Below are 72,089 nucleotides of genomic sequence, written 5' to 3' on the forward strand. Positions count from 1 at the left end.
TCCCCTCAGATGGTTTTTTAACGGCTGTTATTTCCTAGACTACAGAGCCTAACCTGTGACAAATATTCATAAGTCGAGTTCCCAGCTGCCCCTAGATAGTCTATGTCTCTAGTTATTAATCTTATATTATAGATGATGACTTTATTCAAGGGATAGGTATCCCTGAGCATGTTTAAAGGGAGAACTTTTTAAAAAGCTTTTCAGCTCACTATTTTCAATACAAGGCGGAGCATCCAGGGACTCAATAGAGTGCCATGTATGGGGGTTGGTAGGATGCCAGTGCTCAGGATGCACTGGCCAATGGGAGGTTGGTGTGTCCTGGGAATGATGAGCGAAGTCCATGGTCAGGGGTGAGACTCAGCAGATCTGGAGATGAGATTGGATGCCAGGCTGAGACATTCTCACTTTGCTCTGCTGGCATTTGGAAGCCACTTGGGCTTAAAGAACAGCATGATAAGGTATTTCTTCTAAAGGTCACCTCCTGGGGTGCTAGGGCTTGCAAACTGGAAGTAAGTGAATCTAGGGACCAGACACCAGCTGAATTAAAAGTCCCTGGGTCAGCTGCTTCCTCTCTTGTGGCCTCTTTCCTAGACTGGATGGCCCATGGAAAGATATCTGCTGCTTTGCATTTTTTTTGTTTGTTTTAGGACCTGGTCAACTTGAGAGAGATACTGTGTGCTTGCTTACAGTTGTCTGTAGATTCTTAGGGTGCAGGCTGGTACCTGAGGGTGGAGAGGAGTGAAGTCACCGTCACTGCCTGTCTGCTGTGTCCCTGGCCTTCAACCCAGCCACTTTGTTAACCCCTTACATAGCTCTGAGTAAATGCTAGTGTGCATGTTTTACACAGGTAAGAGAAAAGTCAGAGAAAGCTCAAGTTCTCACCGCTTTTGAGTGGCAGAGCCTGGATTTGAACCTGCATCTGTTGACTGAGTCCAGCGGTCTTTGCATGTTGGCTTTTCCACAAGGCTGCCCACTTGACCCTGGGCAGAATGTGTCTGGATAGTTCAGCTGATCTTTTGGTAGAGGCAGGGACTCTCATCTTGCTGGTGGCCCCCCTCTTCTATCTTGATCTTGTCCCCCACAAAGATTAATTGCTGGTTGCCCAAGTTACGATGTTCTACTTCCCTGTTCCGGGCTACATGGGAGCAGAGGGGCTGGTGCAGCCATGCTGATCCAGTCTATACCGGCACAGCTGGCAGCCTACACAGCACCCTCATCAGAAAGCGATCCATCAGCCAGCAGCCACACTGCCATCCTGTCCAGCTGCCAAGTTGGCACCTCTGGGCTTCCTCAGGTGTGACAGGATCCCAGCTCAGAGCCCGTAGACTGATCCTGCTGTCTGTCTCTTGGAGGATTGTTTTGTTGTTGCTGTTGCTTTTGTTTTTGTTTATTTTTTTTAAAGGGAAGGTGGAGCTGTACCTTGCTAATCCACTCCTAGGAGGCTTTGGAGAAAAGCAGGTGAGAGGGAGGTGTCCCTAGGTGGAAAGAAGACTACATTTTGAACATAGCCTTTGTTCTGTGCACTGTCAGTATTCAATAAGAGTAGGGTTCTTCACAACTCAACCCACTCCAGTCTCCTTTCCTCCCCTTCTCCCTCCCAGTAATTTCTCAGAGACTCGAGTATCCCTCACATATTCTCAGTAGAGCTGAGACTAGGAGGGGCCAGGAGCTCTGTAGTATGGCCTTGCCAGACCCCAGTGTGTGGCTTCCTATGGAAGGAGAGAGGCAAGGGAGTCTGTCTATACTCTAAAAGCTAACCCTGACCCTGCTCAAAAGGCCTGCTCCTCCACAGACCTAAATGGGATTAACTGAACTTCTAGACTAGTTCTTTGTCTTGGCCATGTGCCAGAACTATTCCTTCAAATGTGGGTCTCTGGGTCCTGTCTCCAGCGTTTTCAATTCTCTGGGTTTAGAGCAAAGTCTCAAAATTCACACCTCTGCTATCTTTCCGGGTGCTACCCATGCTTCTGACCCAGGGACTAAACTTCAGAACCCACTAGTTTGAGGCCAGGACAATGCCCTTCTTAGTCCCTTTTGGAATTTGTGGAGATATAATATTGTTTTCTTTGGCTCGTTACTTCCTACTAGTTTTCTGATAGTCTCCTGTGTGGGTAGTCCTAGACTTAAAATTAGGGGCAAAGTTCAGTGCCTTCTGGTGACTGACAAGAGCCTTTTCATCATGCCTAAGCAGATTTGGTGTAGGTCAGGACCAGCTAGGGCAGGGTTTCCATGTGAGAGGTACAGATAGCCATGCTTGCAGATATGTCCTGTTCCCATTGTTCCCTGGCTGCTACTGTGTGTGTGTGTGTGTGTGTGTGTGTGTGTGTGTGTGTGTGTAAACTGAGATGATAGATGAAAAAAATTAGCTTTCAGAGGATAAACTTGGTCACAGTCTTAGAAGCCGTGACCCTCTGGCCTACCTGGTTTGAGGCTATGGTGTGGCAGCAGCAGAGCTGACCGATCAGCTAGGAAGCAAAGAGAGGAAGAGGAAGGAGCTGGATCCCACAACCCCACTCAAGGGCGCACTTTCTAAAGACCACTGCCTAGGCCCAATCTCTTAAATTTCACCCCCCACTCCCAGTAGCACCATCCTGGTGATTAAACCTTTAGTAAATAAGCCATTAGAGAACGACATCACTCGGTTTGCAGCCCACTACTGGCTGAGGATAGAGGACTTTCTCTCCCAGGTCCCTCACCCCTCATGCTACCAGAAGCAGAATCGTTTTCTGGACTTTGCTCTTCACATTTTGTCCACGCCAGCAGCTGCCATAAGATGGCAGGTCCCAGGCAGCTGGCTTCGGTAGACTCTCCAGACTCATTAGAGTCGTAGTATGGGCAAGATATTCAACTTCACTGTTCCCTCTCATCCCCCAATGGGCAGACTTTCATTCACTGTTGGCTGTTATGCAGTGGCAAAAGTCTCCCAAATTTCCAGAGTCTTAGATGCAAAGCTAGCCCACTTCTTTCTGGACTTTGAACTTATTTAAAGACGAATTGGTTTATTCTGAAGCTTCGAGTCAAGCCCTGGTGAGAAGCATGAACCACAGAGCCTTCTACTCCTCACTCCTCACCCACCACCACCTTATTTTTGGTGCTATGCAAGGACCATGTTCAGGTTTAGCCTCCGTCCTGTGGAATTCTGGGGGATACTCATTTATCCCTTTGAATGGTAGGCTTGCTTATTAGGGTGGGATCCTGACATTAGAAAAAGAGCTGTGTTCCTCCTGGAGCAAATGCCAGAAAGTGGTTGGCAAGAAGGACACTGATTTGTCTTCTTCTAGAATGTTCCTTGCAATGTGTTGACCCTTAACCTCTCCTGCAGCCTGTGCTTGGATATGTTACCAACTGGGACGGCAAGAGTAGCTATCTCCCAACCCTTTAAATCATTTGACTGGAGCTTTGTTTTCTCTAGCAGCTGGAGTTGAGCCTCTCATTCTTTTATTTGACTTTCCTAATGGTAGAGTGAGTCCCTGTGATGGGAAGGCCAGATAGGATGTATAGATGGCTTTTGATAAGGCTATTTACTTAGCAGAAAGCATACTTTATTTTTACTTTAATAGAAATAAAATTTTCTGCAACAGCTTATTTATTTAATTTTAAGGTTTGTTTGTTTGTTTGTTTGTGTGTATCTCTGCAGGTGCCCATAGGGGTTAGAAGAGGAAATCAAACACCACGGAGTTGGAGTTGCAGGCAGTTGTGAACCGCCTGGTATGCTGAGTCCTGAACTTTTGTCTTCTGGAAGAACAGCAAGTGTTCTTAACTACCAAGTCTTCTCTCCATTCCCTGAAACACAATTTAATTCTTAGGTCAGGCATGGCCAGTTAAGCCCACAATTTTGGTTTCTGTAAGTCTCCAAAAAGGACACTCTAAGATGAGGTAGAAGAAAGAAGTCCCATTCTGAGACTGTTGTGACAATAGAAGGTAGAGGATTGGGACTTTCTAGTGTAGATCCCCAGTGAATGCCTTGGTGTCCCAGACTTGCCCTGGCCACAACCTCAAGTGATAGTAGCCTCACCATCATTTTCTGCAACTCTTGCGGGCTTCTCTTTGCACCTAGCATGATGTCAAATGAGAGGCCCCCACCAAGGCGCCTGCTGCTTGCTGCCAGGCACTCCTGATGACTTCAGCTAATTTCCGAGTCTGGAAACATTGTTGACAATGTGATTTCTGAAACGTGAAAGGCGTTATCTCGTTGTACCATCTGCGGCGTGTCTGTCTGAGCCCGGGCTTCCGCTGCCACTCTGCCCCCTCGCAGCAACTCTCGCTGCTCCGTCATCATCTCCCATAGCTAATTGCTCCAAACTGACAGGGAGGCTTTTTCCATTTAAAGATACGGGTAAATGGAACTTTCTTGCTGAGCTTTCCAAGTTAAGCCTGCCTTTCAGACGGGCAATGCAATCTTTTGATTGGGAAGAGGTGGTTTTGACTTCAGCACTGGGTCAGGGACAGCTCCCGGGATTGAAGGAACCGGTCAGTGCAGAGCATGGGGTAGAAGACGCCTGCAATTCTAAGGTACATGAAGTCTGGTATTCAACAAAATGGTAGAGACTCACTGTCTCCAGGTAGTAAATTGAGAAGTCATCAGAATGTGCAAAAAGAATGTTTTCTTGATGCTTGGAAACAAACTGGAACCAAGATTTAAAAAGAAAGTCTCTTCTAGCTCAGGGAGTCTCTTAGAAGTAGTTGCAGTCATGACAATGTGTGTGTAGGGGTAAACAAATGTCTAGGTCTGGTAAAGTAGTTAGCTGTTGTTATACACCACGTATTTGAGTGACTTGAACTGGCATTGATTTATTTTAATTAATGGGGTTTCTTGGTCATTAACTCAGGGAACAGCAAAGACCTTGTCTGAAGGTTTGCCTGCAACTGAGGATCTTTCCAGGAGGCTCATGCAGGTGGTTGGCCTGATGGTTCTGGGTATGAGTGGGGCTTAATTCTGTTCTACAGGGCTGTTCAAGTTCTTGTGGTGGAGTGGGATGATGGTCTTTCCATTTGTGGGTGGGGACAGCCTCAGAAAGAGCTTGAAGTGCCACTTGTGATCTTACTCTCTGGAATAACACACTCTTCCTTCTGCAGTATTGGTCATAGAGGTCAGATTGATTCAAGGTTGGAGGGAACTATATAAGAGTGTGAAAACCATGAGTCAAGGATCCTTGAGGTCACTCTAGAAGCTGGCTGTGACAGCGCATAGTCAATATCATAACGCAGGGCATCTAACTTCTCTTGGCTGTGACAACTGGTGAGAGAGCACTGATTCCAAGCAAACCCTTTTGTCTGGGAGACACATGATCTTACTTCAACATGACCCCCAATCAGCTGGAAGGCATCCCACTCATTCATGCTTCAACGATGCTGTTCCTGCTGCTGGTGGTTCAGCCCCTGTCCTCCCCTCTCCATCCTTCCAAACAAATCATGGAAGGCTGAGATAGATGCCAGTGGAGAGGACGTGTGTGTGTGTGTGTGTGTGTGTGTGTGTGTGTGTGTGTGAAAGAGAGAGAGAGAGAGAGAGAGAGAGAGAGAGAGAGAGAGAGAGAGAGGGAGAGAGATGTGAGTTTGCTTGTGATTAGTGCTCTCTGCCAACTTGTTGTTGACGAACGCTATCAGCACTGGCTTTCACCCTCATTGGATGGACAGGGCAACTTCTTTCCTTTATCCTTCCCTTCGTCACTCGCACCACTTGCTCCAGGCTTTGCTGACTTCCATGGGAGATTTTTTTCCAAAGGTGGTTAGGCCAACATTTTTCCCATCCCACATGTTCTTTATAAAGTTTTTTTATTGACATCGTTTTTGTAAGAGGTGGGGATGTGTTCCTTCATTTAAAACTTGGGCTAAGCCATGTTACTATCTCAATAAACAGGTATGATGCCAGGTGGCTTCTAAAGCTAGCATCCTTCTCCCGAATCATAATGCACTAACTGCCATTTTTGTAGGAAGCTGAACTAGCCTTGGAAAGGAACTTAGGATCCCAGCCAACAGCCAATATTGCCCACCAAACACGAGTAAGAGAGCATCCAATCTAGCTTTAGGTCCCTGGTCTTTGAGTCTTCTGAGGATGCCATAGAGCAAAGGCAGGTAGTCAACTGATACCCTTTGTTATTTCTGACTGAAAGAAACTGAGATGGTACACGACCACAGGCATTGGATACCACCCTGTTTCGAAGATGTCATGTGATTACATACGCCCAGACCCCACCAAGTTTCCCTGTAACATACTGCTGTAGCCTCTATTTCTCTCGAAGCTTTCTTCAAAAACTTGTAATGACTTATTTGTACATTGAATTAACTCCCATCTCTTCCACCAGGCTGTAGAGTTCACGAAGCCATGGGCCATACTCATTTTGCTCACCAACATCTTGACAGAGTCTAGAACATAGTACATGCTCAGAGAAGGTATCAAACTGACATATTTGTCAATGATATTTCCCTCAAATGCTCCTAGAGCCTCTACACCATAGTAAGAGCATAAGCACTCTTAATCTCCCGACTTGACCCCCCCTTTTCATCTTAGAAAAAGTCTTATTACCTCTTCTGACACAAATTTGAGATTTTTTTCTTGACCCTCTCTGTCTTTCCAACTTCTGTAAAAAATCCCCTGTCCTGGTCATTCCTCCTCTCAACACTTCTCCATTCTACTTTTATGACTGCCGCCACTCAGTGTTCCATCTGGGTTTAGCATCATTTCTTTCCCTAATGACTACTGACCGTCATCTTGGACTCATGCCCAAATCAGGAAGTTGGCCTTTACCACATGGCTTGTCTGAGCCTGATACACTGGAAACAAAGTTTCACTCCTTATTGACCCCCCCCCCCAATTCTCAGTCCTCAAATCATTTGTGGAGATAGATGGGGTATAAGTTGAAAACAATTCTTTGACTGCAGCCTATAATTCTTCAGCAACCTATCCTAGGCTAACTTCTCTCCCTTAGTCTCTTACTAATTCTGCCCCCCCACAACATGTCCTCTAAGCATAGGAACATACTAGGTTATCCCAGATCACTCTTTGTTATTTAGATATCAAGTATCATTTGAGCTGACGTAGGCATTAGCAACAGACCCCTGCCTCATGGCATCTAAGAAAATCGATGTGTGGAGGGCAGGCAGAAGAGTTTCCAGAAACAACTCCACCATGGACTCAAAGATGAGCTCTCTCTCTCACCTATTTTCAGCCTCTTTATCTCTATAAAAGATTGATTTCGGGGTTGGGGATTTAGCTCAGCGGTAGAGTGCTTGCCTAGCAAGCACAAGGCCCTGGATTCGGTCCCCAGCTCCGATAAAAAGAAAAAAAGATTGATTTCCGTATGTTTATTACAAGGTACCTTGAATGAAGTTATTCAGAATGGGGGTCCTTTGTCTAGTTGTTCTAAGGGCCCAGCCAATACATGATTCATCCTCAGATCTTCATATGCCTTCAGTTCAGCTGACATAGAGATGGCCGAAATCATTTTCCTTATTAGCCTATCAGACCAACTGTAGATTTGATGGCTGAGTTTTCCTGGACATTTTTTCTTTACCTCTCTGTGAGCATCTCTCTGGTGTCTTTCTAGCATAGCAATTCTAAGGCAAGACTGGGGTCTCGAACAAAAGGTTCTGAAGGCATATGGTCTTTTCCAACAGAACCATAGGGAGCACTTTCCTGGTCCACATATCAGGTTAGTTAAAAATCCCCCTGTTCCACAGTTCAAGGGCATGGTCCACTGATCTACCTTTTTGATGGAGAGAGGAGGATGCTTGAAACTCACCATGCTACTAAATTTGCTACTAAAACCCATGACACTGGCTGTGTCCCTGGTCCCCTGACAGCTTCAGACGTCACTTCTTCTCAAATTATAATCTCTAGACTCCCCAGGGGGCAGGGGCTCCCTGGGTCTAGGGAACTCGAGTGAGAGCTTGGACTCCTCTAGAAACACAGCAGTCTCCTCATATGGATGGGTATGGCAGGCTCTGGGATAGGGAGAGAGGTACCAGACAGTATAATCAGTGATTTGTTCCCATTTCCAGAACCAGCTCAGAGAATCTCTGTACTCCCACTCATGCTGGGTCTTCTGCCCATGGACATGGAACATCTCAGGATTTACCCCATCCTGTTCACACACCCGGCTCTCATCCTGTGAATCACCTACCCCAGGGAGTCTTCTCTCTCTTTGACAGCCAGGGTTGACTTAGGTGTTTCTTCCTGCCTTTTTCAAAGGTCTTTGCACTCACTTTCCTTCTAGCTCTAATTATACTAGTTCACAGTTCATCCCCATACTTCTTTTGGTCGTTAGTTTTCCTCACCAAGTTCTGAGGATCTTTAGGATAAAACGTTTGCCTCCATTGTCTAGTTTGGGCTCTGGCATTTCATAGTAGTTTGCTGTTCACCCTTGGAATGAATGAATTAATCTGAGCACAGACCTGAGCTGCCCCCTATGTGAACTGCTCTATCCCCCTGGTGAGAGCAGATGTCCCAGCTGCTGAGTGCTGGGGCAGGATGAGGCTACTCCCTCCACAGCTGCACTGGGGTGGGGGTCAAGTATCTTCATGCTGTGTTGAGACTCCAAACCAGCCAGCCATATGGAGGGCTGATGGTCCAGGCCTGTGGGTTCTCTCAGACTTTTTGGGCTTTTCTGTTGCTGAGGGGGGCACAAGGGGCCATGGCAACATTTGGGAGAGAAGATCATTTCAAGGGAAAGTGTCCACACCAGATGTTGAACCTCATGTCTATGAAATCACCAGTCCTGGTTTGTGGTTTCTGACATCTGTTCATAGGAGGGCTTGGGGGCAGTGTGGTGTACTACCAAGAGTAGTGGGCATGCACATTGTGTTTTTAGATTGCTCCAGCAAACATAGTCTGGATGTGAGACCCTAGAGGGTAGGCAGCCAATTAAGGATACAGGGTTAGATTTTCTCCCTCACATGGAGTTCAAACCTGAGAGCTTTTGGGAGGTGATAGGACACCTGTTTTATTCTAAAGATCCTCCGAGTTTGGTGAGGAAAACTAATGACAAAAGAAAAGGGGGGCATGGGGATGAACTTTTGGGGACAGGATAGGAAGTGTGAAAGTCAGCCACCATCATATTGTATTTGAAATGTCCTGACCTCTGACTTTGAGGCACCAATAGCAGATCACTTCCTTTCTGCCCCAACAGAATGAGATGCGAGCTCATAGGCATAGATGGCCCAGGAGCCTCCAAATCTCATGAACAGATAAAATCAGTCTGGGTACGCTTGCTTTGTACTTAAAATGAGAGAAATGAGTTGCAAACAAAATAAATGGGTAAGTCATTATGTTAGCCTATGCTCCTTAGAAAGACTAATATTAAGTGCATATGGTTGATGCTGATTGGGAACCTGCCTTGTACCAGACTGTACTGACTGCTTCATTTCCAGCCAAGTCAGACAAGCTGTGACATAAGACTCAAAGGAGGAAACTCAGGAGCCACCCAAATAGAACAGGTGAGGAATGGACCAGATAGTGATCTCAGAGCAATGGACTTATTTATTTCTTCTTCAAGTATATTTAGGAATAGTAATGTCAATACAATTAGATGCTTTTCCTTAGAATTATTAAAATAACGTGTTGGATGTTTGTGGGTCAGGTGTGATCACTCGTTCCACATTTGTATTTCCAGCATGCTTCTCCGATTCTTTGCTCTTTTGACTCAGTTGATTTGTGACTGATGCTCCGTCTTCAAATTCCTGTTCTTGGTTATGAGTGGTAACACAGCTTATATACGCTTAAAAATGCAATATTTGTATTTATTCCTTGAGACTTTTACACATGCGCGCAACTCCTCCTAGGGCCTCCCTTGCCTGCCACCATCATGTGTTTAAATCTTGATCCTTCCTCCTCAGCCTCAAGTACTGGGATTACAGGAGTGTGCCACCATGCCTGGCTCCTTTTGTTCTTCTTAAACATTTATGCATCTTTAAGTATGGCGGGATGCTTGGGATCTCTTAGTCCTGTCCGGAGTCTTCTATTGTTCTACTGGTTCTGTACAAAGGTGTAGATTGGCATTGTTTGTGGTTTTCATTTGAATGGCCACCGTGATGGTAGGCTCATGGCTACCTCAGCTGGATGCTGTGTGTTTAGGCTCATGGCTACCTCAGCTGGATGCTGGGTGTTTAGGCTCATGGCTACCTCAGCTGGATGCTGGGTGTGTAGGTTCATGGCTACCTCAGCTGGATGCTGTGCGTGTAGACTTTTGCCCACCTCAACTGGTTGTTGTGTCTTTCTCAGAGACTGGTGTGGTAGCAGCTCAAGGCTCCTATTGGCTGGGAACAGAACAGCTTGAGTACGTGAGTTCCAGCCATCATAGTCACATGTTCTGTTTTTTCCTTCTGCTGTGAGACCAGGTATAGCTGCTACTCCTGGGTAAATGATAGAGCTTTGAAATCTCACTTTAGACCACTTGTTTGTTTGTTTGTTTTCTTTCCAGGCAAAAAGGATGGCTTGTTTTCATCATCCTGGGATACTTATACACCTTAATGGCTACTTTTAGTTCCACTGCCTGGAACACTCAGCTTCAGCCACCTCTCAAAATTGTGAAAATTTCCTCCATTCCTGGTCCAGAGATTTGAACATACCTCTCTCTCTCTCTCTCTCTCTCTCTCTCTCTCTCTCTCTCTCTCTCTCTCTCTGATGTATATGTATACATAGGCATATATGTATGTACATAGGTTTCACTAATTCAAAGACACCTTTGTATGATATTTATATGACTTTGAACAGAAAGGAGGATAGGACAGTCTGAGAGCTGGTCCATTGGTGTCCGTTTTGCACTAATTCTTTTAATCTTCACTAAACCCCGCAGGGTACGCTCATTCTCATCCCTTTTTAAATGAGGACACTGCACTCAAATGACTTGTCCAAAGTTATTTAATTAATAGACAGTAGTAGATCCAATATCTAAACCCAGGAAACCTGAGAGTTTATGTCTCAACCACCACCAAACACTAAAGAGCATTCCAGAATCTTCAATATGCTGATGGTATGAGGAATGGTTATGAGATGACTGCAGAATTTCCCAAGTGATCTTAGACCATCCCTGTTAAGTTTGTGACTATTTAGAGTCATAATTTGATAAATATTAGTGCAGGGAATGAGCAGGATAAAAGTTGAGGAGAAACCACTGAAGTGGGCTACGGCACAGTCAGTGTTTGCTGGGTAATCATGTGATAGCAAACAGCTCCTCAAATGTCAATGCTCTTAACAAGGATAAAACTATGGTTCTCTCTCAGGTATATTAGTGGCTATGGTTTGGCTGTAGCTCTCTGAGTATGTCTCTATACCCAGGCAGAAGTCACCCCAACATAGGCCATCTTACTCTAGTCTGAGGGAAGAGCATTACACATGATGGGAATGTGAGATATGGATCAACGTCTGCATGAACCTGGCACGCACCATATGTTTCTACTTGCCATTGATCAAAGTATGTCACACAGACAAGCCAGAATCAATGGAGTGAAAATATATGCTCCGTCTCAGATATGGAAAGAACAGTTACTCCAATGTGAATATAGTTTACTATAGAAAATGGCAGCCACCAGGAGTTCTCCAACAGTAATTTTTAGTTGCAGAGTAAGGGAAGTTGGAAGCTACGGGTGTGAAGGTTTAGGGAAAGCACAGGGACAGGAATGAGAAGAGAAAGCTTGTGAGCTGGGGATTGAATGGCTTGACATGGCTTCCTGGGTCAGCAGTGCTCATCCAGCCTAGGACATGGTGGTGGAGGACAGAGCAGGGATGTGACACCCACACCTTCCATGTTAGAAATATATCGCTGGCTAGCTCATTCTCAGTTGCCTTGCACATCCAGGGAGCTCACCCAGCAATAACAAATCGCATCTATTTATATAGCTTTATCCCTTCCCTTCCCCCTTCCAATAGCTCCCTAATCAACAGCTGATCATCCCACTTTATAGCCTGAATGTGATGTCATCTTTGGTATCGTTCAAGAAATAGCACTTAGCAGTTGTTAAGTAGGGGAGTCCATTTTTAGAACATGACCCTGCTTATCTTCTCCTCCCTTACGAAGGTGATTAAGATTTATTTTCACTCAGATGAAAGGCAGCCTCCATTGATCTCCGCAACAAAGAAAAAGGAACAAAAAGGGCACTTGAATTAGTGAGAGAGCAGGCTAGCCCTTTCTTTACTGTCAATAAGGTAGCACATAGTACCTCCATGGGCATGCTCATAGGAAATTAGTCAGAGCTGTCTTGCCTTGATGGAGGTGGCAAACTCTGAAACCAGAGAATGTGGCTCCCCTACATCAAGCACTGAGGTTTTGGGGCTCCCAGTTCTCAGACAGAAACATGAGATTAACTCTAAACCAGCTAAGAACAGGGCTCCTCAGTTCTCTTGGGATGGAATGTTTGCTTCCTTTTCTCCATTACATTCGGAACCCATTAACTCTGCTAAGAAGAGTCATCTTAGGACACCGATACCAACATCTGTTGTAACCATACCCACCATCCACACATCCAGATCTGTGTTAGTTTCCTATTGCTGCTGTAATGGCTGCTTTTCTGCATTGTTTATTTCCAGTAGCTTGGGTTTATTGTTTCTAGGTCTAGGAGTCAGGAATCTGAAGTGTATCACGTGGGGTTACAGTCAACTGAGGTGTTGCCTGGATGGTATTCCTTTTGGATACTCTGTGGGGGACCCATTTCCATATAAAGGGATTCTTGGCTCATGACCTCTTGTCTTCAAGTCCAGCAACGGTGACCTGTCTCTCATGGTTCAATCTCTCTAGTTCTGAGTCCTTTGCCATCCTCAACCCTATTCAGCAATCCTGTGATGGCACTGGGTCTATCCTGTTGACCAAGGATGACCGCTTTATAGTCAAGGCTAGAATTAGAAATAACTTAAAGTGATTATTTCCATCAGAAACTTTGATTTTATCTGACCATGTTACCTAATATAGTCACACATTTTGAGGATTAGGAAATGTATATCAGGATGCCATTATTCTGCTACCCCCTTATCTCTTGTCACATATACGAATAGATTTGTGTGTATGTGTGTGGGAACACATGTGTATGTGTACATGTAGGGATGTGACTATGACTGTGGATATGCTTGTGAGTGAGTATATGAACACGTGTGTGTTCCTGTTTTTATCTCTCCAACACACACAAGCATTGAAGTGACACCACTTGGATATGCTTCTTATAAAGTTTTTTTTTTTAGAGATTGAACTCAAGTCTGATGCTGGCAAGTCTTCCTGGATGAGTGATTTCCTCTTCCCACTTTTCTAAATTTTCTAAAAATGCTCAAAGTTTCTGTTCTGTTTTGCAGAGAGTTATTTTCCTGGAATCTCTTACCTGAACATGTCTCAGTTCTGGGACTACCATATATGATTACTCATTTTTAATGGTTCCATAGTAATGTTGATTATTTTAGTTACTCGTCCCCCTTCCCCTTCTTGGTACTCTTTTGTATTTTGTGCTGGAATTGATATTTTCCTATCACCTGCAAACTGTACACCCTTTGGGGAATGTTGTTATGGCCTGATTTGTTCTAATAGAAACCAGTTGACTTTTCAAAGTGATGTAATTTAGAGATACCTTGAGCTAATCAACTTTTGATTCAAAGAAGTGGCCTTGGGATCCTTTTAGTCTTTGAGACTTGACCATTAGCAGCACCTGAAGAGACACTACTGGTCTGAAGGGACTCTAAGGATTTCCCAGTCTTACATCCCTTGGGAAGGCTGGAGAGAACAGAAATCCAGTAAAGGTACCCACTCTTGTCATAGCTTAGTTGAGAGTCTAGAGCTTTACTTACCTCACTGGTAGCCCAGAGCCTCTCATGGGAGAACATTAGGTCACATGAAATCAACTTTAATTACCGCCACCACTCAATTTATGTGTCAACTTGTGTAGGCTACAGGATGCCCAGAAACCTCTTGAACATTATCATTAGGAGTGTCTAGGAGGAAGTTTCAAGGAAAGGTTAACATTTGAATTAGTAGACTACACAAAGCAGGCAAGCCTCTCCCATTTGGATGAGCCACGTTTGATCACTGAGGGTCTGAGAGGAACCAAAAGGCAAGGAAGGGGGACACATCTGCCATTTCTGTCCATGGCACTTCTGTTCTCTAAGATATTCAGCATGGTCTCTGAATCCCATAGTAGTCTCTGCTGGGTCTCCAGCTCAGGGTGAGCAGCTTGTGGGACTTCAAAGTCTTTATCGTCATGTGAGCCAATATTTTATGTTACTTGTCCCCATGTCTCTGTGTCTCTGTTTCTCTCTTATACACACTTATCTACACATACACACATCTACACACACAGGGGTAGGGGGAGAGACTGCTTCTCTGGAGGACCCTTGTTGCTTTAATTTTTTCAAATTAAAAATTTTTAATAAGGGTTCTTAAATGTTTTAACCTCCCTTCTAGCCTGTCAGAGGTAGTGGAGAAGAAAGGTTATTAGGATATGAGGGAAGTGGACCTGTCTAGAAAGAGTTCCTTGGAGCAAATAAATACTAGCAGTTCAGTTCAGTAGTGTCAGGATAGCAAATACGAGGTGGCATAACCTAGCAGAAACAGCCAGGCCTCAGTCAAATCCTCAAGAGTCATCAGGAGCTACCAAGACCACCAGAGATGCCAGGAGAAGTTCTTGGCTGTGCCTCTCTCAGCGAAGACACGAGACTAAGAAGTTTTGTGAAGCTAGCTATACAGTCTTCCAGTCACTGTCTGTTGGGTCCTATTTATATTCCTCCCAACATCACATGTTCTCCATGGGTCTTGTCTCAGCACGAGACTCTGTATCAGCTGACGTTACCCTGCCAACTGACCCTGAGTCCACAGAAGTGACAAGCAGTCACCAGAACCTCACGAGAAGTTCTTCGGTGCATGTCTCTTTATGGAGTCACTACAAACAGAGGTCAGCTATGCAATTTAAGGCAAACTAATACATGAGTGTCATTAGAGAAGAATCCCTCATCATGTGTCCTTCCATGTGCTTGCTTTAGCAAGACATCCTTTCATCTGGTCCACTTCAGGAAAACTCCTCCAGGAGTTTGACCCAGCAAAATGCCATCCAACCCAAGTGACTTTCTGAAGAAACCATAAGTTTCCACTTTAGACCCTGACTGATATTAAATATTAACATTAACATTAAGTTAAATATATAATAAAATAATATAAACATAACAATATTATTAAATATTAATAATAGTATTAAACACTCCTTGTTTTCAGAACTGACTTCAATGGGCAAAGCAAACAAAGAGTTTTTTCCCTCTCAGGTGACTGTATCAGATTGGACCAAACATTGTCCTGAATGTCTGTCCTTCCTTCCTTCTGCTTCTGAGTAGATGCTAGGCATTAGGTACACCATGACAAGCCACCAGAGTCATCTCCTTCTTGCATTCTGCAGGCTCAACTGACAGAGCAATGCTGGGTGTCATAAATCAAAGGAGCTCGTGCATAAAGAAGAACAGTGGGCAGGGCGTGGTGTAGAAGGGCTAGGTTCGCACGGGGTGGTGGTTAAGGGATATTTTGTTTACTGTGAGGTCTGGATGATTAGAAATCAGCTGAGTGACAGTGGACATGGGGAAGGCTTCCTACATAAATCCAAAGACTTCTGGGTAGGAAGATCACTGGAGCACTGAGGAACAAGGAAAGATTGTTTGTGTTTGACAGAGGCCAAGTTCTCTGCAGTTAGAGTAGATGTCCCCCTGCTGGACACAGCATCCAGGGGCAGGCCAGCTCCTGAGAAGCGTTTGTGCATGAAGAGCCCAGCACGAGATTGAAATTGACAGAATACTTGGCACCTGCTTTGTTCACACCCAGGAAGTCCCAGGTAATTTGGGGGAGAAGGGCTAAATGTCTTACTTTGCACGGGTCTCTAGGACTCTTAGTTGGCAAACCTGGAGTTAAGACAGTGAAGCTAGAAGTCCTTAGAGTAGATCTGGGGTGGGGAGGAGAAAAAGGGGGGAGGAAAGTGAGGGGAGTTAGGGGGAGGGGAAGCTGCAGTCGAGATGTATTGTATAAAAAAAGAACAAATAAAAATGAAACAAAGGAAACACAGGCTTCTCTTCCAATCACCCCCATTGCATGCTTGACATCAGTGACACCAGTGGTGACCACACCAGGGCCTTGCTGTGGCTGTGCTGAGACAGTGAGACTGTGGGTAATGGGTTTATGAACAGAGCTAGCAATGTAGCTCTGCGGCAAGGCTCTTGTCCAGCGTCGTGAGGTCTTGGGTTCCATTCTCAACCCTGTACACATAATAGCGATACATGAGAAAGAAGACTGCTTTATTGAGAGGCTAGTACATATCTGCTTCTGTACGCTGCCTTTTCTGTGTATTATCCCTTTAGTCATTTTTTTTGAAGTAGTGTTTCATGGTGGAGCCCAGGCTGGATTATAACTCTCAATCCCCCTGCCTCAGCTTTTGGAGTGCTGGATTACAGGTGTGTGACACCGGGGCCTGGTTTATTCAATTGACCAGCCCTCTGAGGTGAATGTTAAGTTCAGAAAGGAGATGATGAAACTGGGGCTGGCTCAATGGTTTCCTCAAAGCTAAACAAGTGAAGTGTTAGAATAGGCCAAGTTATACTGTGGTCACAAACCCCCTCTCGGCACTGGTTGATCGGTCTTAGAGGACTCTGTGATGGCTCCACTTAGAGACTGGCTTCAGGTCCTAACTCCACGAAGCCACTGTCTGCAAGTGTGGACTTTCAAGGTGTGTATGTTTCATGTGAATGTAAACACAAAACAAGTGGCCTTTGTGTCCAGCTTCTTGCCTTCAACACTCACCTATCTGGCAGAGCACCCTCTTTTTCTGGGGCTAAGTAATAGTTCATTGCTTAGATATTCCACATTCTTCTTATTCACTCATCGGTTGGAGACATATTTTTTGTTTCCCGCTCTTGGCTCTTTCATTTGAACCCTTGTTGGAGTTTTCCAAATGACTGATGACCTGTAACATTTTTCCTGTCATTGGTGGCCATTTGTTTTTGAAAAAAATTATATGTCTATCATTTTAGTTGAAATAGAATTACATCACTTTCTCCCTTTTCCTTCCCTTATTCCAGCCCCACCTGGGTACCTTTTCTCCAACCCTTCCCATGCCACCAGCTCTCAAGCTGATAGCCTTTCCCTGCTTGATCGCCATTTCCTTGATATCATTATATACACATATATAAATCCAACTTGCCGAATCTGTTCTTGGTGGTGGTGTATATATGGTTTCAGGGCTGAGAACTTTGCCTTGGACAACCAATAAGGGTGCTTGTCCCGGGACAGTCTACTTCTCCTTCCCCCAGCAGTCATCAGCTGCATGTAGTTCTTTGTCTATGGGCAGGATCCCAAGGAACTGTTCCCCCATGCACGTATGCCCATTTGATATCTTCTGTGGAACAAATGTCTGTTAAAAGCCTTTGCCAATTTCAGATTGAGTTTTTGATTTTTTTCTATTGAAAGAGTTATAGTTAAATGACTCTAGATAACTGATTTGAAAATATTTCTTTTTCCTGGTTTTGCATTTTCAAAGTAAGAATCCCTCATCTGTTCCCCTTTCCTGCCCCTTTCACAATGCACCAGAGGATGCCCATGAGCTCTTACCATTGGGTGAGCTGGGGTGACATGCTGGCTAGTGTGAAACTTGACATAACAGGCTGGAGTGATTTGGAAGGAGGGGACCTCAGCTGAGAAAGGATCCCTGCCAGATTAGCCTGTGGAAAAAATCTGTGGCTCATTTTCTTGATTGATGATTGATGTGACAGGATCCAGCTCGTTGTGCCTGGTGGTTCTGGAGTCCATAAGAAAAGCAGGTTGAGTGAGCCATGGGGAAGTGAGCCAGTGAGCAGCTCCCTTCGTGGCCTCGGCACCAGCTCCTGCCTCCAGGTTCCTGCCCTGACTTCCCCTGTAAGCTGTAAGCTGAAACGAACCCTTTCCTCCCTAAGTTGCTTTTGGTGTTTTATCACAGCAATAAAAACTCTAACTAAGACAGCTGGGAACAAGAGGATGTACAAGGGAACCAAGACCTGTTGAAGGCAAATGGCATTATGTCCCTAGGGCAGGGACAAGGGTCATTATACTCTTGGCATTTTGTTGGGAGCCCTGAACCATTCTGGTATTCATCACGGTCCATTGGCCATAGGGATGGGCATTCTCGGACCATCTTTGAAGAGGAAAAATCAAAGTTAAAGTGAAGGCCCAAGGTGATCATCATGGACCAGAGCTCTGTAGACTGTGAATGCTCAGCCCCCTTACTCACCCATCCCATGTTGCTGGAAGAGCTTCCCTGGGATTCATGTTCTCCCATGACAAAGAAGGTGAGCAAAATCTAGCGGCGGCTGAATGACACATTGAGACAGGCTAACATTCAAGATGTTTAAGATAGGAATGGACTTTTTCTCCTTAGCAGGGAGAGGCTCCTTTGCAAAACCAGACAATAGCAACAATGCAATGCTCCTTAGACTTTGAGGGCATTAGAATCTGAGGGAGCTTCTCCTCCAGGGAGCAAGCCTCACCCTTAGAGTTGCTCGCACAGTAGGTCTGTGGTAGAGCCTAAGACTTTGTCGAGGCTGACAATGTGAGGAGTACTGCCTTTATAGAAAATAAATAGATGTTTATTATTTATAAAACTTGTAACTGGTGTAAATAATTGAGACATCTCTTTACTAAGAACCCAGTGGAGCTGTGAGCAGCATCCTCCCGTTTCCCTCATCTGTCCCCGTACTGTCCTCATCATCGCAGTTACTAGATGCAGCCTCTGCTGCAGGTTCTGGGGTATTAGTAAATCATACTCTGTGTCTATAAATACATAGGTAGGTCTGGGCTAGAGTCCAGCTCCTCATGACTGTGAGCTTGCTATACACATTCTGTCCTGAACCTGTGCTGTTTCCCTCCACCCCACTCCCTGTCTCAAAAGTCTTTCTAAAAAAGATTGATATGTAGATTGATGCCATACCTTTCCACACAGCACAGAACCCTTACTTTCTTATAGCTCCCCAGTAATATGTAATACAGTTTTATTTTCTCCACAGGCACGGAAAAGGAGAGTGAAAACGATAGAATATTTGAAAGAGCGGCGAGAAGACTCATAATGTTTATTGAGAGGCCGTTAAATGCCAGCAGTGTGTAAATGTTTATGCACTGTTTGACTTGATACTTTTGGTGATCCTGTGAGGTAGACATCGTGTCTGTAGTTCATAGGTGAGAAGAATGAGGCTGAGGCGAAGGAAGGAATCAGACCCAGAGTGTTATATGCAGTAAGGGAGAGAATCAGAGTCCGAACAGTTAGATTGGCTTCCAAGCCTGTGCTTCTAATGACTGCTCCTTGGTGTTTCCATGTGTTGACTAAGGAGCATTCCTCATAAGCCATGAAAGTCAGAGTCACATTCTGCATTGAGTGGGAAGAGCCTTGCATGAGCAGTTAGATGCCGATGCGCTGGTTTGGGGTGAAGTCATTGGTTGGGAGATGTTGGTACCCATGCAATGTTCCCCAGGACATGATTCCTTGGCACAGGACTAACAGAGTAGAGCTAGCCACCTCAGAATGTCTTATTCTGCACCTCTTGACTGCATGAGGCATGTAGACTTCTCTTCCCCTCCCCCAGCCTGGTGTGGGGCCTTGATATCACTCATTGGGTGTAACACCTATGATGCATTTGATTAAAAAGATAGAAAAACAATTTACATTAGTTTAAATGACTAACTCCATTGGCTCATGGACCTGATTAGCTCACAGACATCATTCATCAGGTGCGGTCTGATCAAGGTATTGCCTGGGTTTCTTAATATGTGTGTTGGTTTTATAACTTGTCTGCTTGGCAAGGTTGAACTGCATTTTTTGGAATTTCCTTTTTTGCTGTCTGTGTCTTACCGGATCTTACTGTCTGGCAAGACCTAGAGGGTAGAAAAGAACCAGCAGCTGTTGGTTGGACTTTGACACTCAGCAAAAAACATCATCCAAAGAGTACACATGGACAGACCCATGGCTCCAGCCACATATGTAGCAGAGGATGGCCTTGTTAGGCATCAATGGGAGGAGAAGCCCTTGGTCCTGCCAAGGCTCAATGCTCCAGTATAGGGGAATGTCAGGGTGGGGAGGTGAGAAGGGGGTGAGTGGGTGGGGGAGCATCCTCATAGAAACAGGGGGAGGGGTGATGGCATAGGGGGGTATATGGACAGGAAACTGGGAGAGTGGATAATATTTGAAATGTAAATAAAAATATCCAATAAAAAAGCAGCTCGTCTAAAAAACAAAACAAAACAAACAAACAAAAAAACAAAAGAAGAGGAAAAAGAAAAAAGCTCAGTGTTTGGGGCAAGCACATGACATTAAAGTGGTAGCTGTCCTGGGGCATAGCTCATTGTCTGTCACCATCTAGGAAGCTGTGTCAGTATGGCTGGGCTCAGAGGAACACCTCAGGAGGATGGTAAATTAGCTCACTGCTTCTCCCTTCTATCATGACACTTATGCATTCCTAGGGGGAAGTTCCCCCTCTCGGGGGAACTTGGTCTTGGTAACACCTTGCCCCAAGTTGGTTGGTATCTCTTCCTACCAAGAGCCTTACCCAAGGGAGAGAGCTGCGCTGTGCTCTTGCCCACATTGGGAAAGGAGTTCTTTACTGCACTTGAGGAAGGATTTGATTTCTGACTTGCCCAGCAATCCTGTGTACCTGAACTGCTGAAGGCATCCATGTGGGAGTGCTCCCTCACTGGTGCTCCCTCACTGTTACCTTGTCTCTAAACTCAAGGAGCTGGCCCTGGATCATGGATGCCACCTGGATTTGATTTCATAGCCACAGAATAAGTAGCACCAAGATTGTTCAGCCAACACAGCTTCCAACGAAGCCGGGTGCAGAGGACAGGTGGGGTGGGATGGAGGGTGGGGGAGAGTGGCATCTGAAAGAGGTGACTTTGGAAAGATGGGCCGAATTTGGAGGTCGATGACTAAATGACCACCCCCCCCCGCAAAGGTACAATGATCTAAATATAGACACAAGGACAGGAACAGAGTGTTCTTGGGGAGACAGGTGAGCATCAGCTCTGGCTTTGTTACCAGTTGTGTGGCCTCAGTAGGGGGACAGTGCTGTGAGCTGTAAAGAGCCAAATCACAAGGGAATCTGGGTTTCTAAGTGGAGATAGAGAGAGACTTCTTCAGGCAACGTCATATGAACCAAAGAATGGAACCTGGCAGTCATAGGTGAACTGAGGCACTGGGAGCCTTCACTAAATCTTTCATGGTCCTTGGCAGACTGCTGTTTCCTAGAGCTCAAATGTGGGAAGAATTGCTTACTACTGTGCTTCCTAAAAACCCTATGGTGTGTGTTCTGCTCCCTTCTAACAGTGCTCGGGGCCCCCCACCCCCACCCCTAGTGCCCGATTCAGCGTTGATGTGTGTAAGTGCAGAGCTGAGAATGCAAAGAAAGTACATTCTAGAAAGAGAGAAGAAATAAGGCTTTTTTTCTTTTTTTCTGCGTGGGGCCCTGAGGCTGCAGCGAGGCAAAGTGCTGGCCTGTTCTAGCTCATTTTTATGTTTTTATTCAGAAGCTTCTGTACCGGAGCCGATGGCAGAAAATGTGCGGTAAAATGCGGGGAGGCCGCTGGGTAATGGCCCCTGTAAAGTGTTAATTGCCTATTGAGACTGCAGACTTTGTCGATGCCAGGGATCGGAGCTATTGACAGGCCCTTATTTATTCCAGGCCCACAAAGCGGGCTCCTCCTCTGCACAGGCTTCCAATCAGTCACACTTCCCTGGGCCCGACAAGAGGAACCAGTCAATAAGTCTGTTTGCAACCTTAACCCTTTGAAGGTGGCAGCGTGGTCAGTGGGTCTGCCTGGTTCAAATGTTTCATCACTAGGGGGAACTTCTGCAGGCAAGATGGTTAGGAGGGAAAGACCCCCCCATCCCCCAACACCCTGAGATGCCGAGCAGCTCTGGGGAACCTGGTTCCCATGCTGGCTCTATCCTCACGGTTTGGGAAGGCCAGTAAGGCTCAGCTGAAGAACTAGCCTGAGGAAGGTTGGGTAAAGTGCTGATCAGCGGCCCCACAATGGGACATATTTGGAAAGAAAGAATTGAAGAGGGAGTTAAGTCAAAGAACGTGCTGGGGTGAACACTCGTCCAGGTATACTGGTGTCCTAGAACTGCGCTCAGGCAATACAGACAGAAAGCCCACGTGGAGGCAGAGTAAAGGCAGTTTGGACAAGGCAGGGAGAGAAATCTATTCAGTTTCTATCAGGACTGTTTAGTTGCACTGCTGGCTACGGTGCGGGCGTTACCAGGTACCACCCTTTGGAAAGTCTGCGTCAGCCTGAGCAGCCACAGGGTACAAATATAGGAGGCATTCGAGTGACGGGGGAAGAAGTTAGTTATTGTCCCAGGTACGAGAATGAGCTTGGCGAACGCAGGCTTGGGTAGTGTGGTCCAGGGCTTCTCAGAATGTTGAATATGGGCAACTGCACCGGATGCTCTAAAATGCAAATGAGCCCCACTGGCGGTGAGCTATGCCGGATCCGGAGAGAGGTCCCCCAGGACAGGGATTCTGGTTTATGCCTTCTGTTTTGGAAAGGCCGGGAAGGGAGCCTGGGAGACGTTCTGAGGTTCTGTTGCTAAGATGGGAGTCAGTATGAGGAAGTGGTGGGGGAGGGGACTGGATTTTCCGATTCCCTTATTAACCCGTTTTGTCCAATCTCCCTCTATAACCCTGTGGCTTAATCACCTGGCTTACTCTTGGTCTCTGAAAAGAGCCACCACGTTAGTACCTGGCGTTCTGGAGGTTGCCAGAATGCCTAAGAATTGTGACACTGGGCCTTCCCCATGGTCCCTGCAGCTAAGGCCACTTGTAAATGTTTCCTTCACACCAACCGTCATGTCTGATGGAGTCGACATCTGCGTTCTCCATGGTGAGATACCTTGGGACAGGTTCCCACTCTTTAGTTCTTTCCTGCCAGGGTAGCACTGACATGCGGTTGTTCCAATCAGAGCCTGTGGTCCATATCTCTGCTTTACAGGAAAGGAAGAGAGAGGAAATGAGTGAGGAAGAGAGAGAACATGGGTGAGGAAGGAAGGAAAATAGCTTGAGAGTCAAGGCAGCTCACAGATTCTTGGGGTCTGGGGGTGTAAGAAGACTTGGAGGCCACCAGGCTGCATAGTCTACTCCTCTGTGGCTTTCCACCACTAGAGAGCATGGTCCACCCAGGAACACAGGCTCTGTGTGCCTGGCAGTGGCCCAACCCAGTGCCGATTGCCTTCCCCCACTCTCCGGCAACCCAGGATGGGAAGAGGGGACTTGGATGAGGCTCAGGCCTGCCTCAGACACTTCACAATCGTAGGCCTAATTAAAACACCACAGACGGTTTGAACCCCGCATTAAAATTTGATGAGGAATTGATCAGCCAAGCAAACAGGAAATTTAGCTGTGAGTGAAGGTAATGTTTGCTCAAATGTGTAATGAGACCCACGGGGAATATTTGTGGGGACCTCCGTCGTGTCTGGAGATGCTCGCACATTTCAATTTCATCGTCCCCGTGTGCTATTCCCTCTCAGAGCAGCCCCGGATGCTTCCGGGGGAACAGAAAGAAAAAAAAAAAGTTTTCGTTTGGTAAACTTTTCTTTGAAAGCTCAAGGAAATCTAGAATTGTCACACTGTCCCAGGAAAGTGGCATAGGGATGTGTCAGATTTGAGCTGAGGTCATGAACCTGACCTTGCTGGCAAACAGTACATAAACATGAACTAATGAGGAATCATTGGGTGCCTATTGGGTGGCTGCCATCGGCTAGATTCTAGGAATAGATGGGTGTAAGTTAATCTGTCCATGCGTTTATGGGTTTCTAGATGAACATGAGAGGTCTGAGCGTCAACTTTCCTATCTGTAAAATGCAAATATTGGTCATTTTCATGAAAAGGGGGTGGTTGAAAAATTTAATTAGAAAATATGTACAAAATCCCATGGACAGGGATTTTGGGGAAAAAAAAAACAGTCATTTTATGTAGCCCAGGCTATCCTCCAACTCTGTTCTCTGGCATCCGGCTCCTGGTGCTGAGATCACAGGTAGGTACCACCCCTCCTGGCCAGGGCTGACCTCTCTTTTATGTCAGGTGAAGGTCCTTCTCTGCCGCTCCTCCTGTGACCAGTGTGTACACAAACGCTGAGGTCTTTTCTCTGGCTCCATGCCTCTGGCACTGACCTAACCTGGTGTTCGTCCACATGTTTGTCACTGCCTGTGGGTGTAACCGAGGCCACGGGAAAGGGGAGTCACGCGGCTGACCTCCTTACAAGAAGTGGAATTGGACTAGAAATTCTATCAGAAAGATCAAACAGCGAGCGCTCTTAGGTCAAGCGGGGTGAGAGAAGCCTCTTGACTTGAGAATTTGTGCCTCATAGATTTTGGGGGGGGACACTGGGGACTTAAAATACCCTCTAACCACAACCACGGTCAGGACGGGAAGTCTGGCAGCCGCTTTCCTTCCACTTTCCTTCCTTCGTAGCACCGGAAGATGGCTTATAGCATTGACCGAAGTGGGAGGGGCATGGCCTTTAGCCTCCCATCATTCTCCTTGCCCTGACTGCCGCGTATTTCTCATTCTTTTCTTACCCTTCACCTCATTCTCATGCTTATGCCCACAATCCCCCACGCCTACCTCCACTTTTACCGCCATCTCCCCCCACCCCTGTCTCCCATTTCTTATTCCCTCTCTCATCCCGGGTCCACATCCACTGTCTCCATTCCTCATTCCCCCTCACCCTACCCCCATCCCAATGTTCATCTGTCTATTCCCATTCCTAAACCCCTCTCTCCTCCCCAGTCATCTCCTCCACGGCCACCGACACCACAATATTATCTCCGTCCCTCGGTCATGAAGCACCCACACATCGGATTGGGTGAGAATGCTTGTTCCTTTGCTTCTAGCTTGTCTTATAAAATGCCAAAAGACAATTCCTGACCCAGGCAAGAGTGGCCACAACTGTGTTGGTATCATCTTAACATTCTCTTGTTATATAGAGGATTGGAGTTTTTTTTTTTTTTCCAAAAAGGGAGAACCTGGGGGACTCACATCTGAGTCCTTGACAGCGGCCGCTCAGACGCACATAATCTTGTCAGAGAGTGTTTTCTCATGTTGTAGTTATGTTAATATGGGATTCCACAAAAAGAGACACAGACATCCGGGGTTTAGCCACATGTAGCCTATAGACAAAGCCCTCAATATGCCCAGAGGACGAAGCCCTTAAAATAGCCAGGTAGTAGATCTCATAGTTGGGGAGTGGTGTGTAACCCCAGTCCTGTGTATAACTGCCTACAACACTTACTCAGGAGACCCGTCGAGCACTGAATATGATCTCCAATTGTTTTCCTCTTATGACCTAGACGTTCTTCATTTAATTTTACAGATGCTGTTGCATTTGCAGTCTCTAAGAAAGCTATAGATTTATACACAAGTAGGTTTTTATGTCTTATGTAAAAAGATTTAATGTTTTTGATTTTTCAAAACCTTATATTACTTATTCAAATTTACAATGGCAGCATTTATAAATAATACCTACTTTAATCTCCTGCTGTACCGAGTGGGACCTCTACTGGGATTAATGTGTTCAGATTTTTCTATGTTGATTGAATCAGTTTTGGTCAAAACTGATTTTTTTTCTAGAAATTATCTGCAGTGTCTTTCAAGATCATTTGCATGTAGCCGTGTAGCATTTTCTGTACTAATTAAAAGCTTCCCTCGGGTTGGGGATTTAGCTCAGTGGTTAGAGCGCTTGCTTAGGAAGCGCAAGGCCCTGGGTTTGGTCCCCAGCTCCGAAAAAAAAAAAAAAAAAAAAAAGCTTCCCTCATTCATCCTTTCGTAATCCCTGTTCCTCCTTCTTGTAGCGTGTATGATGCATGGGAGTAGGTGTCTGTGTACCAAAGTGCACGTGTGAAGGTCAGATAACACCTTTGTGGGGTAACTTCTCTTTGTCCATCTCTCTGTAGGTTCCAGGAGTCAAACTTGAGTCTTCACACTTGCACGACAAGCTATATTTCCCTAAGCTGTTGACCTTTCCTTTTACATTCTTTTTTTTTTCCTTTTCTTTTTTTTGGAGCTGGGGACCGAACCCAGGGCCTTGTGCTTGCTAGGCAAGTGCTCTACCACTGAGCTAAATCCCCAACCCCTTTCTTTTACATTCTTAAATATGTGAAACTCAAATGTCATAATCTTGTGAGAACTAGAATTATTATTATTATTATTATTAATTATTGATTATTATTATTTTAATCGCTGAACTGTGCAGGCTCTTGAGCACTTGTCATGCCCATCTAAGTACCAGTCTTTATGTTCTGCTACAGGGTCAGGGTTGAGTTTGGAATGTTTATTAATTTTATATCCTGCTTTCTAGAGAGAAGCAGAGCTAACCTTTTGGGGAACAAAATGGCAGTGCTCCTCCTATGCATGTGCAAGAGCCTTATATTATTTTTACGCACTGAGACCATATAGTCTATTACTTTCCGCCCTCTGTGTAGTTCCTCTATATGGGCAAGCCACGCCTCCTGGTTATTTTATAGACAGGTTGCTCCCTTGATTTGCCACCAGAAGCAATGGTGTGATGAACATTTTTGTGAATAAATATTTGTTCACAGTTCCAATTGTTTCCTTGGAATGGAATGCCTAAGGGAACACCGATATTTTCAGTGTCTCTAATACAGATTACTCCGTCACCTTTGGTCCTAATTTATGCTCCCACCTATGGTCTAAGAGTGCCACACTCATTCAACTGGCACCAACACTGAGTTTTCTTTAATCTCTGCAAATTTAATAGTTTATAAACAAAATCATATGATTGTCTCCATTTTCACTTTTTTTTTTTATTTTTTCCCCCCTGGGGCAGGCTGGTTTGCTAGATGAGTTGCATTAGCAAGCTTTGGGTTCTGCCTCGACGTATAAGGTAAAAAGCCATCAAGGAAGACGCTTAACATCAACTTTTTGCCTCTGTATGCATGTACTTACAAACACTCAAACACACATAAACACACACACACACACACACACACGTGTAAAGACTAAAGTGTGCATTTACACATTCCTGGGGCTACACATAATTCTTACACTTCTTGCTCCTTTAATTTCTGATAGATGCACAAATTATCTGAAACGAACATCCAAACATGGCGGTCGCCAGGACACTCAGTGTGGTATAGATACAGACGGGTGTGTGGATGAAGGTGTATGGATGTGTATTTGAACCTGCACACCCACGGAAGGGCGCTTACCGACTCCTGCCCATCACTCTTATCCTTCAGACTGTCTGCAGAGCCTTTGGGCTGTGCTTAATTCTCAGGATTAGTAGTTAGAAGTTTGGAATGGATTTGGAAAGTTGGCCAGAGTCCAGGCTCAGGGTAGGGCACACAGGGCTGATAAGAACAATCTTCGGGTTTATGCTTTTGTGTAAGTGAACCCTGGGAAAAGGGAAGGAACCTGTCAGCTTTCTGTTGGTGAAGAACCGAGTGGCTTCCCTGGTACCCTGGATGGCCTTCACCTTCCCTCTGCTGTGTTTTTTGCCATTTGTCCCAAAGAAGGAAACTCTTGATCATCAGAACACCACAGGAAGGGCGGCTGGTATGGTGGCCTAACTCAGCAGTCAGGCAGTGGACAAATCGTCACCCCATCTTTTCCCATGCTTGTTTTCATTCCCAGTGAAGGGGCTGTACCAGTGGTTAACAAAAACTTCTCCCAGACACAGCTATGTTGACCGAACATAGCAGGGCGATTGACTAGTCTGTGTTTGGTATTATCGTGAATAATTAAATCAAAGCTAGCTTATCAAAACAAATGCACCAACCAGAGTGTGCCTGTTTGGGCTAAGCACATGTTCAGGGGGATTAGAAAGATTTAGAAGGAAACTGAATCCGTCTTCTAGACATTGCCCTCCAATGAGTGACTGTGTATTGATCGGCCTCCAAGAGGAAGCAGCGCCGTTAAAAGCCCCAGCTTAATGAAACAGTGCAGGAGAAGACAGCACATCTGGGCTAGAATCCCGACCCTCCATTTCTAAGGATGCCCTCAGGTAGGCTTTTTGCCCGAGTCTCTGCGTTACCCTGTCGATGAGGTAGTGTCGTAATAGCTAGCCCTCGGGAGGACCATAAAGATGAAATGTAAGAATGTATGAGCAAACACTTTGTAAATACAATAATGGTATGTAGATGGTGCGGTTCTGGCTGTTAAGTATGATGGACAGCCCACTCCCCCCACCTCCCCAGATACCAGGATTCTCAGCCTCAGCACTCCTGACATGGATAACTCTTGGTTGGGGGTGTGTGTGTCCTATGAATTTTGAGATGCTTGAGGCATTCTTCAAATATCTTTACAAATTAACCTGCACCCTCAGACTACTCAAATGGCAAAGGAGTTGCTCAGTGGTTTCTGGATTCTTTGAATTTTTTTTGCTAGTTTGTTACATTCCAGGATACCGACAATTGTCTTCCTCCCATTCCAGGCTACTAAATGTGTATCAGTCAGCTCAGAGCTTTACTGTGGTAACAAACATCCCCCAAACCTCAGTGGCTTGAAATAACAGATACTGAATATGTATCTCATGCTGAGTACAGCTGTTCTCTGTTGGAGTGCATTTTGGAATCTAAAAGTCTCACATGAGACCAAGGGACATTGTCAGTCCATCCTAGAGGAAGGGAAAGACAACAGAAACGGTGGTGACTTGGCTCTTGTAAGCCCTACTCAGAAGTGACATTCACTCTTTCTGTTTATAGTTCACTGGCCAGGATAAGCCATATGACTACTCTTGATTTCAGCAGGGCTGGCTTGTTTAAGCCTGTTGTGGGGAGAGGCAGGCAGATCACAGAGCCTAATCCTCATTGGAGTGGAGGCTACATAGTTTTCCCGAGAAGTACAGAGAGTTTTAAGATAAGCAGGGTCTGCCCAGTGATACGCTGTGTGTGCAGTCACTTTGACCTTCACAGACACTGCATTCCACATCTTTCCTCTTCCCCGGAAGTATTTTGCCTCTCTGTCCACCTGTGGAACTTCTATTCATCCTTCAAGAAACCTCTCAGATGCAACCTTTCCTGACTGGGCCCTTCTTTATACTCCAGTGCTGGGTTGGCTTTCCACTGTCTATATTTTCATAATAGTATTCTTTACCCAATAGATGGTGAATTCAGCAGGCAGAGATTTGCTGCTGTTTTGTGGAACTAGCATTATCTGTAGCCTTGGTTACAGAGACAGGGACCTGTATGCTTTAATTCTTCCCTTGCGTCTGTTAGCCATGTAATGAAATGGAGACATAGGGAGACTTAACTCACTTACCTCAAAGTCCGACAATGACCAAAGGTGCTGAGGACTGAAAGGTTCTGCCTTCTGTACTGCTTCTCCCCATTCTGCTGACATTTGGGAGAAATAACTGTCAGTCCATAGGGTGTGTGATGGTTAGCTTTAACTGTCAATGAGGCATAAATTGTCTGTCAAGAGTGGCCCAAATGAGGAACTGCAGGCATTTTTGGTCCATGGGCATGTCTGTGGGGGCTTGCCTTGGTTGCAAATCAGCATGGGAAGACACAGTCCACTATGGGCAGCACATTCCCTATGCAGGGGCACCTAAACTGTATAAGAGAAGAGAGAGCAAGCCTGCATGCATTTATTTTTTTCTGTTCTTGACTGTGGATATGGTATGACTCTTTTCTTTGAGGCTCTGCCCCTTTGAGTTCTCTACTATGATAGACTATAACCTTTCTCCACCATGTTGCTTTTGGACAGATTATTTTGTTCTAGCAACAGAAATGAAACTAGTATAGGGTGGCTGGTAGAATTTAGGGCATCCTTGGGACTCTTGGCTGCCCTTGTGCTTTTGTGCTGTTAGAGTCTCTTTGGAACTGACTTGGGTTCTGTGCATGTCAGTGTCTAGATGTCCTAAATCTTTGGTGTGTCTTCATGACCAAGTGCTTAGATTCTGGTGTCTTGAAGATCTATCTTTGAATCTCAGCTATTCTACTTGTTAACTGTGGAATGTTCACCTTCGTGCCTCTGTGTCTTCAGCTATAAAACTAGGGACTGTTGAGGTTTCTCACAGGATTGACACGAACTGATGGATGCAAAAAGCCCGAGCCTATTGCCAGCCACATGAATATGTTGGATAGCCACCAGCTCTGGCTCCTTTTCTTTCAACTTTGAAATATGGCATATGCTCTTGGATCCTTTAGTTGGGTCCTTCCTTTGTCCCTTTAACAAATGTACGGATGTCAAAAAGACTCCATACAGTGCTGGTGCCCAGTTATGTGATCCATACTGCCTCTGAATTGCCTGCTTCTTTTGAGACATCATCCCATGACCCAAGCCAATAGTCAACAACACACATTGTCTCATTCAGTCTTGTCAATTGTGTTAGGAGGACTGGATTCTCTCCATCATATGGAGGCCAAGACCATTAACTGAGTGATTTAAGAGAGGATGGATTGAAGCTGGGATTATTAAGAAAACAAGGGGGAAGAGGTAAAGTCCAGCAATGGAATGGAGTCCCTATCTTGTCCTGGCAATGTGGCCTGTGAGGAGGAAGAGGGTCATTATCAGGGAAACAGTGGTTCTCATTTTCTTGGCAGTGTTTTAGAAAATGGAATCCTCTCTCTGTGAATTATAAGGCTCCCCAGGTTAAGGTTGTATTGAAAGTGTTTCCCTAAAAGGCTCACATTGAAAGTCCCAGTGCAATATTAAGGAATAAGGCTTCAAGGAAGGGATTAGATCATGAGGGTGCTGACCTAATCAATGGCTTAATCCATTGATGGATTAATTATTGGAAGAAAGGCTGGCGAGGAGGAAATTAATGCTGTGATTTTTGCCTCAGAGTACATCTGTGTGGTCCCTGGCCTCCTCCTCACCTTCTTCTCTTTGCTTTCTGGTTACCATAGGGTGAGCAGCTGTGCTCTGCCAAGCTGTCCCACCACATGCTCTACATCCCTGTCACAGTACTGAGGCTGGTTGGTAATGCATTAACATCTCTAATATTGTATAAGCTCAAAGAAACCTTTGCTTTTATAAATAGTTCCTTCAGGTATCTGTCACAGTGTTGAGATAGCCCACGTATAACCCAAGCACTAATATGACTCAGATCCTCACATATGACTCATGCTATAAGACCCAGACTCTCACATATAACCCACATACTAATAAGACCCAGACCCTCGCAGACAATCCATGCTATAAGACCAGGCCCTCACTGTGTCTAGTAGAGCTATTTCCTTGGAATTGAGATTTGGGAAGTAGACAATGCTTTCAAAGGCTCAGGAAGGAAATATATATATCTACCTCAGAAAGCCCTCAGAAGGTACAGACTCCCAAGGTAATATAAGCAGTAATGGTTGCTGGGTAGAGGGGACTCCCAGACTGACTGAGCCACCTGAAAGTCATGCGACTCAGGGGGCACAGGCTTCATCAGTTGTCAAGTGTGTTTGGGTGATCTTTGTCACATGTGCTTGGGAGGTGTTTGTCAGGTGTGCTTGGGTGGTCTTTGTGCTGCGTTTCTGCATGGTCTTTCTGGTAAGGCTCAGCTACTGGCGTCTGAGAATAACCCCTTGCTCACACTTCTGCAAAACATCCTAGTAGCCCAAACTAGCCCAGAGTGGAAACATTTATAATCTTTGCTATTCTTTCTGGTCTGAACATTTATTCATATTCCCACACAAAAAGACACACAAATGCCACTGTGATCCTTGTATCTCCATCTAATTACATGGATTCCTACGACAATTCCGAGAGCTGGGACCTGTGCTCCCTCCCTCCCTCCAGGTCTCACGTGTGCTTCCAGCTTTTTGGATGACCCAGGCATGTGCTGGGTGCTGGTTAAAAAGGACAAACAACACAACCAGGACCACGGGCCTCAGAGAGGTGAAGTCATGTGCCAAGGTCACATAGCTAAGTCAGCAGTGGCGCCGGGCATCGTCTCTCTAGACTTGCAGTAATAGCTTGGCTTAGTCAGCTGTCTGTGCATCCACCTGGATTCCTACCTGTGGAACAGCCATCTTTGGAGGACACACGTAGCAAACCTGAGCCTGCCACGGAGCCTCCGCTGGCCTAGGACACCAATTCAGCTCTTCTGGTCTTGATGGAGGCTTATCTGAATCTTGGTTTTCAGATGCAAAAAAATACCACAGAGTAACCCAATTCTCCTTGTCACTATGCATCTGAGTTTTAAACACATTTTTCCTTGGCCATTAATATATATGACCTTCAAAAGGGCAAAAAGAAAATATCTCCCGAGTTTCTGCTTTTGCATGTAAATATGCAGCAGGCAAGTGGCTTTGAAACTGGACAAACAGAGTTCTCACTTGGTTCTCAGTGCAGGCCATGGCAGGAGTCCAGACAGAAACTCTAATTGCTGGCATAGTTCACCTGGTCCTATACAGGTCTCTTTTTATTTCTTTGTAAAGTCACTGAAATCAGAACTTTTCATACTTCACTGAACACGAATCCCTTGGGATGGTGTGGCATCTAACCTAGTTGATCTGGGATGGGACTGATAACAAAACGTCCAATGACACTGGCGTCGATGGTTTGTGGATGCTCCTCTCTGTTGTGAGGATGTGGGGTTTGTGCTTCCAAAACCATTTCCCATGGAATTCTAGAGTTGAACAGCATGTTTCCTTTTCTCTGTGTTAAATAGCATTGGGGAAAGATAACCAGGATGTAGTCAAGTGAACTGTTTTGCTGCAGGACTTTTCAGAACCTTTACTGTACTCTCGTGCATGAATGTCTTGAAGATATGGATTAAAGATGAACTTTTCCAATTTTGTTTATCAGGATATGTGGTCCCATCCCAACAGACCCATCCTTCAGTGTTCTTTGGAACTTAGAACCAACCTCACCATGCTGGACTTTTCTCGTTTCTGTCTCCACGTCAATGTCTTCCCTGGCACACCTCATCCTCTCCCAGCCCGTGCGTATGTTTCCATTTCTCTTCCCAGTCTGGAGATAATTCATTAAAGCAGCTCCCACTCCCGGCCTCCCTCATCTGATACACCTTTCCACCCCCTAACACCCAGACTCAAAAACACCATCAATATTTCATAACCTCACGGTGACAAATTTATTTTAATGTGGTCCACCGAGAACCAGAGATTGATTGGTCCCTCAGAAGCGTGACACGTTTCAAAGCAGGTTATTCATGGCGTGTTTTAGTGCTTACATTAGTCAGAGAGGAGCTGAGCCTGGATTTATCATCCTTATGATTTCTCCGTATCTATTCTCTCCCAGCCACCAGCAGCGGCTCTCTGAATGCTCTCTATTGACTGGCTCTGTATCTTTAAAATGTGCTGTCAGGGTGGGAGGCGGGGGGGGGGTGTTGGGCTTCCAGAAAGGGAAATCCTGATTGCTGGAGTCTCTGCAGGTCTGGGTGAAGCCAGAGGCTGATCACCAGAGGTTCATTGTGATTCTGAGGAGCATTAGTAACAGGAAGGGAGACAGTGAAGCCAGGGACTATGGCACAGATTGTCACCTGCTTTGCAGTCCCACCCTCTGAGTTGAGAAAGACATCACAGGGTTTCTGTACCCAGAGTCCCAAAGCTTGAAGACATCATGAGTTTTTTTTTTCCTTCAGTCTTGAAGGAAGGTGACACACAGGTGTCGGAATTCTTGCATTTAGGAAAGCCTTTATGTATTAAAGCATAATTGTCACGATCGCAGGTGGCATCATGGAGCACCTCCATTGTGTACAGTGTGTCAGTTACAGGCTTCACTCTCCCTAACGACGGTGCTGGAAGGATTGGTAGTACTTCTATTTTACAGCGGGGGAAACTGAGGCTTAGAGAGTTAAGCAGGTGGCATGTGGTTTCACGACTATTCAGACCAGATCTGCCCGAGTTTCGATGGTGCCTCTTAGTGTACCTAACCATCTTTCATGGTTCAGCAGCCTGGGGAAGTGACTGTTCCCTAATTGATGTACTTCAGTTCTGTACTGTCTCACCCATTCAGGAGGAAGATCTCCCTCCAACAGTATTCTAGGGATAATTTGATTTTTCTAGCTGACTTTCAGAGGCTGTGGGGCCAGCAGCCACTTCTGTTGATGAGGATAGGTGAGTTTTCAATGGGCCTTGTCCTTGAATCATCCGGGTTTCCCTGAATCTATGGTTACCTCTTTGTCCTGGACAGTAGTCTCTCTCATGTTGAAAGAATCTTTGAGAGTCTAGCAGCATTTTGGGTCAGGATTGGCTACAAACATATGGTCTTAAATTGCCAAATATGTTTCCTTCCTTCTCTTGTTTGGAGGCAGAGACGAGGGCCCATGACAGATAGCTCCTGCCTTGAATTCGATGTAGGTTCCAATCAACCATGCCTAGGAGAGCTTTTCAGGGTGGTATCTGCCAATATTCTCCATTGTAACCTCATAGAGTACTTACGCAAGATATATAGGAGCCACCTAAGAAGATCGGAATCCAGATCGATGATTAACTAAACCTCTCAGAGGTTCTAATGTTGAAGAATGCCAAGTGTGCCCAGGCTAGCACAGCATTCTGTTATCACAGCTGGTCTCTGACCTGTGATCTTCCAGGACTTTAGAATCTCATCTTCAACCCGGTGTTAGGCACACAGAGAATCATTGGGGATTCCTAACTACCACCTACACTGGGCTTCTCATAGCAATGGCTGATGATGTGTGGGAATTTGGAGCCTTTCAGCACACGGGAGTCCCTGTCCTCAGAGCCCTCTCTACTCTGTGGATTCTGGTGCTGCAGTCCTACCTATTGCTGGGCCTGGCATGTGAATTCATTAGGTCATAGGGTCTTTGCATCCTACCATCTCTGTGAAAGGGGCCAAGCACTGTCACCTCCTGCCTGGGATGGTGGAAGGATTCAGAGTTATTAGAGTGCTGAGATGGGCTCAGCAGCTCGGCAGTGCTGCGAGTCTGTGACATTCCCCTCAGGATTAAAACGTAGCTGCCATAGCTAGCTTCTCGCTTTGTAGCCTCATGCCATGCCATGTTCTCAGATAGGAGGCCAGGCAAAGGGAAGTGTGAAAGCAGTCTCTCTCTCTCTCTCTCTCTCTCTCTCTCTCTCTCTCTCTCTCTCTCTCTCTCTCTCTCATATGGTGTCTGTGGCCATGTATGCATGTGTGCAGATGCGCATGCCCATGTGTTCATGAGAAAAGGCTAGAGATATCTTCCTTGATCGTCTTTCTCCCCACTCTTCTCTCCTCTCCAAGATCTCTTCACAGAATGTGAAACTCACCCATTTTGGCTAGACTGGCTGGCCAGCAGGCTGGGTCTGCTTAGCCTCTCTCCATGCTCCAGTGCTGGTGGGTGTGGGATCTGAACTCAGGTCCTTTCACAGCAAACGCTTTGCACACTGAGCCATCCCTCCCAGCTCCAAGGGCTGCTTTTTGAAATAAGGAAATTTCCCCCAGGAGGTAGCTCTGGCTTCTCATGGTTAGAAGGGAGAGGCACCCTGGGCCTAAGGATCTGCCTGATACCTGAGCTATGCTGGAATTTTGCTGGCAGGGAAGAAGTCTTGGATGTACAACTGTGCCATTAGCCATGGTCCTCATTTTCTCACCTCTCCCAAGCAAAGCTTTATGTTTTGACTCCAACTAGGGTCAGAAGCTTTAAGAGGAGCTTTTATTCTTCTGGAAGCTTCTATCAGATTTTTTCCCCCTCTTTCTCCTGCATCCTGGAGGCCACATGTCCTCCGATACTCTTTAGCAAGTCAAAGGCACAGGATTTTAATTAAAAGCAAAACTTGACACAAGTGTTTTTAATTGTAATAGCAAACACTGCCTGTTTTTATAAAGGTGACAGTTTGCAAACACAAGTGCGAACATCTCCTTCCCTCACTTGTCGGAGGCCCCATCACCGAGTGGCAGGGTGGTGCAAGGAGGTTGATCTGGTGTGAATGACTTCTTCCAGCAGTGACAGGTGCCACCTGAGTGCCTCCTGAGGAGTGCCAGTGGCACCTGTCATCAGGAACGCTTAGCTAATGAGATCCGAGGGCAGCTTTGGTGCCAACGCTTCACCTCAGTTATCAGACTTGACTAGAAGAAAGGTGAAGTTCATACCCATCTGGAGAACCTGGCATCCGGGACACGTGGCAGGAACAAGCATCTTCCGGAGTCCAAGAGCAAAGTGAGGTAAAGCAAGCGGATCATTCAGTCCTATGATGTCTCCCAATAAAGGCCACACAGCTGGCCAGAGCTTGTCTTTGTATTTCTCTCCTGGACATTGGGCCAGCGTATACTCTGTCATGGTGTCTCAGGGAGGTCACTGGGCCTCCTGGAGGGAAGACCTGGTCCCCCCTCCCCCATCTCCATGTGCACTGAGATGCCAGAGGGTAGAAGCTTAATGGACGTTCAGTGGCAGAGAGCAGGACCAGACTCAGCCAGCTGTGACAGAAAGAGGAGATGCAGGAGACATCTGAGGACCTGCCGGGACCCGTCTGTAGGAACCATAGGTAGCATCAGTTAGTGATGGCTGCAGTGACAACTGAAGAGAAGCAGTTTGAAAGCAGAGAGGATCCCCTTTGACTCCTGGTTTCAATGTACATCAAGATGGCATTATCAGTATTGTTTTTACCATATTCAGTGTGTGTTTGTGCATACGTGCCACTGCATGCGTGTAGAGGTAGAAGGGTAGCTCTCAGGGGTCAGTTCTCTCCTTTTACTTGGGGAGAGAACTCAGGTCATCAGGCTTGGCAGCAAGAACCTTTACCCTCTGAACCATCTCACTGGCCCAAAGCAGAGAATTATAATGGAGAGGAATGGTTAAAACAAAACCAACCAACCAACCAAACAAACAAACCAAAACACCCAAACCAAACCAACCAATCACAACCAACCAACCAATCAAAACAACCAACCAACCAACCAACCAACCAACCAAACAAACAAAACCAAAACACCCAAACCAAACCAACCAATCACAACCAACCAACCAACCAACCAACCAACCAACCAACCAACCAACCAAAACAACCAACCAATCAACCAAACAACCAATCAAAACAACCCTGCTGGCTGTTGTTGTCAGGAAGCACAGGGGAGATAGGAAGGAACTTGGGACCAGGTACATTTTTTCACGGGATATTCTCAGTGAGCTACTTCCTCTTATTAAGTCCCCACTCCCTGCTTATTTCCACCTCTTGACAGTGCATTATACTGGGATCCATTAAGGCATCAATTGCTCCACGGACAGTGCCATAGCCCCATGATCCATTCTTCCCAAGTTCCATGTCAAGCCTTCAACACCTGAATGGGTTGTTTTTATTTTGATGGGAGAATCCCATGTCCACACTGTCCCAGATGATCTTCTCTTCCATCTCTGAGACCTGCCTCCTTTCAAGCCTTCCAAATCCAGAGACCCCGAGGGTTTCCATTACAGCTCCCTGAAGCACACTCTATTACCAATTTACAGTTCACACACCAACGTTCAGCTGGTCATTCATTCACTAACCATAGATTTATTAATTTATCAAATCTCCATGGAAGTAATGCTTCCAATTACCAATAGGGCCAACTTCCATGGTGTGTGTGTGTGGGGGGGGGATGACGTGATTGGTTCACCCTGAAACATCCAAACCAATCAGTGATGACCAAGGAGGGAACACACTAGCCAGGCAGGCTAGTTGAGCTTGAGGATTGAGCTAGAAGGAAGGGGCTTTCACAGGGGGAGACCAGGTTGGATGCTCACAAGGCAATCTTTGATGACATCTGAACCACCTCAAGTTTATTTCTCAGGAATTCATCCCCAGAGTATGACAGAGGAGGCTCTTGGGGCTGCAGTCTACTCTCAGCTGGATTCTGACCAGCTGGACACAGCCAGTCTGATTCACTCGATGGAAAATTCCAGGTCCTAATTGTCAGGTGTGAGTAGGCACGTAGCTGCTAATGGCTTCCTGCTTGATGTCTGGGCTGCAGGATGAGTTGCTGTATGGAAAGGGTCCTGGAGCCATTGACTTTCCATGATCTTTTCTTCATTCAACAGAAAGGGACAGCTCAGGTACTCAGGATGGATGGCAGTGACAAACCCAGAGAATAGCCAGCACCCAAAATCCTAGCACATAGGTCAAAATTTTGAGTGAAGACTTCGTCGCAGCAGGCCAAGCACAGGTGGGAATGGGATTGTTCATCTGCCTGCCCAGCTGGCATGGATGGAGTATTATTGGCACATGGATTGATGCTGGTCATGAGAGAACTGGGAAGGAGACTATGATGATGGCCATCCTGGCACCATGCTCCCCTCTTGAGGAGAGTAGGTGAGGAGTTAGGGAGTCTTTGAGTCTAAGCCAGATGTGGGCAGAGTTATTATCAGTGCCCAGGACTGGCTGGATCTGGAACGTGTGTGTGTGTGTGTGTGTGTGTGTGTGTGTGTGTGTGTGTGTGTGTGTATGCACAGAGCATGCCTGGAGGAACCATTTAGGGTTCTGAGAACACTTAACATGCGTTGCAAAAGCTCTGCTTCTTAATAGCTTGAGGTGACAGCTCACAATTTGCTGTGTCCCTTCCATTGCCAACAGCAGGAAACGAAGGCTTCCTCCTGGGCCCACACAGTTCTTCCCATGTGTTACTAACAAGCAGGCTGAGGCTGTATTTCAGGAGAGTTGTTACAAGGGAAACTTCGCCTGTAAGTCAAACACTTTAGTTTTCCAGGCGTGAAAAACAACACTCTTTATCTGTGGCCTGGCCTGGCTTTGTGAGCTGTGTCTAACAGCAGCGCAGCAGGGGAGACACCACGGCCCTGTCAGAGTGGTCCCTGGGCTGCAGTTAGCAGAATACCCTGAGCAGAGGTGCCAGGGAGGCTAGGGTCAGAGTCTTGGCCTGCAGCTTGTTTTCAATGAAAGCCTTTTACAAATGTTTCCATTCAACCTGAAATGGAACAAAAAATATAAAAGAAAACAGAAGAAAACCAGAAGCCAAATCCTCCTGGAGTTTGGACGTGTTTAAAGAAACACTTCAAAAACAGAGCACAGCGCAGAGCTCAGCCTCTGGTGAGGGCTCCATCAGCACCCGCTATTCTTCTAATAATTTGTAGTTATTCCAGTAATTTGCTAAACATTTCAGGCACAGTGTCCTTGTTCTCAGCCCACATTGATCTAAGTGCATGCTGCTACCATCTGTCCTGGTCTTTATTTACTGTCTCATATAGAACTTTCAAGGATGGGACAGCACTTCCTGGATCCCTCTTACCCACTGCCATGTTTGGGCAGGTATCCAGGATCTGTGGTGCTGTGACATCAAAGTGGGCATTTGCGCCTGGTTCACTCGCCTTCCTGCTGCAGCGGAAGCTAAAGCGGAAGCTGCAGATCCTCCACAAGGCGTCCTGTCCTTTTTGCTTGCTTTGTCCTACTTACTTCAAATCTGTTTGGGCTGGGGACGGTGGCGGGATGCAAGAGCAGGGAGAGGCGAGGAGAACTGTGAAATGTCTTCTTGACATGCATGGCTATTGCACACATAAACTCAAGAGAACCTACGGGTACCTGTATACAATCAAGCCGGATAGGGGTGGGGCTTGTGAGGCCCCGCCCCTAGCTGAAACGCTATTGGCAGTTTGATGGCTACTGGGAGGAAGCAATTTTTCTCCGTGGTATGGCCACTGGTAGGTTGCCCATGTCCCAGTGGATGGCCCCATACCATGTGCATATGAGCAACAGTAACTGGACTCAGTGGATTAGTTTAAAAACCTGAAAGGTCCTGAAGTTAGGAGAAAGGCATGTGACAGGTCCTGGAGTGAGAACGGAGGGTGGATATGATCAAGATATATTGAATACATGTTTCAAAGAATAAGGGAAATCACTTAGAAACTTTGCCCAAGCAACTTTTCCCCCACCAGGGTGCTTTCTCATGATGACTTTGTTACTCTTATCAGCTAGTTGTGAGGTGTGTCTTCTCACCTTGCACCTGCACGGACTTAGTGCAAAAGCGATACCTAGGGGCTTATGAAGTTACGTCGTAGAGATGCTGTGCAACTCCCATGGTGGGATGCTTGTTCTCAGAACCAGCACACAATGCTTAGGTGGAGAGGCTGATAACCCACTGTGATCCAAACCAGAAATGTGCATTGTCCATTAATAATGTGAGGGGAATGTGTCCAGATGAGGGATCGGTCAATGTTTTCTGTAAATGGTTGCATAAGTAAATGGGTTTCATTTTGCAGACCATTCTAGTTAGCTTGGCCAACTTGATACATAAAAGAGTCACCTGGGAGGAAAGCCTTGATTGAGGGATATCCTTGGGCAGACTGGGCATGTTGGTGAGGGATTGTCTTTACTGTTCATTGATGTGGGAGTGAGTCAAGCCCACTGTGGGCAGCAACATGCCTACTAAGTGGACCTGGCTATATAAGAAAGCTAGCGAAGCATGAGCTTTTAAGCATGCCAGCAAATAGTGTTTTTCTGTGGTTTCTGCTTCACGGTCTTGCTTGAGTTCCTGCCTTGACTTCCCTGGGATGATGGGCTGAAACCACTGAGATCAATTCAACCTTTTCCTCTTTTAAGTTGCTCTTGGTCAGAGCGTTTTATTGTAGTAACAGAAAGGAAACGAGAATACAGGCCACTTAGTTTCTCCCTTACTTCTTACTTTCTGCAATTGTGCATAAACAGTTGTAGACAGTATAAAAAGATGGTATACTCCTAGTTTTCTCCTTGTTGTGACCAAATATCCAACAAAGACGGAGAGAGGATTCACTGTTGCGTGGCAGGGAAGCATGGTGGCCAGTGAGGCAGTTGGCCACATTGTGTCTGCAGTGGGGAAGCAGAGTGTCATAAGTACTTACTTCGTCTTGCTTCTCTTTTTATTTCAGCCCAGGACCCCAGCCCACAGAATAGTACTGCTCACATTTAGGGTAGGTCTTCTCACCTCAAATAACCTAATCTAGGCTACCCCTCACATGCGTGTCCAGGGATTTGTTTCCTAGGTTACTCTAGAACCATCCAAATTGACAGTCAATGTTAGTCACCGTAGACAACCATGTTCGGCCTAGCTTCAGGGATTGCAGTTTTCTCCCTTGTGCTACTATTACTTCCTAGTTGTTGAATAAGACCCACCCTTCTCTTAGCCTTTCCATGTGAGTTCCCAGTTGAGTTCCTGATCCCCAGAATCCATGGGTGTAGTAGAGTGGTTGCTTTCTGTCGTGAGGCTTTGGGTAGCTTCTAAAAAGTACACATACCTGCACTGTTCTTCTCTGGTGCTGTGGTCCATCCCTCCTATCAACCCAGTTCCTTAAATGTTGGCTCTCAACCCATCTGTATCTTTCTACTTTCCCCCTCCCTTAGCAGTTCTAGTGCCCGATGCCAGGTGCCGCGCTAACAACTCTGCATGAATTGTCATCGTTAGTCTTCCCAGTCGTTAATAAACAAAGGAGTGTATGAGTTCAGTAAATTGTCTCAGGTCACTGTAATGGCTAATCTTGATTGGCAATTTGAGTGGGTTAAGATTTGCCCTGGAGATGAAGAAAATCCATAACTCTGTGTTTCTTCCTTAAATATGCCTCATCTCCAGAGATTAGATCATGGTGAAGCTGACCCAGTGAAGGACTCCATTCACGGAGTGAAAAAACCATGAAAACTCTATTGGAAGGTGATGGAACTGTGCAGAGTGGGAGCATGTCTTTGGGGGATGCAACTTGTTCCTGTTCTGTCCTCTTCCTGTTACAGCTCTGTGTCTGTCATGATGGGAGCTGTTCTCTTTGTTTCCTATCTACCATGAGGTCAACAACTAACTCATTCACATAATACCATTACCGGGATGTTCTTTCAAATGGGCCCAGAAACATGGAGTCAGGTGACCATGGGCTAAACTATTTGAAATCACTGGCAAAACAATTCTTTTCTCCTTTGGAGTTGTTCTCTTAATTATCTTTGTCACGGTGACCCAAAAACAACCAGGATTCCTCAGAACCACGGTATCTTTTATCCAAAACCCAGGGGTTTAACCACAATGCTCTATATGTCCAGCATTCGTTATATGAAATTAAGGGGAGAAAATCTGAGAAATACCTTGTAGGCTGGAAACACTCTGGGTCCAGAAGCTGTGCATTTCCAGTTATATCTTCACATTCAGATTTTCACAGAGTCCTGGGTATAGTAATTTTGGTGTGGGTAATTAACGAATGAGAGGTTATCATGCGTTCAGATGGTTAGAGGCCTGCTGGGATGCCCGTGACTTCCTCCTGCCACCACCGGCAGACACTTCAGCATACGGTTGTGACTTAGGGTGTGGTTGACATGATCTGGGAGCTTGGCTTGCAACAGGGCTCTTTAGAAGTAAATAAGACTTAGTTAGGTAAGTCTAGCTCTCCACCAATGAGGGATAAGCATTGGTGAATAAGTTTCCTCCTTTTCTCACCCTGCATTGGTCTTACAGAGGAGCCCCGAAGGGATAGAACCCCAGTTGTGTGGTCATTCACATGCACTTTGAGGTCTTCTGTCACTTTTGATCACATTTTTGCAGGTTTCATTGTCATTATTGGAAAGCAGGTTACACGTGAGCAGCTTGTTCCCACACCCCAATCTTTAGGTTTATTTAAAAGAAAACCAAAAGAGTCCCTTTAAATTATTACACATACATTTTCCATAGCCAAATACTGGGTCTACTCTCTGACTTACATGTGCATGTGAAAGAGGTGCACCAGAAGGTCTGAATTAGTGCAAATGTATAATTATTGATTATCTTTTCATGGGTGTTGTTTTCTTATCTTTGAATATATATAGTAACTGTAATTAGGCTAGCCAAGATTTGCTTGTTATTTTAATCAATAAAATGATTTGTAATCAGCACATCAACTGCACTGAAGTGATTTGTGCTTCTGAACTACTTGAGGGGGATTCAGAGCGGCGCCACCTTGGGTAGCTTTAATCATCATCCTCTTGAGTCTTCTCTTTCATTTTATTTTTTGGGACAGGGTCTCATTCTGTAACTTAGGCTGGACTGGACCCCATGATGTTATTGCCCTCATCTCCCAAGTTCTAGGACAGGTCTGCATCCCTGTGCCTGGACTCTATCAACTTTTCCCCCCATAGATCAAACAGAGCTGTGATGAACCAGGCCCTGCTCCAGCCTGTCAACTCTATACTGGCTAAGGGATAAGCAACCTGTCAGGTTGTGTGGACTTTGGTAGCGCCCTCTGGACCAGCAGCAGGGTGCAGTGTTGTCCTAGGGATGCTGTTGAAAAGTTACTTTTGAAAGTCTGTACAGTGTGAGCTGTTGATCTTTCTCTCTGCTAATTTTCTTTGAGTCTTGCTCGAAGACTCAGGAAGTTTCAGGGGGTATGGCCAATGTTGGGTTCTTGAGCATAGACTTTATGGCTAGTGAGAAGTTCTGGACCATGGGGAGATTACATATAGCCACATCCGTGGTGAAGAGCTGGCTTGTGATTGGAATCTATGATTTCTCCCCACTGCTGGCTGCTCTGATCTGTGGTGAGCAAGTTTTCACTCAGCCTCCTAGGATAATGGCAAAGAGATTGCTTCACTCATTCAGATGTGCTGCTGTGCATTTCTGGGGAGTCATGATGGGGTTGAGAAGAATCTTCACAAAACAAAACACCAAAAACAAACCAACAAACAAGCAAAACATCGTACCACCTCGAATAGCCGTTTCCCTCTGTCTTTTCTCTCCCATGTTCATAAGACTATGAAGATGTGGGCTCAGGTTGTCTAGGTGTGGTGAATATTCATAGATCAAAGGCCACTTAGGCCTTCCATGCCTCTCTGGGGGTGTAGCCTCCATGTAGATTCTTGTCTGATAATTCCTTTGAACATTTTCATGGTCTTATGCAATAGAAGAAAAATGGATTTCACTTATTTTAAGTTGTTTTGATCAGGGAAACTAATAGCAATGTTTAACCTTCCATATTATAAGACACAGATTTCTTTTCTTGCTGTTGTTGTTATAAATTAGTGTTTTTTAAATGTATTTTTAAGTTAGCATGGAGAGTAGTGGGTTTAATTATAGCATTTTCATACATATACGCCATTAAACTTTGTTCTTATTCGCTTCCCCTCCCCCTCCTCTCTTATTCCCGCCTGCCCCCTCTTGCTGGTTCTCCTCTCCCCCCACATAGTCTCTACTTCTACTTTTATGTCACATGTATTCCATTATTCTAGGAGACAGATTTCTGTCGCAAACGTTTCCCCAGGCTGCTCTCTCAGCTGAGCATCGGACGTGAGGACTCATGAATTGGTGAGGAATCTGGGGTGTGAGATGTTGAGGGTCTCTAAATGTTACCTTACTTATCGCCACTTTGGCCATTAGTCTGCTGGTGGCACCATTTACAGGAAACCAGGGAAAGACCAGCCATTTAAGATGCAAAATACGTCTTATACAAACCTGTATGTCTTGTAACAGAGAAGCAAAGTCCTGATTCAGTAACAGTATTCTACTGTGGCTTCCTAGACTTCCTAAAATTGTTACTTCTTGTACCTGCCTCTTTTCTCTGAGGATCCTTTATACTGTTTTGACAGGCATTGGATACAAAGATGCTTACTCCCTTAGATGCTCAGAGTCGACTGATACATTTTATGTCCTCCCTGTCCTCAGGAAGGTTCCCATGGATACCCAACACCCAATCCATGAATGCATGCATGCCTCTCTGCATGTACCTATGAATCAACGTATCTGTCATCTGTCCATCCATCCATTGGTTCATCCACACATTTATTCATCTATCTATCTATCTATCTATCTATCTATCTATCTATCTATCTATCTATCTATCTATCCATCCATCCATCCATCCATCCATCCATCCATCCATCCATCCATCCATCCATCCATCTATCTCTATCCATCTATCTATCTATCTATCTATCTATCTATCTATCTCTACCCATCTATCCATCTATCTATCATCTATCTATCCATCCATCTATCATCTCTCACTCTACACATGCCTCTACTCAGTCTTTCCTCCAGTATCCATCCCATTATCCACCCATCAACCTATACATCATTTAACCATCGATCTCTCCATCTATCCATCTATCATCTAACAAATGGAGCCACAGTAGAATTCCAGTTTGGGAATCCATTCTGAGACAAACTTAGAGAGAAAAGTGAAACTAGCTAGGTATCTTGTATATAGTAACAAACTTGCCTTAAAGGATTTAGGGTTCCAGGATGCCTTTCCATAAACTACCCATGTCGAATTCTTCATCGTGTCCATTTCATTAGAAAATTACTGCTAACTCTATTTTGTATAAAAATAAGGATGAGAGACAGTATTAAGTGAGAAGTAGATTAATACTTAAAGAGAAATGAAGATTCCTTAATGTATAGTTATCACTTCAACCTCAAGTCTAGTTTTGTCCATTGTTAATTTTTTTCCTGTGTGATTCGAAAGAAAAGAGATACTTCTTTCTGTGTTTCATTGTGCTTTCAAAAGGAAGAAATGAGATTAGAACAATGTCTTTCTGGAGTGAGGTCCTGGATCAGGGTAGGCAAGGTTGCGCTATAATAACACAGGAAAACCCAGATCTCTGTAGTGCAATGTACCGAAAGCTCATTTCTCATTTACACAAAGATCAGGGGTGGTGGTCCTGGGTTTTGTTGTTATTTGTTTGTTTTGGGTTTTTTTTTTTTTTTTTTTAAGTGTCTAACTTGAGACTGAGGAAATTGTTTTTCTGGGATGCCCTCATTCTGAATACCATCAACCAACTTGAACTAGTTGACATTCATAAACTATTCCACCCTGAAACTTGAAGCAGAAGCCATGCTCTTTTTAAGGGTCCAGAGAACACTTAAGTGATAGATCATATTCTGGGCTCTGAAACTAATCCATTAGCTTTGATGGCTTTAAACGGGTTTGGGTCATATGCAGTGTCTTCTCTGGCCAAAATAGAATTGACTTAGAAAACCCACAACAAAAAGGTCTCTGAGGAAGCCCCACATAGCTAGAAACCAGACACAGGGCTTCTAAACAGACACAGAACAAAGGATGAGGGGGAAAAGCATCCCTGTCTAAATGAAACAGATCATGCAAATTCGTGCAGTGAGACCATGGTGGCAACTGTCAGGAAACTGATGGTGGTAAGTGTGTATACTTGAAAAGTGGGAATTCAGAAATAAATGACCCTGGCTTTGAATTTAATCAATTAGAAAGAACCCAACTTTCAGGCTGACAAGATGGCTCAACTGTGCAAGCCTGGCAACTGGAGTCCAAGCTCCAGAATCCATGTAAAGACTGCCAGAGAGAACTGACGCCATAGGGTTGACCTCTGACCTCATCCACAGGACATCCTTCCCATCCCCAGTAACAATGCTAAAATTAAGAAACAAAGAAGGTAAATTTAACCCACACCAAGAAAATGAAATAATAAAGTTTGACATGAAGAATCAATGGTATAGAAAAAGATTAGGGGAAAAAAATCATGAAATCCAAATAGATCAATATCTACTAGAAAAAAAAATCTGTAATCAAAAGCTTTTTAATAAGGAAAACTTCAAACTGGAGCTGGTAGCACAAGGCTCCAGTGCTCACCGGCTGAGGAGCTGAGGGAAGGGGATCACAAGTTTAAGGCCCTCTTGGGTTACAGAGAGAGTTCGAGCCTAGCCTAGGTAACTCAGCAAGACAGTTTCAAAATAAAAAGTATGAATAAAGCTAGGGACACAGTCCAGTGGCAAAGCACTTTCCTTGCATGTGGGGCGCTCTGGGTTCCATCCCCAGTACTGCACAATCAAAAACTGAACTGAACCAAAATGAAATGGCGCCCTCCAAACCCATATGTTCTTTTTGAAGAATTCTATCAAACCTTTAGGAAATGGGAGAATACTGTAGAAGTGTACCATATAACTTTTAGGAAATGGGAAAATACTATACTATATAAGTGTAACTACTTCAGAAAGTGGAGGAGTCCCAAAAATGCCTCCGTTGCTTCTATTCAACACTGTACCAGGGTTCTGGCCACTGCAACTAGGTAAGGAGAGGCCAAAAGCATCCAAAAGATAAAGGGAAAAGTTCAAAGTCATTACACTGTCTTGTCACTGTAGACATGACTGTCTATATAGAAAATCCCGTGCTGAGCATGGCGGTACATCTCTGTAACAGTGACAGAACCAGTCAAATTATGCTGCCGGTAACCAAAGTTCTATCGAACCCCATAACAGGAAGCCCCGAACAATAATCAGGGCACTTGAGCATCTTTGCCCATGGGTTCAAACTCACATGTAATACTTTCTGATCCATTCTGTTTCTTTGTTTTTCAGTAAAGTTTTCTTACTGCCAAAAAATAAAATAAAATAAAAGGGCAATATGATTCACCATAGAATAAAGATATAACATACTTGTTGAAAATTCTCACAAGAGATAAGAAATAACAATATTCGAAAACTCTGAAGCATCACCGAATAAATAAAAAATAAAATAAAAAACAAGCAGTCTTCCTTGTTTCTGGATCAGGTCTGAGGAATTCCTGTCATTAGGAACCCAGTTCTTTCCAAAATCCATGTGGAAATGCTAAGGACCCAGTACCCTCAGAATAGCAGCAAAAAGGACACAAGGTTTGAAGCCTTGAGCTTTCTGGTTTTGAGGTTTATTACGACAGTCATCAAGTTGGAATCCAGACAGACAAGAGAACAGGGTGAGAGCAGAAAGAGATGCGACCTGTGTGGACAGGGTTTCAATAAAGGTGAACAGTGACAGAGTGTGGGAGAAGAGGCTCTTTAAACAAATAAATCGGAGGCATTTGGACGTCTGCTTGGAAGGCAAACAAACCAGGGCAGAGTGGAAGCAGTAGGAGGTCCCCTCACTGCAGCCTGAGCAGGTTAGAGGTGGAACCCAAATCCTTCTCTCTCCAACTTCATCCTGACAAGGAAATGTAATATGGTGTGCCTGTGTACATGCTGGAGTTGGAGTACTTATTTCTGCTTGTCCAGGACTAAAAATTTACATCTCTGGAAAATGGGAAGGTCATATGCATGAGTTAAGTGTATGTGTGTGTGTGTGTGTGTGTGTGTGTGTGTGTGTGTGTGTGTGTACATGCATGGGCACATGCAATATTGTACATGCTTGTATGAACATATTTACATGTGTGTCAATGTGATATGTATATGTATGAGCACATGTGCGCCCATGTGTGTATCTGCATCTTCAGGGTGGACAGATACACTGATCCTGTGTAATAAGGGTTGAGTGACTCAGTCTAGGGCACCCAGAGAGGAGAAGTACGTGAATCATTGCATTCCCGTGGCTTCAGGAAATACTCTGCCCCCGGCTCTCAGTGATGTGCTTTGAGTGTGGTTGAACTTGGTAATGTACAGCCTGCCTTATTAAAATACACACTGTGCCTTTATGAATCTTTAATATGAAGCACTTAGTAAGAGGCCCATAATCTCAAGTGAGCTTCGGAAAAGAGGCCCAGTCGGGGAGAGGAGCCCTTTCTGCAGAGGCTGCAGTGAGAAGAGGGGGTTAGCGTGGGGTTGAGAGGTTCTCAGACAGCATCAGGGCTCCCATGGGTGGAGAACCGGCTGCTGACAGACAACAGTCAGATCTGCTCTTGAAACTTTAACCTGGAGGTGTACAGCTAGGAGTTGAGTGGTGGTCGGCTGTTAAGCTCAAAGTTCCTTACAGTAGGGGCTGCAGTTCCCGTTTTTACTCTCACAACTAATTTATTTGAACTACTGGGCAGCAGGCGTGTGTGTGTGTGTGTGTGTGTGTGTGTGTGTGTGTGTGTGTGTGTGTGTGTGTGTGCATGTAAATACAAAAATACAGTGCAAGTAGTGGGTCTAAAAGAGGGGACAGAGACAAGCACAGAGGAAAGGCAGGAAAGGAAGACTACAGCTCCTTTCTCAAGCAGAACGGGTTTAGATCTAAGCGTTCAGGCCCTGTCCAGGGCTGAGTTTCTGGGATGCCTCAGGTACCTAGTCTTTACTGAGACAGGAGCAGGATAGGTATTGCCTCCCTAGCTCCTTGCCATAACCTTATGGCGTTGACTATTTAAAGGATGAGGAAAGTCAGGCTGCAATGGATGCCAGTCGCCCGGGGCACATGCAGGGAGCATTGGAAGCTAGCCTTTCCCAGATCCCCACTCTCCTGCCGTGCTAGCCTGGGACAGCCTGATCCTGTTGTCTCTGGACTTCTGTTCCTCTTCTTGAAATGCCTTTGCCTGATATGTAGGTGGCCCTTTCTAGGCCTCCGGATCTAATCCTGGCGGTCCCCCGTTTACAGAGCCCCACTGACCATCTTGTTTAAGGTAGGCCCTGTGGTTTGGGGACTGAGCCCTTCGGGGATGCTGTTATTTATTTTCTTGACAGAACTTCCTACCCCCGGGTTTACTCCAGTTTCACAATTTGCAGCATATTCTGTCTGCAGGGATTCTTTTATAATATTTTCTCGTTTTAAAGACACGTTTTATTTATTTACTTTGTATGTGTGCGTGTGCATGCATATGTGTGTGCATGTGTGTGTGTGTCTATGTGTGTGTGTATGTGTGTGTATGGGGGAGAGAGAGAGAGAGAGAGAGAGAGAGAGAGAGAGAGAGAGAGAGAGAGAGAGAGAGAGAGAGAGAGGAGAGAGAGAGAGAGAGGAAAGAGAGAGAGAGGAGAGAGAGAGAGGGAGAGAGAGAAAAAAGAGAGAGAGAGAGAGAGAAAGAGAGGAGAGAGAGAGAGAGAGAGAGAAAGAGAGAGGGGGAGGGGAGAGAGAGAGAGGGAGAGAGAGAGAGAGAAAGAGAGGAGAGAGAGAGAGAGAGAGAGGAGAGAGAGAGAGAGAGAGAGAGAGAGAGAGAGAGAGAGAGAGAGAGAGAGAGAGAATGGGTCCATGTGTACCGTGGGGTCCATATAGGGGTCAGGGGTTGGCTGCTTCTCCTTTTACTCTAAGGAACCAGGGAACTGAACTCAGGTTCGGTGGTGAGCGTCTTTACTGCTTGAGCCTTCTCACCGTCTCTCTTTTCTTGCAGTAAGCTCCACGAATGGAGGAATTCCTGTAAAATCACCCGTGTGTGGCTCAGAGTCTGGCCTACAGATGATGTTCATAGACACGGGCTGCTCGCATGCCGGCAGGACGGAGACATTTGCCCCAGAGTCCAGAGAAAACCAGCAGCAGAGGCAGAGTTTGAAGGAGCCTGCATCCCAGAGCTCTGCCCCTCTCCACTGTCTCACTGGATCTCCCATCTTCTATGACTCCTCCATGTAAAGCCCTATTTCTCTGGCTTGCTAACTGTGATAGTGAAAACTGCCTTCGCTGACAAGAGTAGGGACCCAACTGCCGTTCATTGTCTGACACGGCCACAGTGGTTAGGACTCAGTCCTCTTAGTTTTCCAGGCGAGTCTCGGTTTCAACCTGTGCTGAGTTAATACAGAGTCAGCATGGATAGGGTGCTCAGTAGCAGAGAGGTTCCCTTTTCTCCAGCACCTTCCACTGCCATGGCTACCACGTGCTTCTCTTTCTAACAGCATCAGGGATGAGGGATGTTAAGAGTCAAAGATGTACTCGAGGCAACCCCAGGTCATCCTGACCATATCCATGCACAATGCCTTCCCTCTGGAATTGTCTTAGAAATGAAGCTAGGCATAAAGGAGCCTTGGTGAGCCAGGGCTGGCAAGCTTCCTTTGTACTGGACCGCTGCGGGTGTCTCAGGCAGCTCAGGGAAGCAGAAGAGCTTAGTTACTAAAGGAGCTTGCCCATGAAGGCTGCCCAAGGTTGAGCCACTCCCTGGCTCTCACACTCTGTCCTCTTGCTTAGCTATGGTGGGTATAACTCACAGCAGGAGGGGCTGGGAGGGGGTACCAAAGAGGAGGTGCTGTGTGTGCCTCCCCTCAAGCAGCTCGAGCACACGCAGTTATAAGACAGTGGGCAGATGACAGAGTTAGTTAATGTAACAAGCCCTTTAAGCATTTAGCCACATTCGAGTGTTTAATCAGCTGTGTAAAGTGCAATATCTATCTTTCAATTTTATGCCATTAGGGGAGACAAGATTTTGATTAGGTACTTAATCTGTGCACGGGAAAAAACAGGCCCACAGCAAGCCCATGGTGGGGAGGGAAAGGGACATTGGATGGGGGATTCGATAAAGGGGAAAGACAGAAATTTAACATAAAAGAGAATTAGTGCAGCTCCTTTCAATTTAGTGCCCAGGCTTTATGGCCTAATCAATTAGAGGCCTGGCCGGGGCTGCTGGGAAACTGCTCGGCTGGGCTGGAGGCTTGGCCATATTAATTCCCTTCATTACGTGGGGGTCAGGCTGAGGGCTTGGCGGGGGCTCTGTAAGGAATGGGTCACTTCTCGGGCATTGGTTTGAGAGGCAGAGAGAGGAGGTCAAAGGCTTTCAGACTGGGTTCTGGACGCACCAGGAAATCTGGGTTCCCAGGTGGGTGAGCCTGGGAGGACTCTGGAAGGGCGTAGTAGGGCACGTGATGTGGTAGGACAGACAGGTGTGTGAGCCCTTTTATAGTGGGATAGGACGGGGCCTGGCTTTGCATGCCAGCTTTCTGACCTATTGGCTGTGTGATCTTAGGCAAAAAGCTTGGGCTCTCTGTGCTGCAGTTTCCTGAAGAGTTGGAATGGAGGGTTACCTTAAAGGATGCTTTGAAGAATGGGGCTTGTATAAGGCTTAGTATAATATGCAGCACAGAGTACTTTATTTTTAATGTCACTAATGAAGGTTTTGTTTGCATTAATTCTAATGGCTGCCACCACTTTCTTTGTGTGCCGAGCACTGTGTAAGCTGATATATATGCCACTGGCAGGACTTCTCCAGGTCAGTGCTCTGCTGCAGTGTACAGATGAGGGAACAGGGGCACAGGGTGCCATTGGCTTGCTCATGGTCACTCAGTGCTGGGGTTCCCTGAATCAGTACCTCCTGTTGTGCACTGTTCTCATCCCGCTGACATAGCAGAGCTGTGGGAACGGCTACGACAGCAGATAAGGTCACCGCAAAGAGAGTGGCATCCCCGAGTCATCCAAGGGCTCTAGTCTTATCAGACCAGGCTTCAGTTACTGAGACAGTTGGAGAAAAGGAGCCACAGGCCAGAAAGCGATCAAACTTCACAGAATGCTGGGCACTGAAGACTGAGGAATGACTTAACCTTACCTAGGTTTTCGGAGGAAAGCATTGGCTTGTAAAAGATGGGAAGAGGTACTTTTGTTTGGGGTAAAAGAGAGACAAGCTTCCGGCCTCCCTCTTGGGGTCTTCTCTTTTGTTCCACGGTCCCCTTAAGATACCCACCTAGGCAGGTCTCATGGTTCAGAGATCCTAGTGGGGAGCCATGTACGCTGTCAGTGAGCTGGGAGTAAGATCTGATGACATCCGAGGTGTGCAAGAAAGGAGGCCTTCCACACGGGGCTCATTGGACCAGCAGGCATTTGACAAATATGCGATGGAGAGAGTAGGTAAGCAGGGATCACTGGACGCTTATTGACTGATCCCTTACTTTTCTGTTTCCTTTCCCAGTAGCCACCCTAGTCTGGTTGTGAGAATGTGCTAAGTGATGGCAGGTAGAGTGCCCGGATGCATGACCCCACTAGGCATCTGATGAGAATTAGATTCTGTTAAGGCTGCCTGCCGTTTAGGGTCTTTCTAAGGACACAGATGCTGTTTTGCATACACATTATCCTGTGGCATCCCATGGCATCGGTCTGGATGGTTGGTGTGGTACCCATCGTGTGGGCAAAGAGGTTAAGGTCACAGGGAGCATGTTATGATTACAATGTCACAGGGCAGGATTGGCATATGGTAGGGTTGGGTGGTGTACCCTCTGCTCCAACCCTTGTTGCTTCTGAAGGCCTCTTGCACTCAGTGGAGCTGTCAGACAGACAGGGTGAGGCCTGTTCACTGGGCCCCTTTGGGAGCTTGGCTTATTCCAAGGGTAACTGCTGAGAATTTACTATGTGCCATATACTCCCAGTCCCGGGAAGGTCGGAGTGACCTCTGTTGTCATTGTCACTGAGCAACCCTTGCACATCTGCTTGTGTAATGACAAAGTGAATGATTAAAGGGAGTGAGTGTCCAGGCCTCAGTGTCCTTGAGCAGAAAGCAGGGAAATGTGAACCATGATTTTCCTGTTTGAAGTCATGATTGGCTGAGAGTCCACAGCAAAGCGGACAAAGAGGCAACGGACTTTGGGTTGAAGTCGTGGGCCACCTCCTTAGAGGGGAGAAACCATACCACTTCTCCATTCACTTTCTTATGTCTGGACCAGAATCCTGCTTCCTTCTTTTTTCCCCTTGGTAGAGACGATCAAGACTCCCGGAATCAAGATACTCACGCTATTCTTGGGAGAAGATGGCACTTAGAGTAAATGAATAACCAGTATAGGTGTGGGAAGGGGATAGGTTGATCCATCAGAACAGGCCTGTTTTCAAATGGGGACTGGCAAAGCTCCCATGGTTGGCGATCCAAGTCCCTCCCATTGTCCTCTTTTGTAAATGGAATTCAGTTGGGACCTTCACTGCCATCTGCTCGACTATTGTCTAAGCTGTCTCTTGTTCTATAGTGGCCGAGGACAATGGTTGCAACAGGGACTATCTAGCTCTCTAACCCAGAAAACGTTTGGGACTCTCGGTTCAGAGCAACCCATCTTTATCTTCTGCCTGTGCTTCAAGTCCTTCTGGGTTGATCCATGCACACAACTTATTGATCGTCCAGGGACCCAGCCTGGTGACACACCTCCATTTAAAATGTTCATAAGAGGATATTGGGAAGGTCCCTAGATGCTTTGCAATGTCCTTTCCCAAAGCGACATGTGCTATTTCTGCTCAGAATCCATCCACTCCACTCTAGAGAACAGTGTGGGACTTTTCCATGGGATTGGAAAGAGAACAGTGAGCAGTATTTGGCAACCCATTTCCATGACTGCGAATATTGTTGGATGCACTCACGGAGGGATAAGTCATTGGGAATGGCAGGGGCTTTGCTTTGGGTGTGTATGTGGAGGCCAGAGGCTGATCCTGGGTGTCTTTTCTTGGGTTTCTTTACCTTGAGGTCTTTTGGGTTTTGTTCTCTCACTGAATATGGAACTCACTGATTGGCTGCCCTGACAGTCCAGCAAGCCCTTGGACCCCCTTGTCTCTGCCTCCCAGCTCTGAGCTTGTAGATCTGTGCAGTAGTAGAGAACAAGATAGATGCCCAATGGTCTAGACAAGTGACTCTAACTGCCCCATCCTAATGTGATGTTGGAGAAGTGGCTCAGTCAGTAAAGTGCTTGTCATCCAAGAGTTCAATTGCTAGCACCCGCATATAAAACCAGGCATGGCGGCACCTGCCTTTAACCCCAGAACTGGGCAGGTGACGACGGAGTGACCACTGGAGCCTACTGGCCAGTTAACTAAGCCTATTTGTCTAGTTCCAGGCCAGTGGGAGACCCTGTCTCTAACGTGTGTGTGTGGGCAGCTCAGAGGAAAGATACCTGGGGTTGACCTCTGCTCCCCCTACACACATGTATGTATCATGCATATATACACACCTGCTTATGGTGTTCTGGCTTGTTCATAAGCAACTTACAGAGGAATAGGTTTATTTCACCTTACAGTTTCAGGCTACAGCACTTCTTTGCTGGAAACCAGATAAGAACGTACGGAAGGAGGCTGCAGGCAGGAACTTGGTATGGAACATTGCTGACTGGGTTCTTCCGTTACCTTTCTTACACAGGCCAAGCTCACCTGTCTAGGGATGGCACCACCAACCATGGGCTGTGCCTTCCTTCATCGGTTGGAAATTAAAATGTCTCACAGACAACACCAGAGGGGATAATGTGACCCAGGCAATTCCTTGCTTAAGGCTCCTACTCTCCCGGCGACTCTGGATTGTGTCAAGATGCTAGCGGAAAGTAACTATGACACATAGCAAACACTTTGCTGACTGCTCTCTGTCTTTAGACACGGTAGGGAGCATCTCAATGCTAAACAGTATAGCCTGGCTTGGTCTGATAAGCATTTCAGCTAGATTGGAGCCTGGTCTGTCCACTGTGAAAATGTGACCCTATTCGGCCTCCAGGTTGTGCTATCTGCCCTCCTGGCCCGTGGGAAGGGTGCTAAGAAAGTCACTGGATAGATTGATAGGGGAGCGTGCCCCCCTTGTGAACCGTTTGGGTGTTCAGCTGTCCTGCCTAAACCACCTTGCTCTAGCCACATAGATTGTTTCTCCTGGGTTGCCCCATGCTGGGCACAGCAGGGCAGTTTTGCTGGTCCATTTGGGAGTGTTGGGCCCAGGAATAGGAGTGAGACTCAGACTTTGGAGGCACTACATTAAGGTTATTAATAACCCTCTCAGCCTTTATTGAAAAGATGCTCTCCCTGCCTGAATTTGCCACTATGGCAACCCATTTATTAAGGCCGTAAGAGCTGGAGTTGCTTCAGACCATATTTATTACTGTGATTTGCTGAGGGAGCATCTGACCTGGACTGGGGCAGTTGTGGGGAGATAGCACGGCATGGCTCAGAGGCAAGGCAGGCCTTGGATCACCCTGCAGGAAGTCACCTAGGAGGCTGCAGTGTCCACCTTCCCTGTAGCGTCAGAACTCGCCTTACAGAAGGGGATTTGGGGTGGATAGCCTAGGAATTCCTCCTCTTTGCATGTAGACAAGACCAGCAGGAGTGAGTCTCTGGGGGCCCTGAGCTAGTGGGCAGCAGTGATGTCCTAAGAATTGGGGCCTTTTTCTTTTAAAGGTAGGGATTACTACTTTTTAAATAATCCCCCTCTCTTCTACATACAGCAAACCCATTTAACATAATAAAAACAGCAATAAGACCCACAGAGCACTACCAGCATCTAATGACATCAACACTGTGCCTGGCCTCCCCGCTTCTTTTCTGCAGGACAGTGTCAAAATGCACACTGGGTGGATAAGTTGGAATTTGTGTTAGTCAGAGTTTCCATACACTGTACAGCTTAAACACCAGGTCTTCCAGCTTAAATACCAGGTCTTCCTTTTCTTGCTGTTCAGAGCTGTAGGTCTGAGACCAAGCTGTGGGCTGGTCTGGTTTCTCCTGAGGCCTCATTCCTTGGCTTGCAGATGGTATCTTCTTGGTGTATCTTTTTTTTTTTTTCGGAGCTGGGGACCAAACCCAGGGCCTTGCGCTTGCTAGGCAAGCGCTCTACCACTGAGCTAAATCCCCAACCCCTTTCTTGGTGTATCTTTGTGTGCATTTGTGTTCTGGTCTCCTCAAGATAATGCCACTGGTATTGGACCAGGGCCCACCCTAGTGCCGACGTTCACCTCTAAAATGACCTTTTCTCAGATGCAGTCACACACTGAGATTACTGAAGACTGGAGCTTTCAATATGAACTGAAGGAAATAGGAATCAGTCTACAACAGGACTGAAGTGTGTTCTCATGTCGGAAGTACTCTGCGGCCAGCCTGGAGTGTCCACCACACTCACCCCATTCTTTGCAAACCTGTTTCATGTTTGGCACTGTGTTGGGGGATGAGGATTCAATGGTGAGATCAAATAAAATTGTTGGGCCTGGGGAGATGGCTCAGTAGATAAGGTGCTTGCCTTGGAAGCAGGAAGAACTGAGTAGTACCTCCACAATCCAGGTAAAAAGTGTCAGGTGTTGTGAGCGCACCTGTATTCTTTCTGTAGGTGCCCGACTGGAGACGGGCAGGTTCCTTAGGCTCCCTGGTCAGCCAGTCTAGCCTGCTTGGAGGAATTCCAGGCAATGGAGAGACCCTGTCTCAAAGCTCAAGGCAGACACTGCGTGCAGTAGTGCATGCCTTTAATCTCAACACTATGAAGACAGAAATAGGCATATCTCTGTGAGTTTGAGGCTGCCCTGGTCTACATAGTGAATTTGACCAGTCAGGGGTATATAGTGAGACCCATAAGCATTAAGTGGAAAAAAAAACAAGAGAGCAAGGAACCCATGTGAGATGTGGCCATTGAGCCTAAGCGGCACATAGAGCCATTGCAGGACATCATGTAGGGATGGGATGGACAGGTAATTCAGGTGTTAGTACCAAAGCCCATCCTGCCTGTGGAGAGAAAACAAGGTAGGCCAGGGAGGCACACGTGTGTGGCTGGAGGTGGGGTATCCTGATAGACAAGCACTGTTTCCCCATTATGTGTCAAAGGCCCTTTTCCTGACTGAACACTGGAGGTTATCGTTTGGAGGCTAGGAATCAGAGATACCCAGCCACTGTGCTTTTGTGTTGGATAATTTTTCTTAGTTTTTTTATTTTGAAATGATTTTACCCTCATGTTGAAATGGTAAAAAAAATACAAAAAGTTCATCTTCTATTTCTACATCTTTTATTGATAACGTGGTATGAAATCAAGTCAGGGAGCTGCTGTTAGACAATAGTATGGGGGAACAGAAGTCCTTCTCTTGTAAGTTTCTATAGTGCTTTTCTACCTAGTTCTAAAGACATAAGCTTCTAAGTTTCTAAAGACTATAAATTATATGTTTTAATTTATCCATTTATCTATATGTATGTGTGTGCGCCTTGGCATGTATCTTGATTAGTTTTTGTTACCTAGGTAACTATGGTCTCATTGGAAAAGGGAGCCTCAACTGAAGACTTGCCTTTATCTGGGGCTGGAGAGACTGCATTGCAGTTAAGATCACTAGATAGTCTTCCAGAGGATCGTGGTTCGAATCCCAGCACCTCCATGGCAGCACCTGTAACTCCGGTCCCAGGAGATCCCATGCTCTCTTCTGCCCTCCTTGTGTACTGATAATCATGCAGGTGAAACATGCAAAAATTAAAAAAAAAATTTAAAAAAAGAAGAAGAATTGCTTCTATCAGACTGACCTGTTCACATGTCTCTGAGGTATTGTGGGGGGAGGCCTAGACCACTGTGGGTGGTGCCACCCATGGGCAAGTGGTTCTGGGTCGTGTAAGAAGGCAAGTTGAGCAAGTCATGGCAAACAAAGTGGTAAGAAGAAATTCCTCTATGGCCTCTGTTTTAGTTCCTGCCCTGCGTTCCTGCCTTGTCTTTCTCAATGATGAACTGTAGCCTGTAAGACAAATAATGTTGGTCAATTTTTTTTATATCACAGCAGCAAAAAAGCACATGAGGGCAACATGCATGTGCAAGTCTGGCACCATTTTGTAGGAACTGATTCTCCCCACTACCGTGGGGCTGAACTCATGTCGACAGCCTTGCTGACGGGCACCCTTTACTTGCTGAGCCATCTCACCAGGCCCTGCTACTAGACCTGGATGTTAAAAGATTCAGTATAGAGAAGTCTAGGAAACATCGCCATGGCAGTGTCCTGTATTCCAAACAGCCAGAGAACTCTAGAGCAGAAGGGAGGAGCAGAGGAGTTGGTGTAAAGGCTTGGATGGCGGAGGGAGTTTTAGGTGGATTTCTACACTCATTTATAACCCTGGCTCTTCAGTCCACACCAGCCATAGCTACCTTGCTTTCAACTGACTACTCTGCAGGTTTTTATATCTCTTCTCTGTCTTGCTTATGCAGAAGCACGTAGGCTGTCTCACAGATCTCTCCACACAGCCTCAGCCTACTTGTCTCTCTTGTAGCATCTTTCTCAACGTACGTGAACCCCTTCAAATATCTTACTTTGCTCTGGATGTCTGTCTGTCTGTCTTTTCCTGTTTCTCCCATCTCAGAAATGTGTTTTTCCACATGCAAATTCAGCACATCCTCCAGGGGCTTGGCATACCTACCCCAGTCTCTACCCAGTCTTTATCTGATAGCATTCAGGGGTTAGTGCTGGCCTTCTCTACTTAGAGATATCCTCTCTGGTCCCCTCCCCTGGTACTTTTACCTTCTGTAATAATCTCTCTGGTTGACTTATTCTTGTTTTTTTCCCCATCAGTATGTTTATTTCGAAGACTAGAACTCAATCTATGTGGCCTTCTGATGTGAGCCCCACACCAGAAACTGACATTGAATAGGTAGCCAGTGCCCATTTGTAGATACAAGGGATGGGACATCACTGATAACAGTTCTACTAGATTAAAGTATCATAATAGAAAAGTTTTATGTGTAGGGAGGCTCACTATTGGTCAGTGTATTGCTATAATAAACTAGGACTTTGCACATGGGCAGCATGCATGAAGCCTCCAGCTGGCTACCTTGGGTGCTGGTGAAGAGCTTGCTGGGCCATGGACCACTGCCATGTTCAGGTGAGTTTATCTTCCGCACGGAGGGAGAGGCCCTTGATATGCCTCCTATTCATCTCTGGGTCTGTTTTCACTCAGGAGTCAGTGAAGGGAAAGCTGCCACTGTAAATATTCTGATTGGACAAATGTTTTCACAAACGGGAAAGAGCAGCTCCCATTGCTTCTGTTTTGTGAACGAGGCAGTCCAATCTAATGCCCTGAGACACACACACCAGCAGGAGAGCTGGGTACAGAGCCAGGAGTCCCTCCCCAACCCATACCTGTCCCACCATTCACAGGCTCTCAGCCTCTCTCTCTCTCCTACTCTCTGGGCTCTTAGGACAGCAAGTATAAACCCATAAAGCTCTCTCCAGTGTATCTTGCTTACACCCTCTTATCAAAGTAGAAGGGGGACTGAAAAGGGCTTTCAAAAGAGCCATCTGTTACTTTTCAAAAAGGCATTATCTGCTTCCCATCAGAGGGTTTTTGCTGTCTCTGCCATGTGTCTGCTCTCCCTCCGCTGTCTGAGAGAGCAGAGTGCATGGTGCCTCTCACTCTCTTGTCTGTGTGTGGCTGCTGGAGGTGGGCTGCAGATGGAGTATTTATCTAAAAGTGAAGAGATCTGACTTATAAGCAAGCCCAATATTAAATGTATAAATAATGCATCTCGTGGCGTTATTTATAATGGAATCACATCCCTATAATGTAATAAAAGTATGCAGGTTCCCAGAGCTTTACTTAACCCCTTCCTGCCTCAGAAGATGCAGTGGGGGGTCCCACAGCTTTCTCTGTCCTTCAGGGGTTTAGGATGGGTCCACGTTCAAGGCCTATTGGGATTCCACATTCTGCAGAGCTGAAAGCCCTGGCCGGTTGCCTACAGGATGAACTTGACCCAGTGTTGGAGCAGTGATGTTTAAACTAGTGAGAGTTAAAGATGGGGCTTTCTTATCTTCAACCTGATGTCTTAAAGCACGGGAAAGGGACTTTCATGTTTAGCCAGGTTCCCTGGTAGATGTCAATGCCATAAACGGGGGCTGCTGAGTCTGGCTTACGGTGGGATAGACTCGAGAATTTTCCCAGATCTTTGCTCTCGAACTCACATACAAGTCAGTGTCGTTGGGTCTGTGCAGCAGCTTTATGGCCCCGTTCCTACTTTCTCACTGTTACTACTCACCAGCCCACATGACCTCATCTTTTCCTCTTTCTGTGTGATTTGACCCACACAAGTGTTGACAGACATTCTGTCCTTCTGGCTGGACCCTGTCTGATGGCCTGAGTCTTGCGTGCTCCTTGTTTATCAGATGTAGAAAATTCAGAGCAGAACACGAAGAGCAGTGTTTACTTAGATGCTTGCAAGCTTGTGCCCAGGGCTCTGCAAATCCCTGGTCCTCAGCCTTTCCTGAGTTCTCAGTGCCACGAGAATATCCACCTGTCCCCTGATTTTGCTCTCCCCTTCCCCAAAGCACTTGGCTCTGTACTTTGCTGTATCTTTAGATCACCGATCTTCCTATGATGAGAAAATAATTTTCTACACTGGGTTGCAGAGCAAACAGAAGTTATGAGAGGGGTGGATGCTCTTACAGTTTCTGCTCCCAACTCTTGCTGTCCACCTTCCTCTCTATCTCAGCTGGTGTTCACCCTGTCAGCCCTCTCTCCTGCCAGGTGGGATAGAGTCCTATCTCCAATATTAGGCTAATTCTTCTCAGTCCCACAGACCTATCCCTTCTGACTATCATTTCTATCTCTTTCCCTTCTGGTGTTTACTAGTTTTCAAACATATCCATCAGCGCTCACCCATGGATCGCTGCCCCATTGCTTTCCTAGTTACTTGCTATTTCCCATCTCAGACATATTTCATAATACCTGTAACTTTGTGTTATTAGCTCTTAGCAAGATAAGAAAAGTCATGGATTGAATGTGCTAAGTGAGTAGGTATTAACTGACTATAATAAACCAAGACTTGCTTAGGTGAGCATTAGAGTTTGCTATGAAGAGCACCTCAAAGGCTGAGGTATTGAAGGCTTGCTCCCCAGGTCTGCCTTTAAAAAATTAGCTTTATTCTCTGCCCACTTTTCTCTTTCTCTGATTCCTGGATACCATGAAGGGAGTGTATTTGCTCTACTCACTCCCAGCCATGATCTTCTGCCCTAACACAAACCAGCTGAGGCAGTACCAAATGCCTGTGGATGGGAGCCTTTGAAACTGTGAGCCAAGTGGGGTTGTTGCTGTGACTATAACTGACCGTGTGGTTCAGGAGCTCTTGGAATTGGTTTATGGGAGGAATTTAGAAAGGCTTGGAGATGGAAGCTAGCAACGCCCTTCATGTGTGAGTGGGGCTTAATGGGCAGCTTGGCTGTAAGTGCATAAGAAGAGAACACTGACAACATGGCAGAGAATAAACGACAATATTTTGGTGGTTTTAGATAGAAGTGTTGAATTAGACAGATCATGTCTTAGTCACCGTGTTATTTCTGTGAAGAGACACCATGGCCAAGACAACACTTATTCAAGAAAACATTTAATTGGGGGCTGGGTTATAGTTTTAGAGATTTAAACTATGATCAGCATGGTGGGGAGCATGGTGCATGCAGGCAGGTGACGGAGCTACATTCTGATCCATAGAATGAGAGAGAGAAAGAGAGAGAGAGAGAGAGAGAGAGAGAGAGAGAGAGAGAGAGAGAGAGAGAGAGATGGGACCTTAAAGCCCACTCCCAGTGATCTGCTTCTTCCAACAAGGTCACGCCTACTCCAAGAAGGCCACACTTCATAATATTCCTAATCCTTTCAAAGAATTCCACTCTCTGGGGACTAAGCAATCAAATATATGAGGCAATGGGGGAGTGATTCTTACTGAAACTGCCATAGATCAGGAGCTGAACTTGAGGCTATCTATCATATATTCTGGCAAAGAACTTACTACATTTTGTCTGTTCCCTGAGACTTTGTGTGAGAAATATTATAAATACAGTGTAGTATCCACCTGATTTTGAAAAGCAGACAAACAGACAAACAAACAAACAAACAAACAAACAAAGAGAAAACCCCATCATCCTGGCAGCAGCTTGGGTATCACTTGTTGCTGTTTCCAGGCAACAATAAGAAGAAAACTGTAGGACAGAAAGACTTGGAAAACTCACGGATTGGCCAGAATGGAAACACATTTAATACTGTAGCTGAGGAGGGTGTAGTTGCCCAAGAATGTGGTTGCGCAATCCAAAAAGAAGTCAGTAATTTGTACTAGGGCATAAAAATACCATTAGGGCATCTCAGGGGTTGTCCAGAATATACTCGTTGCAGGCTCAAAGGTGTAACAGCATTAACTCATTTACTCTGAGCAGAGGGCTTGCACAGGGCCACTAAAGAAGTTATATTCCCAGGACTAATTCCACCATGATTTTCTGTATAGGAACTCAAAGGCTGTTGTTGTATTTGTGGTCTCAGAGGGCTGGACTACTGTTTGACTCGGTGGTAGGCACTTGTCATTGGTCCTGATGTTGTTTTTGAAGATACAGAATGTGAGAGGTGACTGAACATAGAGGACTTCACGTAGATATCAAAAGTCTTGGGCTGTCAGACAGTATGTAACAAAGCCAGATTCCCTGTGCACAGTTCTTGAGAGGGAGATCTGTGTATCTGTGAGAGCGAAGCTGATCCTGCAGTGGAGAAGTGAAGTTGGAGATGCCAGGAATAAGGAACAGCTTTTGAGGAGAGCTGCAGGCACAAAGCAGAATCAGCCCAAAGCGAGGTCATGTGATCTGCAGTCACCACAGTGCTGTGTCTACCTAAGCCCTTGTTGCTGATGTCACATTGCTGTGTACTCTTACTCTGGGTACTGAGCATGGAGTGTCTTAGTTAGAGTTGCTATTGCTGTGATGATGACCAAAGCAACTTGAGGGAGGAAAGGGTTTATTGGGCTTACCTTCCATACATCACAACTCATCATTAAGGGAAGTTGTAACAAGAACCCAAACAGGGCAGGAACCTGGAGGCAGGAACTGAGGCAGAAACCATGGAAAGGTGCTATTTACTGGCTTGCTCCTCATGGCCTGCTTAGCCTGCTTTTTTATAGACCTCAGGACCACCAGCCCAGGGGTGGCACCATCCACAGTGGGCTGGGCTCTCCCACATCAACCACCAATTAAGAAGATGATCTATAGCTGGATCTTGTGGGGGCATTTTCTCAACTGAGCTCCCCCCCTTTCAGATAGTTCTGGCATGTGCCATGTTGACAACACTCGCCAGTGCTTGGGGCTATGGCACCTGATGTTGGCCCTTCTGGGGTTTAGCTTTGGCTCATTCTATCCTCGGTGTTTGCTTGTTGGTGCCCTTTGGAATGGGCACATTTACTCTATGCTTGTCTCACTACTACATGTTAGATGCGTTATAGCTTGTGTTTTTGATTCTATAGGGACTCATTTGCCCTAAGAGTTGGAGATCTTAGACATGGGTGTTTAAGCAGTGAGGGAGCTGATAAGACTTTGCGGAGTCCTGTGAAGGTGAGCTAAATGCATTTTCCATCATGCAATGGATCTGAGCTTTTGGGAGATAAAGACGGAAAGTCCTGGCTTGAACTGTCAACCCACCGAAAGGCTTGAAGTTCCTGGCTGGTGGTGCTACTAGGAGGTGCTGGGAACGTTAGACAATGTTGTCTAGCTGGAGGAAATGGCTCACTGGAGGCACGCCTTGGAGAACATCATTCATACCCTGCCTCTTCTCCCTCTAGCTTCCCAGCAACCACGAGTTCAGTAGCTTTGTTCCTCCATGCAATCTCTGCCATGGCGTCTCATTTCAACATATGATGGGAGTTACCAATCAACTGGGAGCTGAACCCTCTGATACGGTGAGCCTGAAAAGGCCTTCCTTTTTTTTCTTTTTTAATCTTCTTTTACATAGATATTTTGCACAGTGATGGAATGTGACTAACATAGTGAGCTAACACCCAATGAAAGGACGAAGATGCTGAAAACTTGCCCAGAGGTACAAAGGAGAGTGGGATTTCAACCTGGGCAGTCTATCTTTAAAGTTTCTAGACTTTTCTACAAAGCTTTTACCGTCAGTTTGTCTACCATAATTTGAGTCTTACCCTTAGGCCAATGGAGAACATTGTGTTGTTACATCTAATGGGAACATCTAGGAATTAATTTCACGGATGGAGTGCCAGACAGCACTGGCCTCCTTAGCCATTTTTGGAACCTTTCTTTAAGGGAAGGTTTTGTCGAGAGCCCATTGTCCTGTTTCGCTTTAGCACCTCCGGTCACTTCTCGACCACATTCATGAGGTCTTCTCTGATTTAAGAAGCTGTCACATCATCTTGGGAGGTTTCAAGGTTCTACTCTTTGTCATCTTCCTCCCGTATACACTGTCCCTGTCTATTTACTCTTTATTTAAAGTCTTGGTTCTGATTTCTACACCAGAGCTTCATTTGTTTGGCGTCTCAATGCAAACCTTTCTAGAATTCAATTACTACTTGCTATCAATGTAGCTCTTCTCTTTCCTCTTTGACATAAGACATCGGAAGCCCACTCAGGTACCCTTGCTGGAACCTGCATGGCATTTAGACTCTGTTACCATTATGTCTAATCGATGGCCAAGTTCTCTTAATAGTCACTGCCAAGCCATCCCTGCTCTCACCTCCACATACATTCTGTCCCTCCTGATGCCCTGACAACCCTGCAAATGTCATTTCCTCCCAGCGTCATTACCTGCTCATCTCCTGATTCTAGTCATGTGATTCCCTGTGAAGATTTTTCTTTTAAAACATTGGTTATGGATATTTAAAATATGAATGAAATTATAAGAATAGTAGCACCTGTGCTCATTTTCCTACTTCCTGGATTTAACAAACCATATTTGGACTAACTAGTTACAAAATTCTACAGTTAGAGAAAAGGACAATCCATCCTCCCCATTTACCCTAGAGGTAATTATCAAATTTTTCCATGTTTTAAAATTATATATGTAAATTTGTATTCATGAATTAATTACTGTTTTGAATTTAAAAATTTTCCACAGATCTTAGTGTACTGTGCTCATAATTCTGAAAATTTTTAATTACTATGACAATACCTAGATTATTTTTTCTTTTTTTCCTTTCATTGGAGTTTTTTAATTTACATTTTAAACGTTATCCCCTTTTCCAGTTTCCCTTCTGGAAACCCCCATCCCATCCCTCCCTGCTTCTATGAGGGTGCTCCCCCTCCACTTCCTCCCTCCTACCTCCCCTTCCTGACATTCCTCTATACTGGGGCATCAAGCCTTCATAGGACCAAGGGTGCCTCATCCCATTGATGCCCAACGAGGCCATCTTCTGCTACATAAGCAGATGGAGCCATATGTCCATCCCAGTGTTCTCATGGGATGGTTGTTTTTATCCCTGGGAGCTCGGGGCGGGGGGGGTCGTCTGGTTAGTTGATATTTTTGTTTTTCTTATGGGGTTGCAAACCCCTTCAACTCCTTCAGTCCTTTCTCTAATTCCTCCATTGGGGATCCCGTGCTCAGTCAAATGGCTGATTGTAAGCATCTGCCTCTGTATTTGTAAGGCTCTGGAACAGCCTCTGAGGAGACAGCTATATCAGGCTCCTGTCAGCATGCACTTCTTGGTATCCACAGTATTGTCTGGGTTTGGTGTCTGTACATGGGATGGATCCCCCAAGTGGGGGTAGTCTCTGGATGGCCTCTCCTTCAGTGTCTCCTCCACCCTTCATCTCCATATTTCCTCCTGTGAATATTTTTGTTCCTCTCCTTAAGAAGTTCCAAAGCATCCAGTCTTTGCTCTTCCTTCTTCTTGAGCTTCATGTGGTTTGTGAATTGTATCTTGGGTATTCTGAGCTTTGGGGCTAATATCCGCTTATCAGTGAATGCATACCTTGTGTGTTTTTCTGTGATTGGGTTTCCTCACTCAGGATGATATTTTCTGGTTCCATCCATTTGCCTGTGAATTTCATGAAGTCACTGTTTTTTTTTTTTTTCGGGGCTGGGGACCGAAGCCAGGGCCTTGCGCTTCCTAGGTAAGCGCTCTACCACTGAGCTAAATCCCCAGCCGAAGTCACTGTTTTTAATAGCTGGGTAGTACTCCATTGTGTAAATGTACCACATTTTCTGTATCCATTCCTCTGATGAAGGACATCTGGGTTCTTTCCAGCTTCTGGCAATTATAAGCAAGGCTGCTACGAACAATACTGAGATTATTATCTACCCATTCAAACTGCTGGGATGAACTGCAGCCACAACCAAAGATTTCTCCACCCAGTTCCCCATTCTTTCTTCTTTCTAGATTTTCCAACTTACAAAAGCACTGTGGTATTCATCATACCCATTTATGAGTTATATGTTCTCCCCTCCAAGAGTCAGGGCTAAAATATCAGCACTGACCCTTATGGAGGTTGACTTCTGTCTTGCCCTGTTCAAAAATTTTAGAGGAAGCAGGACGTTTAGGAGCAGAGTACTTCTCACAGTTGTGGGGACCAAGCTCAAAGTGCTGTCAGACCCAGGAGGTCTGTTCCCTCATACAGAGGCTTTTCCCATCCTAACATCACATGCCAGAAGCGACTTTTAATAGGAATATTGAAAGTGATCCTTTTCCTGGGGAGACATAACACACACACATCTACTCATTCTAGATAGAGAACTTGTGACAAACCAAAGTAACGATTCTACCGATGACCACCTTGATGAACCAATGAGCTTTATTGGTGTAACTTAGAGGAGCAGGCATGACTCAAAGCAGCTGCATCTCTGAAAGGCCTACCTCACAGATGCCTGATGCTGGAGATCTCTGCACAGCTTACAGACAACTCAACAGGTCCGAGAATCTTCTCTGGGCAACTCAGCTGTCCAGACTTATCTCTCAGCAGTTCTTTACTGATTCTATAGCCTATTTTCCCAGACCTGTGACTTTGTTCACGTCCTAAATTTCAGGAGCACCTTTCCCTCTTGGAGGGTTCAACTCTGTGGTAATTTCTATACAACTTCAATGCACAACCATCTTCCAAAGGATCTATTCTTCTTCCTATAGTCTTGATGGTAAGATTTTAACACTGAGTCTGGGGAACATTCATATTCTGATTGTAATAGCATCTTTACACATAGATGCCCACAATGCTGTCCTACAATACTGAGTTGTATACATTTATATCTTTACCAAGAAGGTAATGAAATTTCCATTCTCTTACATCATGACCTTGGTACATAGACACTTGAAATATGAACAACGAGAAGCAGTACACTATTGTTTAACTGTGTGTTTCCCTAACTGATGGTGTTTCTGAGGATTTTTGTTCATGATCTTTTATTTGGATTGCTAGTTTCAATCTCTTGTGCGTTTTTACATCATCTGTTACATTTGCTTGTGTTTTAAAATTAGCTTTTAGCTGTTTTTATGCTTCACGGGAATCAATCCTTTATTGTCTATTCCCCTTCACTTATGAGATCATCTCTTCCCCCAGAGTTGATTCTGCTGTGTTATGTTATGTCCATCTTTACCATTTAATGTGTGTGTGTGTGTGTGTATGTGTGTGTGTATGTGCATGCATGTGTGGGTACATGTGTGTATATGTGTGCCCTTATTTAAACATCTCACTCTTTGGTTTAGTTTCGATTTTACCTCTTTTTTTTTTTTTTTTTTTTGAGATATCATCTCTCATGTAGTCCAGGATGTCCTTGAACTTACTCTATTGTCAAGAATGATCTTGAACTCCTGGTCCTCCTATCTCTACTTCCCAGGTGCTGAGATTACAGGTATGTACAACCATGTAGAGGCTACATTCTATTCTCTGGGTATTTTAGAGTTGGTTTGTTACTTTTTTTTTTTTTTAGAAAACTTTTATATTACTCCTTTTATTTTTAAAATTCACTTGGGTTTTTTGTATGAAACCTATGTATATAAGTGAGATAGAAGTGGGATTTAATTTTCCTTCAGTTTTCATTTAGATGCCCCATTGTACAACACCATTTATTGAGTAAACAATTTCTCCACAGACCTGTAATGGTAAGTCTTTCCTATACCATGTTCTTTTTTTTTTTTAAGATTTATTTATTTCATGTATGTGAGTACACTGTAGCTGTCTTCAGACACACCAGAAGAGGGCATCAGATCTCATTACAGATGGTTGTGAGCCACCATGTGGGTACTGGAATTGAACTCAGGACCTCTGGAAGAGCAGTCAGTGCTCTTAACCTCTGAGCTATCTCTCCAGCCCCCCTATACCATGTTCTTTTACACAGTGATAAACGTTTGAGATGTGTATTCTCTTCCTTTGGTTTAACCATTCATCCTCCTACCAGAACAGCATGCTTAAGCTGGTAAACCTTCAAAATGATTCTCTTTTAAACCCGAGGCGCCATCAGCATATTCATAAAGTACTTCCTTTCAAAAGGTTCCCCTTACCTCTGGCTGAGTTGTTGCCCACAAGCTCATGTGCTGAATGCTTGGTCCCCAACTTCTGGCACTGCTCTAGGAGATCGTGGAAACATTAGGATCTGGGGCTTCTCTGGAGGGAGTAGGGCACTGATGTGGGTGTTTGGTGAGACATGTCCTTGGCCATTCCTAGTCTCATACTTTGTTCCTTGGCCACCAACATGTGAACAGAGCTCTTCCACCGTGATTCTCTTCATCCATGGTGGATCAATCCATCTGAAATTAGAAGCCAAAGCAAATACTTCCTCCTTTAGGCTCTTTCTGTCTGGTGTACTTGTCACAATAGTACAGGAGTGACGGACACGGTGCTATTCTACTTCATTTTCTGGATAGTTACAGAGTTGGGCAAATATCACCCTTTTCCTGCCCCCACAAAGAAATGCTAAACTCTGTAACTATCGTGCTTACTTCTCCCTCCATCCCAAGCCCCAGGAAAACCCCATCTTCTAACTTCATGTATTTGCCTATTCTGGAACATTCTTTTGCATGCGGTGCAATGTTTTCAAGGTTCATCTCTATGACTTTGTACTATTCTGTTGTGTGGACATACCACAATTCGTCTATTCTTTAAGTTAGTTAAGACTCCCCAGTTTTTCTACTTTGGGGCTTGTATTAGTTACTTTTACCATTGTTAGGAAATACTTGATTGAAAACAGCATAAAGAAGGCAAGGTTTATTTCAACTCCTGTTTTTAAGGGATTTTAATCTACTGTGGTGGGAAGGCATGGAGGGGCTCAAGCTAAGGAAGGCATGGAGGAGCTCACAGTGGTGGGAGATTGTGGCAGACCCCTCAGGGGCATCAGACAAAGCAGGCCAGGTCCAGAAGAAACTAGAGGTTTGAAAAGGCTTCCTCTAGTAACATACTTCTGCCAACCAGGTAATCACCACCTAAAGGACTCAAAGTCAGGGCCAAGCATTTAAAATCATGAGCCTGGTGTGTGTGTTTCAGAACGAAGCCCAAACAGGGCTCTACTGAACAATATTGCTAAGACCTTTTACCTGCAGATATTTCGCATGAGCACATTTTAAATCTTCTGGCTGTGTACATGGAAGTGGAATTGTTGAGTCCTAGAGTATCTCTTCTTAACTTATTTACCAGACACTTTTAACTCTCCCAAACAGTGCATAATGGCTGGATGACTCTAGTATTGGCACACCGTTGTCAAACCAATCACTTTCCTTTTAAAATATATTGTCTTCATGAAGTCTAAACTTTAGGTATGCATAGCTTGCTGCTTATGAGGTAGACTTGAGCAAATTCTCATGGAATCAATGGACAATGCCATTTCGATAGAAAGGGCATAGAAGGAGGACGGTATGGAAGAGTGAGGAGGGGCGGGGCTCCGCCTATGAGCAGGACTTAGAATGTGTGCCAACAAATGGTTTGGTATATCATGTGAGTTGAGACTGGGTATCTCTGTTGACCCATCCTCAGAGAGAAATGACCAGGATGTTATGACAGCCACCACTCCACCTTGTCTCCCTGAAGGAGGTACTCTAATATCTTCTGATGTTTCCCGTTGCAGCCTCTAGGTGGCGTGCCTAGTCCCAGCCTCTGCTCTGGAGAAAGAAGCTGTTTTCACAAAACAGACCTGAGAGCAAAGGGTGGTGATCCCGTAGGGGCTAAAGAGCAGTTCTCAGAACACAGGAAGGGGAGCTTAACTCTGTGTTATAAATAATCAAAAATGGACTCCCAGAAGGCATAGCAGACCTTGCCGTTTCAGCGACATTATGGGGGATCAAGCAGCAAAAGAAAGCCATCCAGTAAATTCTCTTTCTGCTTGCTCACATTTCCTGTTTCTTCTGTGTGAGAATCTATCCTGGGGCTGAACACATACAGAAGTCAACACAGCTAAGCCTCTTCCTGGAGCCTAGTTAAGGGGAGATAGGGAGCAAGCCAACAGAATGCTCAACTGTAGCAGACAGAGATGTGAGGAGGGCTTATTGAGTGAGTATGGTTCCCCGGAGCAGAGCTAGACAGATGAACATTGCCCCACGCAACCCAGACAGTGGAGCAGAGATAGGCCATGGGGGACCAAGGAAAATGATGGGTTTAGGAAGCTGCCCAGGAGACACTCTACCTACTGCTGTTAAGTGTTCGGGAGTCAGGCCATGGTGGGATGGGCTGCGGGGGCGTTGTGTGTTGGTAAAAATTAAAAAGGCCTGAAGCGTTCCCTGGCGTACCCTGGCGGTTGTACTCTCGCTAGTTCCGGCTCCAGCAGGCCATTGGAACTAGTGCTGATTTATCTCACTGGCTCCAAACTGACCCCAAAGTACTCTCTGACCCAGGCAGGTCGCTGCTGTGCCAGTTTCATACAGAGACCGACTATCTCTCGGCTCTCTTACTGTGGACTCTGTTCACATTTCTAGCATCCACTCCCTGGTCTCAGCAGGGGCTACCCTCTCGTAACTCTCTGCCGCTGCTCTGTTTACCTTCCCAACATCCACCCCCTAATAATGTTGGTATAAACTCCCAACAACCCCTTAAAACCAAGACTCAACAAACTGTAACCCAACAATCAGATTTATATGTTAAATTCTCAATCCACAGTACACCCACACAATAAACTCACAACCAATTGATAAGGAGATAAACTTCCCACCTAGATAAGAGAAATTTGCCTACAGAAACCCATTCTAACTACCTTGGCAATTCAAGACCACCTGATCTGGGTCATCTTTCTCCATCTCCATCTTGATTCTCCATCCTTCTCCTTCTCTCTCTTTGTCCCCATCTTATTCTTTTGCCGTCCAATCATGGCCTTGACCTAACTGGTGCCAGCCCTCACCTGCATATTGACATCAACCTTCAGGTTTGAGTTTTTGTTAGCAGTGACGTCAAAGCAGAAAGAGGCTGTGAATGGTCAGAGTCACCGGCAGCATCTTGTGGATGGATGGGAATTGGGGTGGAGGGCACTGTAGACAATTTCTGCAGCCAGTGGAGAAGAAACGTGGGCAACCTTGGGTGGGGGAAGGGCTGTCACAGAAGATGTGTGGGTGGAGCTAGCATAGTGCTCCCAGAGGTAGGACAAAGGAGGTGAGCTGGATGGGACGTGGTGATGGGACGTGAAGGGGAAAGGTGTACAGAGGAATCCATATTGATGCTTGACTGCTGGTCCGGGTGACCACTTACGTAGCCCGAGATGGCTTTCTGAAGCCCCATGGGGGTTTCTGCTTGACCCCAAAGCCATTTCTTATTACTTTCGAGTGTGTAGAGTAACAGAGCCGGACTAATAAAGTGTCACAGCTCTGCTTTAACGAGCAGAAAGGAGTCATTTGTAATTAGCGTATACATTATTTGTACATAATGAGAGCTTCCAAAATCCTTGCGGGGGTTGTTTTTCTTCCTAAGTGTTTAAGTCACCCCCTCCTCCCAGCCATCTTGTTTATGCATGCTCATTTGTACTGTCTGTTCCTAAAAGTCTACACAAGCACATATGCACAGGTGTGCACACCCACACATCCACGGTCATCCATACGTTGCATGCAGGTAGACAGCCACACATAGAAACATGTAGCACCGTCATCCCCTGACCCACGAATAAAATCCTATGCCAGCATATATCAGCACGGGGTCCGACTCAAGTTACACATACATGTACATGTGCACACATACCTAGTCTGTTGTGGACATATGCTGAATTAGTTACTTTTCTCAGTGCTGTGACCAAACGCCTGACAAGAAGCAATCTAAGGGGTCAGGGGTCACAGCTCAACAGATCACTCCACCATCGCAGGGAAGTCATGATGGCGGAACTCAGAGCAGCTGGTCCCATTGCATC

Source organism: Rattus rattus, chromosome 5 (genome assembly GCF_011064425.1).
Source record: "Rattus rattus isolate New Zealand chromosome 5, Rrattus_CSIRO_v1, whole genome shotgun sequence".
Lineage (NCBI taxonomy): Eukaryota > Metazoa > Chordata > Mammalia > Rodentia > Muridae > Rattus > Rattus rattus.